Here is a 72,089-nt window from a genome sequence, read left to right as displayed (position 1 = left end):
TTTGTGCGTAACTGTGACAGTTGCCAAAGAGCTGGTAACTTGCCTCACGGATATGCCATGCCTCAACAAGGGATATTAGAGATAGAATTGTTTGATGTATGGGGAATTGACTTCATGGGTCCATTCCCACCATCATACTCAAACACTTACATAATGGTGGCAGTGGACTATGTATCTAAGTGGGTAGAAGCAATTGCCACACCCACTAATGATACCAAGACCGTGCTGAAATTCCTCCAGAAACACATCTTCAGCAGGTTTGGTGTTCCAAGAGTACTAATCAGTGACGGGGGCACTCATTTCTGCAATAGACAGCTATACACTGCTATGGTCCGATATGGAATTAGCCACAAAGTGGCAACTCCGTATCATCCACAGACAAATGGGCAAGCTGAAGTCTCTAACAGAGAGCTAAAAAGAATCCTAGAACGGACTGTGATAGCCCGAAGAAAGGATTGGGCAAAGAGTTTGGATGATGCTCTGTGGGCATACAGAACAGCATTCAAGACTCCTATAGGAACCTCTCCATACCAACTGGTGTATGGGAAGGCATGTCATCTGCCCGTGGAACTGGAACATAAAGCCTACTGGGCAACCAGATTCCTAAACATGGATGCTCAGTTAGCTGGTGAAAAAAGATTGCCCCAGCTAAATGAGCTAGAGGAGTTCAGACTCAATGCCTTTGAAAATGCAAAAATTTATAAGGAAAAGGCAAAGAAGTGGCATGACAAGAAGTTGTCATCCAGAGTCTTTGAGCCAGGACAAAAAGTTCTGCTCTTCAACTCTAGGCTCAGATTGTTTCCAGGAAAACTTAAATCCCGGTGGAGGGGTCCGTATGTGATTACAGGAGTGTCACGATATGGATATGTTGAGCTTCAGGATATTGATTCTGACAAAAAGTTCATTGTTAATGGACAGAGAATCAAGCATTATCTTGAAGGCAATTTTGAGCAGGAATGCTCAAAACTGAGACTTGAGTGATTCTCAGTAAAGGTCCAGCTAAAGACAGTAAAGAAGTGCTTGCTGGGAGGCAACCCAGTCATTAGCAGGTTATATGTTTTGTTTTTACAAAGGCAAGTATCAAAAATGAAGGAATTCACAGAGTTACAGAAGGATTCAGTGCAAAAAGCAGAGAAAAAGAGCTTATTGGCGAAAAAACGCCAGTAAGGGGTACTTTGGGCGTTAAACGCCAGAATGGGTACCATTCTGGGCGTTTAACGCCAGTAAAGGTGCCATTTTGGGCGTTAAACGCCAGAATGGGCACCATTCTGGGCGTTTAACGCCAGGTGTGCAGCATCCTGGGCGTTTAGCGAAACGCCCAGTGATAAAGGAATTCTGGCGTTTAACGCCAGTCAGGGCACCTGGCTGGGCGTTAAACGCCCACAATGGGCAACAAATGGGCGTACGCCAGAATGGGTGCCATTCTGGGCGTTTAACGCCAAAAAGGTGGGGGACCAAGATTTTGCTTTCCAATCAAATTTTTTTCAAACTTTCCTTTTCTTACCCATACTTTTCTACACAAACACATCTCAACCATTCATCATTCACCTTCAAATCTTCAAAAATCAAAATCATTCTTCAAATCTCTCTCATATCAATCCCAAATCTTATTCAAAAACTCACCCTTCTCTCAAATTCTCTCTATATCTTCTCAAATCTCCCTTCAATTTTTTTCGAAATCTCCTTTCCCCACTTATAAAAACACGTTCGGCCTCCTCATTCCCCCACACTATTCGAATTTGCTCTTCTCTTCTCTCTCTTCTTTCCTTTCTTTTGCTTGAGGACAAGCAAACCTCTAAGTTTGGTGTGCTTTTCCGTGATCACTAAGCCAAGATTCATCAAGATCATGGCTCCTAAGGAAAAACAAACCAATTTAAGAGGAAATAAAGAGAATAATCCAAAGAATCTTTGGAATCAAGAGAAGTTCTTAACCAAAGAACATGAAGACCATTATCACAAAATAATGGGTCTGAGGTCAGTGATCCCGGAAGTTAAATTTGATCTGAAAGAAGATGAATATCCGGGGATCCAAGAGCAAATTCGAAACAGAGGATGGGAAATTCTAACCAATCCTGAGATAAAGGTTGGAAGAAATATGGTTCAGGAATTCTACTCAAATCTGTGGCTAACAGATAAGCAGAGAACGACTGGAACTGCTTACCATACTTACAGAACCATGGTCAGAGGGAAAGTTATGTACTTCCATCTGGACAAAATAAGAGAAATTTTCAAATTGCCTCAACTGCAGGATGATCCTGAATCCTTTAATAGGAGAATGGTGAGAGCAGATAAAGGGTTGGATCAAGTTCTAGAGGACATATGCCTCCCTGGAACTAAGTGGATAACCAATTCAAAGGGTGCCCCAAACCAACTCAAGAGGGGAGACCTCAAACCAATTGCAAGAGGTTGGCTAGACTTTATTGGGTACTCCATATTGCCCACTAGCAACCGTTCTGAGGTCACTATCAAGACAGCAGTGATGATTCATTGCATTATGCCTGGAAAAGAAGTGGAGGTTCATCATGTGATTGCTTGTGAGATCTACACAATTGCAAACAAGAATTCCACTGAAGCCAAACTGGCTTACCCAAGCTTGATCTCCTTGCTCTGTAAAGAGGCTGGGGTAAAGATGGGAGTAGATGAATTCATACCCATTGAACATCCAATCACCAAGAAGTCAATGGAAGGACAAATGCAAGACAATTGTATCAAAAGGAGGGCGCAGGAGTTCCTCCCTGAATTCCCTGAAATTGGCTACTGGGCCAGCCTAGAAGCATCTATCACCAAGTTGCAAGAGACTATGGAGCAACTTAAGGAAGAACAGCAGAACTAGAACTGCATGCTCTGCAAATTGCTGAAGGAACAAGAGAAGCAGGGGCGTGAACTCCAAGAGCTGAAACGCCAGAAATTCTCCCCTCAATTTGAGGGAGCATCCACTTCTCAAAATCAAGGTTGTTGAGTCCTAACTCTGTGAAAACCTCTATCATTAGGAGCCTATTTAATTTTTTTTTTGTGTTTTCTATTTTGTTTAGTCTCATTTTATATCTATTTTTTAGCCTTGTTCTTAATTCATAATTAATAAAATTTAAAATTCATGCCTTAGAGCTATGAATGTCCTATGAATCCATTACCTCCCTTAAACGAAAAAAGATTTAATCACAAAAGAACAAGAAGTACAGGATTTCGAATTTATCCTTGAAACTAGTTGAATTAGCTTGATGTGGTGACAATAATTTTTGTTTTCCGAATGAATGCTTGAACAGTGCATATGTCTTTTGAATTTGTTGTTTTAAGAATGTTAAAATTGTTGGCTCTTGAAAGAATGAAGGAAAAGGAGAACTGTTATTGAGGATCTGAAAATCATCAAATTGATTCTTGAAGCAAGAAAAAGCAGTGAATACAAAAAAAAAGAGGGAGAACAGAAAACGAAGAAAAAAAAAGAGGAGAAAGAAAAAAAGAAAGAAATAAAGTTGTGATCCAAGGCAAAAAGAGTGTGCTTAAGAACCCTGGACACCTCTAATTGGGGACTCTAGCAAAGCTGGGTCACAATCTGAAAAGGTTCACCCAAGTATGTGTCTGTGGCATGTATGCATCCGGTGGTAATACTGGATGACAGAGTGCTTTGGGCCACAGCCAAGACTCATGACATAGCTATGTTCAAGAATCATTATACTTAACTAGGAGAATCAATAACATTATCTGAGTTCTGAGTTCCTATAGATGCCAATCATTCTGAACTTCAAAGGATAGAGTGAGATGCCAAAACTGTTCGGAGGCAAAAAGCTACTAGTCCCGCTCATCTAATTGGAGCTAAGTTTCCTTGATATTTTGGAGTCTATAGTATATTCTCTTCTTTTCATCCTATTTTGGTTTTCAGTTGCTTGGGACAAGCAACAATTTAAGTTTGGTGTTGTGATGAGCGGATAATTTATACGCTTTTTGGCATTGTTTTTAGTATGTTTTTAGTATGATCTAGTTATTTTTTAGTATATTTTTATTAGTTTTTAGTTAAAATTCACTTTTCTGGACTTTACTATGAGTTTGTGTGTTTTTCTGTGATTTCAGGTATTTTCTGGCTGAAATTGAGGGTCCTGAGCAAAAATCTGATTCAGAGACTGAAAAGGACTGCAGATGTTGTTGGATTCTGACCTCCCTGCACTCGAAGTGGATTTTCTGGAGCTACAGAAGCCCAATTGGCACGCTCTCAACGGCATTGGAAAGTAGACATCCTGGGCTTTCCAGCAATGTATAATAGTCCATACTTTGCCCGAGATTTGATGGCCCAAACCGGCGTTGCAAATCTGCCTCAGAATTTCCAGCGTTTAACGCTGGAACTAGCATAAAAACTGGAGTTAAACGCCCAAACTGGCATGAAAGCTGGCGTTTAACTCCAGAAAAAGTCTCTACACATGAAAGCTTCAATACTCAGCCCAAGCACACACTAAGTGGACCCAGAAGTGGATTTTTACGTCATTTACTCATTTCTGTATACCCTAGGTTACTAGCTCACTATTAATAGGATCTTTTGACATTGTATCTGTACCTCATGACACTTTACACGTTTCTTTGTGTACCTTCCACAGCATGAGTCTCTAAACCCCATGGTTGGGGGTGAGGAGCTCTGCTGTGTCTTGATGGATTAATGCAATTACTACTGTTTTTCATTCAATCATGCTTGCTTCCATTCTAAGATATCACTTGTTCTTAACCCGGATGAATGTGATGATCCGTGACACTCATCATATTCTCAACTATGAACGTGTGCCTGACAACCACCTCCGTTCTATCTTAGATTGAGTAGATATCTCTTGGATTCCTTAACCAGAATCTTCGTGGTATAAGCTAGAACTGATGGCGGCATTCAAGAGAATCCGGAAGGTCTAAACCTTGTCTGTGGTATTCTGAGTAGGATTCAATGATTGAATGACTGTGACAAGCTTCAAACTCCTGAGGGCGGGGCGTTAGTGACAGACGCAAAAGAATCACTGGATTCTATTCCGGCCTGATTGAGAACCGACAGATGGATAGCCGTGCCGTGACAGGGTGCGTTGAACATTTCCACTGAGAGGATGGGAGGTAGCCACTGACAACGGTGAAACCCTTGCATACAGCTTGCCATGGAAGGAGCCTTGCGTGCTTGAAGAAGAAGACAGTAGGAAAGCAGAGATTCAGAAGATGGAGCATCTCCAAAACCTCAACCTGTTCTCCATTACTGCAAAACAAGTACTTATTTCATGTTCTTTTACTTTTCACAATCAACACTGATAATTATTGATATTCTGACTAAGAGTTACAAGATAACCATAGCTTGCTTCAAGCCGACAATCTCCGTGGGATCGACCCTTACTCACGTAAGGTATTACTTGGACGATCCAGTACACTTGCTGGTTAGTTGTGCGGAATTGCAAAAGTGTGATTGCAATTTCATGCACCAACTGGCCAGTGGTATGCATGAAGGTAGAAGAGGAAAAATTAGTACATGATACTATGATTTGTGATTCGTATGTTGTCCACTTTGACCGCTCCACACAAGAGGTTCGTTGTGAGTGCAATCTTTTTGAGAGTTCAGGTGTGTTGTGCTGTCACTGTCTTGAAGTTTTTCACTCGTTTAAAGTGTATAAAGTACCTAGCTGCTATGTTCTCCCTCGTTGGAGCAAGAATATAAAGCGCAAGCATACTTATATCAAGAGCAGTCATGACGTCAGTCGGTCAGATGTGAGTCATGATGCATTCAAGGGACTATGTGCACACTTTTACAACATTGCGCAAGAGTTTGTAAATGATGACGATGAAACAGCATTGCTGCATGCTGCTTTAGAAGAAACAAGGGCCAAGCTGAGCGAGCACCGTGCTAAGAAGAGGTCTGTGAGCGTGGCGGAGAACCACAAGAGTATTGGGTCACAACATTTGAATGTTCTCGGTGTTGTCGACATCCAAGCACCACCGTTGGTCACGACAAAGGGCCAGCCAAAGAGTAAGAGGCTCAGAGCAACCTTTGAGAAGTCCTTAAACAAATCTAGTCGGAGGAAAAACAAGAATGCTTCCCGGGTACAATCCTTGTGTCAATATGACTTGAATTATTAATTTTGAAATTATACTATGCTATTGGTTCAATATTGTTATTTTTGGGTCGTTTAGCAGGTGGTTCGGTCAAATACTTATCAGGATACAAACACTGGTGATCCTATTGCCCGGACTGTGCCTGAACAAGTGGGGAGCTTCATGTCTTTGCTAAGCTCGTTTGACAAAAGTTAGAATATGGGGGACATGGGTGTGCGTGTGTTTATTTTTTATCTTCATGTACATATTATTCCGGATGGCATTCATGTACCACGGGCAATAGATGACTGGGTAGTATTATGTTATGAATATTGATTTTACGGGGTTGAATGAAGTTGTTACAAGAATCTATTCATGATTTACCGCAATATACAAGTCACATTTGTTGCAAATAAACCAATTTAACATGTTGCATTCTTTTTGGCTTCTAATTAGTGTGATAAATTCGATGTAAGAATCAATACAGAAATCACATGTTTATTCAAGGCTTTCCACGTATACTTGTTTTGTAATATGTAACATGCATGTGTGAGATCAGTTTCAGGCATTTTCCATTGAATGTTCAATTCAATGGGATGTCAGATGTTTATAATTCTTAGTATCACCGGATGGTTATTCTGTATTATTTATGTGAATTTTCGTTTGTATTTTAGTGTTATTCGTAATCCGGATGTTCGAACATGTAAGACAGCGCATGGTTACTTCTTATATGCAGATGGTAATATAAGATTTGCGCGCCTTATTGTGTGTAATGTTATACCAAAATTTTGCACTGGATGTTCATTTTCATAGGAAAGCGGATGTTCAACCTTACTGTTAACTGAATGGATTTTTTAAAGAACTAGGATTTCTATGCAGAGCTATTTTCACCTGGATGTTCATATCAGTAGGAAAGCGGATGTTCAACCCTACTCTTAACTGAATAGTTACTTGTAGGAACTAGCATTTCTCTGCCGAGATATATTCACCTGGATGTTCATTTAAATATGAAAGTGGATGATAAACCCTATTCTTAACTGAATGGTTATTTTCAAAGTACTTAGAGAACCAACCATGTACATCAAATATCTTATATCAAGAGTCTAACAGCAAAAGACAATATACACCTAAGCCAAAAAATCAAAATAAATTAATAAAAATGGCTATGTTCTTAAGACTGTGTTCAACTATTGACCTCTCCGTTTTCGGTTTTTTTTCATAGGTTGTTCCCCGACCCGTTTCATTAATGCCCTTGTACTGGGTGCCGTGAATGGTGATTCGACCTCCTTTTTCTTGTGTCTTCCAGGGTTCCGACGAGCAGATTTCTCATTTTCCTCCAACAAGGTTCGCACCTGTCCTATTCTCTCATTGTGCGCTCCCATCACAATGTCCAGCATTAACTGACCTCTCAAAGCTAGAAGCATATCCTGTGGGTATTTACATGATGAGGATAGTGATTGAATTTTGCAAGACACATTAACTGGAATTTAAAATCTGTAAAACAGAGATAGAATAACTTACATCATCATATTCATGTAGTCTACAATCTTCAGTCCATAACTCCATGAATTTAATTACAAAGATGCCACAATCCCAGCTATATAAATAACGAGGGTACAATTAGTGTGATATTAATGTCAAAGCAATTGCTAAAGCATGAAGTTGCTAGGTGCGGCGATTACTAATACTTACCCATTGGGTTGCACGGGGACTGATGCATATGCAATAGTTGGGCCATTCAAAGTATGCTTGTAAGTTGGGATAGCCACCTTGGACATTTCTTCAAGCAATTGACCCTGAAAAAAATCAACAATACTGTGTTAATTGTTGAAGTTATTTAGCGCTGAATTTGAAAAAGCACACACTTGGGGTTCTAATTACCACATATGCATCTAGTTTCCTCCTTTCATCAGTAGGTTCCTTACATTTCAGACTATCAAGAACCAACACCCATTTTTCCGCCACATTAAAAGCATACAGCCACCAGTGTCCTTTCCAACACATTGGAATAAACCACTGCAGGAAGAAAGCACAAATAACAATTCATGCAAATATTTAATTCATGGAGTAAGATGCACAACAAACATGTCATAAAATTCACAGGTTGGTTCAAACTTTACCACTATTGGTTAAATGACTTAGCAGTGTAACTTTCATATATAAGATGTACGGATGAATAGGTGCATGCAGAATACAAATGAGAGAGCCTTTAAAAATTCTCAGAATTTCCATCAGTTTAGGAAGAATAAGTGAACCGGAGAAATAAGTTATTATCCTAAAAAGGGTAACCACGTGTAAAAAAAAAGAATAATGTCTAACCCAATTTCTTTTTGATGCTTCCACTCTGTCAAAGAATCTGTTGTCGTCTCCGAAATTCGGACCAAATCCATCATACACTGGAACTGGCCCATTCTGGAATGCATCCAACTTATGATGTGTTATCACCGTTTCCTGTTGGCAAAGAAGTATCCAGTGATGCTATAGCTATTAGGAGAATTCGTAAAAATTACAATCTTCATACCAATATTCCTGGAGACACGCAATAGAAATCACATTTGAAGCGCGCCACCGGAGCATCGTTAAACGTGTTGCACATCCATTGAATAATCTGCGTGGAAAAGGTAATTACACATGAAATCCAGCTAAGAAACAAATTAACTGAAAATACAGCATGATTTTTAAGAACTTACATTGCCACTGACCCAACCGCGTGCTTTCAGAGTCCACAAATCCAACCTTGACAGCTTAAGATACGACCTACCTTCATAGGTTGCTAATGGTATGTGTTTGTCGAGGCGAGAGTTCAGAATCCAGCGCCGGACCATTTCCTCCTTCTTCTCGCCTAACTTCACACCCTTAAGGTTCGGATGGACCGTATGGGGGGGGTGTGGCTGGTGAATTCTCTAGCTGTGTCAAGCCAAGCGAAAAGCTAGGCTTACCGGGACTCGGAGTGCGATAGCGTGACTTGTTAGCCACGACCACTTGAAGGGGTTCCACGTTAATTGGACTTGTGTTCCCACCTTGTTCAACCTTTCCCAATAATTCCTCAACTTCTTCACTCTGCATGAAGTTCACGTCGAATTCTCTGCAATGAATGCAACTATATTTACAAAACACATGTAGGAGGCATCGAAATCATAGTAAAATTAAGGCATGTAATTTTGATCCAGACAACAGGTTGTTAGCGGAAATAATCAATGTCATTTATGTGGAATATGTTACACCTAATTGAAGACGTGTTTCTAGTTTAATTTCATTACAACTACATAATTTTGCCTACTATGGTTTAACGCGATTAGTTAATACGTTGGAAAAAAAAAAGATAACTGAGGGGATCAAATAAGTTGACTTGTATATAACTTGCCTGTCAAAATCGTAATCAAGAACTTCCACAACTGCTGAAGGGGGTATAATTGGCCCCGGAGTATGTGCAGGAAAAGCATTGTCTTGCTCATTTACGTTCACACCATTTCGGGTCAAGTCGTCTTTGAAGAGTCGGCGTCTTATTTGAGCAATGGGCACATCATCGTCTTCATCGGATTCTGAAGGTTCAACATGTCTCTCGGTGCAACTTGGGCCTTCACGAGATGCTGTGCTGTTGTTGCGGGATCTGCCCCTAATGATCGGCAACTTTTTACCCGTGCCTGTACGGCCCTCCTGGTTTGTGAACGAGCTACGTAAGTAATTGACACATATAATAGAGACACCAGGATGGTATACAAACAAAAGTATATGTAACATTTCTTTCGAGATAACAGATTACATCGTCATGTCTATAACTACCATTATTATAAACACAATGTACTAAACTAAAGATCTATGAAAGACATTACCTTGTGCGCCTCTCTTTTCTTCAGTGCCCTCCGTTGGCTTTGTTTACTGGAGGTTGATTCGTTGATCCCTCTCTTCCTATCTCCGATGCAACCCTTCTCACCATTTGGGTTCAAGTTGTCTTGGAAGAGTCGGCGTCTTCTTTGAGCAATGGGCACATCATCGTCTTCATCGGATTCTGAAGGTTCAACATGTCTCTCGGTGCAACTTGGGCCTTCACGAGATGCTGTGCTGTTGTTGCGGGATCTGCCCCTAATGATCGGCAACTTTTTACCCGTTCCTGTACGGCCCTCCTGGTTTGTGAACGAGCTACGTAAGTAATTGACACATATAATAGAGACACTAGGATGGTATACAAACAAAAGTTTCTGTAAAATTTCTTCCGAGATGGCAAATTACATCTTCATGTCTATAACTACCATTATTATATACACAGTGTACTAAACTAAAAATGTATGAAAGACATTACCTTGTGCGCCTCTCTTTTCTTTGGTGCCCTCCGTTGGCTTTGTTTAGTGGAGGTTGATTCCTTGGTCCCTCTCTTCCTATCTCTGATGCAACCCTAGTATGGACACGTCAATGGTATTTAGAAATAAAAAATGTACAATCCTAGTACTGGGTTAGCATTTTGGAAGGAAATAATTAACCATCATAGTACCTCAGCTAGCACATTGGCGGCTTTCTTCTCAAGTTCTGCAGCAGTCCATGCAATGACCCATGGTTCTTGCTCTCGACATCGCTCAAGTGGACCATGCTGCAATCGCTGGAAGTATAATACCTGAAACCCAATTTAGAAATTGTTATGGTCTGCCATCTAGAACTAATCAATTAAAAAAATCAACTAAACATTATAATATACCAAAAGGGCGAACATGCAGCCACCACAGGTTTTGTGGTTCTTAGATTGGAATTTATCAATTGCTAGCCTTAACCACTTGAATGTTTTATGAGCCTAATTAAATCTGCTGGGGTTGCTCACATCAAGAATAGGAGGGATGTGCCACGGAGAGATGGTTTGTTGACTTGTTGGGCATAAGAACATTTTTAAGACCAGAAGGATGAAGTGCCTTCTGAAATCTGCACATTGCGCTTTAGTATCTATGGGACAGGAATACACGAAATCGCACAACTGAGTTGTTGTCTTTTTTTGAAACTGTGCTTTGATGGCGTGATGGTCTGGATTCTTCTTCTCAAGTTCGGGTATGAAATCACCTACATTATCAAATGTAGAAGACTGTGAAAAACAACTATTACGCAACGACAAGGGTATCAAACCAGGATATGTTATGTAAATACTAAAAATGGAACATTGGTATCTTACCCCCGTCTCGTATGCCTAATGTCTTCCCTATCAACTCAGAATTGATGCGGATGTTTCCAACGTCCACAATAAGCGTATTCGTATCCACATCATATGCAAACGCAAGTTGTTTCATTATACTTTGCTTCACTGGCCATTTCGAAATCTTCTTCACAAAACCAAAACCAATTGTGTCGATCTCAAGTAGCTTTTCCACAGCATTAATGCTTTCCAGATGGGTAACTATGCCATTGATATAGGATGGTGAACAACGCGTTTCTACTAATTTCTGTGTACATCAATAAAACAAGGTATAAGCCATGAAAAGGAAGATTGCTGAATGATGCAACATGGATTACCTTTTTCCCCATCAGACTTGTCCTCAATAGATTAAAATCCAAACAAGTTTGTGCCTGGAAGGAATGTATGAGTAATTAGTCTCACCAATGTGTATATTTTATTACTTCATGATAAATAAATTTATACCCGATAAAGTGACATGATTAATCCCCACACATAGCAGTGTGGGAATAAATTTATCTGAAATGCCCCCTTAAAGAGAATCACATCAAAGTTATTATGTCTATGTTGGAAGGTTAAAATTCTCTTGAAACAAGATGCTTTGTTATGAAGATCCTCCTTGGATACATCAATTAACATGTATGTACGATAGAATTACCTTACATGTTTGTTTCCCTAATATATTAGATGTTCATTCCTGCCTTTGTGTGGATGGGTATGTGTCAAAATAAAAGGGGCAAGATACAACACCCAAGGTAAAAGTAGAGTTATAATAACAGGTGAACCCATATCAAAACCAACCCTTCAATAGCATGCAGAGTTTACAAACTAGTAATTTCGAACAAATGCAGGCAACATAAGAGATCTACATACTCAAAACTAAGGAACTAAATACCTATCGTCAGGAAAAAAAACATTACAGCCACCAACTCCACAATACTATTTTAAGAAAGAAGTTCAGGCACAATAATCATTCAGCATGTTGATCTTCTAATTTTTTACAAAATTAACACCCAAGCAACGTAAACATTATGCAGCCAAGTTACATGGTAGACTTTTTAAATAATTTATTTTTGGAGGAAAAAAAATAGGAATGGAAAAATGATAGAATAAGAGGAACAATGGCAACAAAATTGTTTCAGCACAAATCAGCACCAACAAAGTGGATGAGAACAATCAAGTGGCATGCAAAACAAACCCATTATTAGTTATAAAATTAAAAACAAGCATTGAGATAAAATTATTGATTTTGCACTTGCAGTGAATGAATCAAACCATATTAAAAGTACGTAAAATATTCAACGATTCTACCTTCATAGTTAAACACTCATAAATCTAAAATTAAAGGAACACTGATATGCTGGTGTCACACAAAAGACAATATAAATTCATTTTTTAAGTGACTAACTGACTGAGCAAGTTCATTAACTTGAGTTTCACAGAAAACAATAAAACCTTTACAATGGTAAAATGTTTCTGAATGAGTAGCAACCTAGAGAGCTTGGCTTGGTAAATAAAGAAATAACCAAGGGTGAACAACATTGAAAATCTTAAAATAGAACACAACAACTTCTCCTGGTTTAATTTTTTTTTACTGTTAAGTAAATGTAAAGTAAAAAAATAAAAAAAAAACCAGCGAAAAAACTAACTAAACCATTACAAATATTAAAACAAAATTTATTTAAAGCAATCACAACCCCAAGAGTGAAACAGTTGTGTCAAGACACATTCTAAAATAACCTATCGAGGAACATAAAATCGAAGAACCAAGGAAAAATTGTAAAAAACAACCATACCACTAATATGCTGTCAACTTGAACATGAAGTGACATTATTAGACATAGCATAATTCGAACTGTTAAATGATTGATCGATTGAGATCTTCGATTGACTTCAGTGAAATAAACACCTTTCCATTTGTCAATAGATACTAAAGTATGAACAACTAGGGTGACTTCACTGTTTAAGGGGAAATAAATAGAAACAAAAATATGAAATTATTATGTCATATTACATCAATCTGGCATGCTAAATTATTATTAAAATTAATATTCTGTTAAACTAAAAAAATGAAATCAAATCAGTACATAAATAAAAATACTTAAACAATTTTTTACTGCACAAACTACAGCCTTTAGAGTGGGGAAAGACTATAGATTCACAATATTAAATAACCTGCCAGCTGACATTAAAATCAAAAGAATTCACTTCACAAAGCTAAACTACACGATCCCGCACAATAAAATGCAGCAAGGTCAAGATTTCAGGTTTAGAAATTCACCAACAAATCGAGATAAACAGCATCTAGCACTAGATACGACACAAACAGAAATCTGGAAAACTTCAATTCAATAGGAAACTCTTTGCTCAGGAAGAATTAGATAAGGCTGAATGATTGTCAATTATACCCACCTGTGATGAAGCACGGACCTACCCAGCAAACATTAAAAATTGAATATCGCAGCAACCATTAAAAATTGAACAACATCCAAATGCAAACCAAAATAAACACATGAAAGCTTGCTACGGTAACCATCGACACACTTTCAGTAGCAGGAGAACACCAGTCAACAACAGAACAAACTTTTGAAAACCTTCCCGCGCCAAGAATTTTTAAATAGAAAACCTTTACCCCTACATCTCTTGGGCACATTTTAGCCCTTTAGAAATCAAACATCTTATGTTATCATTAATTAAAATCAAATGCCAACACACAGGTCAATGCATGTCATACCAGGAACAAGAAAAAGCAAATCAAATAACTGAAAAAAAAAACAAAAAAAACACTACGCACTAACCTGCGGCTACATGAAACTAGCGCGCAGCCTTCGGTTTGTAGTGCATGCGCCTAACTAAGAGTGGAGTGGCAGTTTGAAGGCCGGAGTTGGTGGTGCCGGAAAAAAAGCTTTGAGTTGCTACTGTGAAATGACGCTGAGGAAAGCTTTTAGTTTCTTCTCTGTTCTGCACCAATGACGACGACAGAGCCGGTGGATTCTGCTTTGCGAGAGACACCCAACGGATGCTCGCGTTGAACGATGATCAGCGCTGATCAGAGTTCCAATGGGGGAGACGGTGGGATGTTCAAAATAGAATATGAAATGTTTGTTTACTTACGTGACGGTAACGGAAGAAAATGGGGTAGAGGAAAAATTAGGATTCCTGATTTTGTGGGGTGGTTATATCTAAACTGAACATCACCTATCCACTAGGGTAAATCTGGGTTTTGTTTAAAAAAAATCATATTGGACCAAAAATTTTAGCCCATTGTACAGATTGTATGCATATACCATTGGCTCCCTAGCACTACTCTTAATTGAAAATGATTGGAAAGGAGAGAGAAAAAATGAACTATAGACAAATTGGATAAGTCTGCACCCTTAGAAATTGAAATTTATTATTAAGGTTTAAATTTGGAAATAGTAGAAACTACATATAAAATTTTTGAAATGGATGAAAAGAAACACTCTCCATAGAATCGTGTAATTTAAAAGTAAATATCGTTTGATTTTGCCACAGTGAACATTGAGTTTGTGGCAATTGAAAGAGTCCAACTCAAATTGGCCACAGACAAACAAAAACGTGGAAAACTTCCGCACAATTTAGCCACGAAAAAACAAAACATTGCAAGTGGTTACCATGATCATGAAAATTTTACTACTTCTTATTCGTGAGTATTTTTCCGTCATAAATTACCGTGTTTCTGGTAGTATTAGTAACAAACGTTGGTCGAGAATTTATATATATATATATATATATTTTTTTATACGGTAGCCATAATGTTTTGCATTTTGGAGTTAGGATCACATAAATTTGATTTTATTTATTTTTTATTTTTTTAATTTTTAGTGTCTTTGACATCAAAATAATGAAATATCATTATTACTATGTAACAAAATTACTTAATTTGCATATATGACTAGGTATTTTTTTTCCTTGGATGGGCGTGGCTGTCATGCCATATATATTATATTTGGTATGCTTTATAAAATAATAGTCTTTGTAGTTTTGTATATTTAATAAGCAATTATACTACGTATAAATTAAACATTCATACAGATAATATATACTAAAATAAAAAAATATATATATAAAATAAATAAAAAACATATATTTTTATACAAATATATAATAATTAATTTGTGATATATTTGTAATATTTTTGTTCAACAAATTAAATATGTGTATGTTGGGCAAGTTATGTTTGACTGTTCCAATTTGGATGAGTATGATCTAATATTCTGACATTGAAGATGATCAATTAAACGGTACGCAACAGCTTCACATACAGTATTCTAATGAATTATTATCACTATACAAAACAAGACATATATATATGCACAAAAATACAAAATAAATTTCAACCCGTATTAATACCAAATTAAAGTAGATTTCCCATCACGCTAATTAAACATCGATCAACTAACTAATTCGTTAATTAAATCACATACATAAATACACACACACACACATATATATATATATATATATATATATATATATATATATATATATATATATATATATAGATATGCACAATCTCTCTTTGAATCTGAAACAATTTGAATTATTTCTTGATTGTCCATATATTTTCAATTTAATTATTATTAGGTGAGGGCGATATGAAGCATGATGAAGAATCATTAGGAAAAGTAATGTTTTTGTTATTATTCATTTTCTGCCTAATATTCATATCCTTTGTTGTTACATTTGCTTCTTATTTATGCACTATTTGTACCTTTTCTTCATCTAACAATAACAACAACAATGATCAAAATGGTGATGGCATTCAAGATGGCACAGGCTCTAATATTAATCACATGGCAATTACTGTAGAATCTCAACCTCATGAGATAGGATTATTGGATGAGAATAATAACAACGATAACGATAACAATAATAATAGTGGTACATCATGGTACAACAGGTATCCTAGTATTCAATACTCAAATAAGAGCAAAGTGATTATTGGTGGAGCTACTACTTGCAGCATAGGTAGCTCAAGTTCTTGCGCCATATGCTTAGCGGATTATAATGAATCTGATTGGATAAGAGTGTTGCCTGCATGCGATCACTTTTTTCATCTCAAGTGTGTCGATCCTTGGTTGAGAATCAATATGTCGTGTCCTATTTGTAGGAAAAAACTTCTTCATATTCATTCCACAATTCAAGTCTAAATAAAGGTCTTTTTATTTAAAAGAAATTTTGTTTGTTATGCATAATGTTACAATTTTGTTAATAATGTGCTAATTTTTGTAAAATAATAAATAGAGAAGTAGATGTAGAGATAAAATAGAGAAAAAAAATTTTGTCAATATTTTCTAATATGTATGTCTCATTGTAAATCAGATTTTATAATATATTCATCATATAATATTTATAATATCACTCAAAAGCAACATTAATTGATGCTTTCAATTGCTTCATGTGTATTGCATTTTATGATGGAGTTTCATGGTCTATAGAATTTTTATGGTTGTCTATATTGACAATTTGATCATGGTTTAATAATGATTTGAACATAATTTTCAATATCTATCTTCAATGGTTTAGTGCACGTATTGTATCAACTTTAAGACATTCATTAATCTATATATTTTATAACAATCAAATGAGTGTGTTTTTTTACGCTAATATTGTATACGTAGGAATAAAATTCAAATTATATATGTATCCACATCAAGAGTTGTTCATATATAATACACGTATGTCTAGAAAGTTCAAAGTATTAACTATATTAAGAATCTTGATTACGACCTAATTAGAAACCACAAAAGTTTTTTTAGATTTTTGGTAGAAATTAAATTAAATCATCATAACGAAGCCTGATCAAAGCGTTATTATTGCACCCACTAGCTAGTAGAATAATTATAAAAACTTTTTAAATAGTATTAATTCATAAGAATAAAATATGATAAATCAGTATCTTAACATATATTTAGTGATTACTAAAAAAATAAACAACAAAAATAAATAAATCCAAATAATATTTATAAGAAAAGAGATAGGTATAGTCAAAGAGTTTATGACAAAATAAAAAGAAAAAAATAGATAAAAATAAAAGTATTATCGACTTTCAAGTCACACCTGAAATTGGCAAAGAAATTGATGTTATTACTAGAAAAGAGGAAGAAAAAACATTCTAAAATCTATTTAACATATAATACTTATGCAATTCAGTTCACGAAGCACAGGAATAGTGTTCCCTCTAAAACCTGGCTTTCTCCACAACGACACGTCGCCACAAGGCTATAGTGTTTCCTCCAACTAGGGGTAGAAAAAGGCTAGCCGGGCTGCTAGAAGCCTGTAGCCTGGCTTGTGTTTGGTTTGGTATGGCCTATTATAAAAGACACACAGGCTCAGGCTCTTTATAAAGCCTTAATATATTAATAGGCTAGGCTCAGACTCACTAATTAACCTTATTGGCCTGTCAGGTCTGCTTGGGCTTGTTAAAACATAATTAAATATATAAATAATTTTTTATTATTAACAAAATTATGTGATATTTTAAATTTATTATATATTATTGTAAATATTTTTGTATATTTTAAATACTTTAAAAAATTAAAAATTCTTATAAATATTAAATATGACATATTACATATAAATATTTTTATTAAATTTTTTTAAATAATATTTTTATTTTTGTAAAAAAAATATCAGGCCTTTTAACAGACTTCAGGTCAGGTTGAATAACATGACAGGCCTAGTACTTTATAAAGTGCCTATAGCAGACTACAGGTCAGCCTCAGGCCAATTAACTACATGACATGTCAGGCCTGTTAAGAGTAAAGTCTGACTTGGCCTAACCTGTTTTCACCCCCACCTCCAACAATAGCTAATAAGTAAACCCTTCTCAGTGACGATACGTGGGTAGACTTAGGAGAGAACTCAACTGATGAACAATCCCAAAATTCACACGAAAAGTATTTCCTTCAAAACTAGCTCAGTAGCCATCATCCTTGGTGACGACACGTCGCGATTAAGCAACATGTTCCCTCCATGGGCATAAAGATGCATGGAACCGCATAATGGACACCTGCCCAAGCTAATATTAAAACTAATCTCACCAACTCCACAGAAACAGTCTAATGTAATTCTCTAAGGACAGTGTTCCCATCCAAATAGAAATTGGCGTAAGGTGAGGGGGCTTCTGGCAGATATAGCATCCCAGTGAAAGAGGTTGTTACAATATTTCCTGCAAAAAAATTGCTACCCTCACGGCTTCTTTGGGTTGAGACCCTTTTAAATTTGAAATTTATATGCAAGCAAAAAATTTTTCGCGCATGTGGAAGGACATGAGGTTAATAAAGCAGATTTTTTTCGCTCATCGTTGTGATGAAGAGAGGAAAAAATGTGTATAAATATTAGGACACTACACTGTATACAAAAAATATAGAAACACATTATTATTTATCCCAAATAAAGCTTGTGCTTGCAACTATTTTGTGTTTTTAAAAATGAATGGAGAGACATATTTCATCAGAGATATCAATCCCACTAAATTCTCTTGGTCTTTGGCTGTGGGGGTTATTCGATTGTATGAGTTTTTCAGCCAGTAGAACGAGAATGAGATCTTAGTTTGGAGTTGGTTATGCAAAATGAGAAAGTATTGGATAAGTAATTCTTTTATATTGCATCTTTTTTTTAAAGTGGTTGGTAAATAACTTTTGTTCATTGTGTCTGAAAATGTGTTGTAGGGTGATAGAGTTCATATAACCATTTGCAAGCTTGGCTTGAAATTGTTCAAGCACAGAATAAAAGAGAATGTTGTTTATAGTATGCATAATTATATTGTTAAAATTAACAATGGCAAGGTTAGGATAACTCCACATAAGTACAGGCTTAGCTTTTATACAAAGACTGAGGTAGTAGTCTTACCTATTGAGATTTTCGCTTTTAACTCATTCAACTTTTGTTCATTTGCTGAACTTGAGACAAATGGTCCAAGTGATGAAAATTTATTGGTAAGTTAAATTCTTATAGTGCTTATTCAGTGCTGCTATAATCAGAAACTTTTATACAGCTTCATATTTAAACGTACATATTATAGAATGCAAATTACATAGGAAATGTTGTTAGAAAGGAGGAGGTCATTAGGAACATGATTATCCGGACGGGTCAAAAAAGTAAGCATATTATGCTATAGTTGGAAGATTTAGAGTAATGTTTAATATCTGTACTGTATTCTAAGTGTAAATTTTGTTATGATTTCTAATCTTTTATATCAGGCTTATGATGGGTATGAACTACGAAAAAATCATCTGAGGGACTTTGTATGTGTTTCTTTCTGTGTTTTTTTTTTCAAGAAATGAAAAATTAAATGTACATTATTGTTTAGAGAATTGGTTGACCAAGTGATTTCACACCTCCAACAAGATGATGGGGAGCCTTTCATAATTATGGTTCAACTCTTTAAGTTCAATGTATACTTAAGTTCTGTGAATATTCAAAGTATTTACTATGTCTCCAAATGCTACTCCAATCCAAACCTTTCCGAGATTATTGACTTCAAGAAAAGATTTGTCTCATGAGTGCCCAAATTGCTACTTTATTATGCGCTTTGGAATCAGAATTTAAAAAGAATATTGACCTGCAACAGCTCTTTTAGTTGTGTTCACAAATTGGCAACGGATGTTATGTCCTGTTCACAACGAATAACTCAACTTGAGACATAGCCTCAATACTCTGTGGCAGATGAGATCAGTGTAGACATTGTCCCAATGCAAACTACAGAGGAGGTCCTTAATATGACTCAAGTGAGGTTGCTTTGTGATTACTTAAACTGTAACCATTTTCTTACTGATCTTAGGGCATTTTGTCAGGAAACTTCAAGCTGGATTGTTAGCAACGTTGTGTTCATAGAATTGGTAAATATGATTGGTCTTATTGCTCATATTGTTCACTTTAGTAATCTTGCCACATGAGATATCAGATATCTCACCATCGACAAAGGATTAAGACTCATATTACTCACTTTAGTAATCTTACTCTAACTCTTTATTTATATCTCTATTACCTCAAACTTATGTCATTTTCATATCTTTTGCACGGTCAGAATTCCATTTCAATTGTTAGTACATATTAGTTATTAATTTTCAACTACTATTCCTACACTTAAAATATAAATTCTTTCATTACATTCGTTCTTCCATATTCATATCTTCTACAAATCAAACCTTACTCAACACAATCATCAAAATATAGCCATTTTTTTTCTATTATTCACATCATCAAAACATAAACTCATAGATAATAGAATAATATCAACTTCCTCACCTATTCTTTTTTTTTATATATAAATCAGTTCTAATTATTTTAGAATTTATGTATAGTTTTTTAAATCATAATAATGTTTTTCGATTTTCAACACTAAATAAAAAACCAAATACGCTTTTACTTCATCTCATCATATACTGTAATTGTGTTATCCGCACATAACACGGGTGTCTTGCTAATTAGGAATTATAAGAAATATATAAATTATAGTGTTAATATGAGCTTTTCTTTATTTGCTTTCAATCACATAATCAGGGGCGGAGCTACATACTCAGGAAGGGGGCAACGGCCCTCCCTAATTTTAATTTTTTACATGTAAATTATATGTAAATTTCAGTTTAGTTCTCCTCAAAATTTTATTTTAATATTATTTTATTGTATAAATATTTTTAACCCCCTCTAATATTTCATCTAGCTCCGTCCTTGCATATAATTCTTTAATCAACAATGCTAGGGAACCAAGAGGGTATCAGCCAAAAACCAGCTAAATGAATCTAAAATCTCTACGTGGATGGTGCTTATACTAGGCATTAGGATGTTTCTTTTTTGTAAATTGGATGGTTCTAAATCTATTTTTTGATTCATCATATTTTAGGCATTTGGAGAGGGTAGGAGGGTGAAGAGACGGAAGCTAATTGAATCAGTTTCTGTGATTCTCGTTGCAATGATACTGAACGTATCTCCTCATAATTTGAATGTGGTGAAACATTTAATAACCAATATTTTAAATCATAAATAAATCAACAATGCTAGGGAACCAAGAGGGTATCAGCCAAAAACCAGTCAAATGCCTCTGGGTGAATTTAAAACCTCTACGTGGATGGTGCTTATGCTAGGCATTAGGATGTTTCTTTTCTTTATAAATTGGATGGTTTTAAATCTATTTTTTGATTTATCATGTTTTAGGCATTTGGAGAGGGTAGAAGGGTGAAGAGACGGAAGCTAATTGAATCAGTTTCCGTGATTCACGTTGCAATGATACTGAACGTATCTCCTCATAATTTGAATGTGGTGAAACATTTAATAACCAATATTTTAAATCATAAATAAATAAGTTAATATACATGGATGTTTCTTCTACTAAGTATCAGAATGTTCCTTTTTCAAACTAAATGGATGTTCTTTTATATATTTTTTGAATGTTTTTGTATTGCAAATGTGAATATCTTTATTTTTTTAAGAATTTCATAGTTTTTTAAGAATTTATCTCCTTCGTTCTTTCCTTTTCAAAGTTTGATGAAAGCTTCTCCTCCAATTCGAATCCGAACCTGAGTTTCTTGACTTGGAACGAACAATGGCTGTTCCTGGTTGTGATTATGTTTCTTTCAAGGTGAAGGACCTTCCAGATCTGATTCTGTTTCATCGATCAGGTGAAATCTACACACTATTTCTCAGTGTGTGTCAGAAAGCCTCTTTGGTTGATGGTATCATAGTGAATACCTTCAATGATTTAGAACTATAGGCCATGAGAGCTTTACACAACGGTTCTCATCCTTCTCGTTCTATTTTTTCGGTTGGACCCATCGTTGCTCAACCCAACCAAAACCAAAATGAGAAGATTCATGAATGTGTTACATGGTTGAACCATCAGCCATCGAAATCTGTGTTGTATATATGTTTCGGGAGTGGTGGAACACTCTCTCCGGAGCAAGTGAATGAGATAGCATTTGAATTGGAATTGAGTGGACATAAATTTTTGTGGAAATTTTTAGAGATGGATAGGTTAATGTGAAAGAGAAAAGAAAATTTTTTATAAGTTTTAATTAGGTTTATTTAATCAGTTTAAAATTTTTTAAATTTTGAATTTAAAAATTTAAAATTAATTATTAATAATTATAATTAATTGAGTTATTCACTTTTTGACTGATTAGACACTTAATTTTCTATAATTTTTCTTCTTTAATTGAAAATTAATTTTCTTTTATTGGTAGTCTTTTTCATTTTTTTTTGCCGCCTAATCTAAATTTTTAGTTTTCTTTTTCTTCACCTATGTTTATGTGCAAAATGATTCCAATAACTTTTGATATCACAACGGTTATTTTTACTAAGCAATAAGCTTTATTGCCGTTGAAAAATCGTTGCTGAGTAATTTACACACAAAAAAAAAAACGTTTTTATTAAATTTTGTACATCATATATATTAGTCAAAGTAGACATGCTATGAATAAGAAAATATATATATATATATATATATATATATATATATATATAAAAGGTCTTTAATTGTATACTTGAAAATGGATAATGTATGCTAGTGTTTATTGACTTTCAACTTAAAAATAAAAAATATTTTCCTTTTGTCTAACGAAATTTAATATCAGAGATCATTGTCGCAAAACCACCTTTTCTAAACTCTTAAACTGTTAGATGCATATATGATTATATATAACACCCTTTTATATAAGAAAATGGAAATAATAACGAGTAAATTGCAAATTTTACTCATAAAAATTTATAATACTAACAAATTTATCTATAAATAAAGATAAATTCTACATTTTTTAATTGGTTACACTACAACATTTTCAAATTGAGGCAACATTTAAAAAGTGTTGCCTAAAGGCTGACAAAAAGTTGCTTTTGATCAATGGCAACACTTTTGGACCTAAGGCAACGTTTTTTGTCGGCGTTGCATATGCAGCCGTTGCCTTAGATCAAGGCAACACTTTTTTGTTTCAAAAGCAACGCTTTTGAGAGCAACACTTGGTAAGTGTTGCCTTTGGTTGAAAAACAACAACACTTCAAAGGTGTGTTTGAGACAACACTTTTGCAGTGTTGTCTCTTCTCTCATATTTTGGTCACTACTAAAAAGTGTTGCCTATTTGCAATAAAATACAACTCTTTTATGTGTTGCTTATAAGTTGGAATTTGCAATCCTTTGAAGTGTTGTCTATTTGCAATAAAATGCAACTCTTTTATGTGTTGCTTATAAGTTAGAATTTGCAATCCTTTGAAATGTTGCCTATTAGTTTTGAATATGCAACCCTTTAAAATATTGCCTTTTCTTTTGGATATGCAACCTATACAAGTGTTGTCTAATATTCAAAATATGCAACTAATAAAAGGGTTGCCTTTTTGATAAAAATAAAAATTATTTTTGTAATAAAAATATAAAAAAATAAAATTTACAATAAAATTTTTTGTTCATACATGTGTAATTATTTTAATTAATAAATAAATTTGTACACAATAAAAAATAATTATAAAAGAGACAAAATAACTAAAAATAAAATTCTAATTAAAATAGATATTAAAAAGTTCAATTAGTATTTCTAATACATGTTCATCAATAATTCTCAACAAAATAATAAAATTCTTGTCTAACAATAATTGTCATAACAAAATAGTAATTAATATTTATCAAAATAATGTCAATCTATTTGCATATTTTATATCTATGCTTGACTTTGTTGGAACAATCTGATAGTGTGTGGTATGATGAACTCAAAATCCTCTTGCCTCCACTGAGTCCAATAACTGCTGCATTTAAATGAATTGGGGTTTAGTTAAAGTTGCATTTAAAAAAAATTGAAACATAAAAGGTGCAATAATGGAAAATGATGCATGGTATGTGTTTGATGAAGTACCTGAGTAAACTGAGAAAGAGAAATGCAATGAAAAGATAAAAATGACTGAAACATAAATTTGAAGGGGGGAAAATGAAAAGATAAAGAAATGAAACAACTCCCTTGACAATTTCTGTCATTCCTGCGAATGAAACAGCAGTTACTAGAGTCTGTTGCAGTGACAACATGCATCACTCTCCAACATAGCCACATTATTTCAGCAATGAGGAAAAAATTTTCTTCCTCACAATAGCACAACGCTACAAAAATAAGTAATTAAAAAGGAAAAAAAAAGATGATTGATTAAAAATAGCAAGAGTGTATTGCAGAAGCCACCATGAAGTAAGATGGCAGAAGACAGAGAAAGCAAAGGCCAAAAATGTTGATAGTCCATTCCCAATAAATGATAAATCACAAAAATTACTGCAAATTTTTTTGTTATACCTGGTCATCACTTTGGATCACGAGTTGATGAGGAAGGACGATCGTTGCCATTCGAACATTGCTTACTATTTATATCATGTGTTGATTCCTTGGCTCGTAATAAAGATAGTGCTTCATCAATATTTGTGCCAAGAGAACTCTGTTGCAAGAGAAGCTTCACAAGATCCTCCAAACTTTGGACTCTATCTTTTGTCTCATGAAGTTCAGTTTTCATTGAACTTATAGTCTCTGCATGTTGTTGCTTAATTTTAGCAATCTCCCGTTCTTTCTGCAGAGATGTTTTTGTGATTGTCCTCCCATAACATCGAACTCTTCCTGGTTGTTCTTTGCCAAATACTGCAGTAAATGCTTTCTCGGAAGTGTCTCCAGCTTCTTGGTGCTCTTAAGTTTATCCTATTAAAAAAAACATAACAATTTTAGCTTGTTCCACTCACTGATTCTCATGCTTCTTTCTAAAACAGCCTAAAAGTAAAGGTGTTATGTCATGGCTATTTCCTCGGTTCAAGAAGAAGCATAGCAAGAATGTGATTATGAGTTCCCCAAACAGAATTGAATCTGAGAAAGTTTCTCAAGTTCTTAAGGACATGTGAATAGTTTCAATTGAGACACTCAAAAGGGAGTTAATGAAAGCAAATAAGAGTAGGGATGCAGCATTAATGAAAGTTTCTGAGATGAGAACTTCATTGGAGAACTTTTAATACTTTTAATAATGATATAATGAACATATTAAAAGTTAAAACTTAGATTTTATGTCCTTTTCACAAAAATTGTATTCACTTAATAATATGTATTTTAGAAACACACATTTTATTCAAGTTGATGGCTGAGAGCTCTGTTTACCAGTCATGTCCATATCAGCTACCCATTAAATATAAATAGATGACAGAAATTAAAGGATGATTTGATTAATTTCAAACCTAAAAAAGCAAGCTGTCTTAAATTAATGCCTACACATTTGTATCTTTGACTTCTCGCCTGCTATATCTAAATAAATTAAAGCACAAGCAATTCACATGTATATTTTAATTATGGACCCCACAAAACATGATCATGTATGTTTTAAATCTACTTAATTAGTTATTTATAAATTATATTAGCTTTCAAGAAGAATCCTCCTCCAAGGGAAATTGACTTTGAAGGCTCTAAAATCAAGATATATACATATTACATACTATAACAATACTTTTTAAGTTTTATACAGGACAATCTGACTTAAAATAATACTGTAAATTAAGGCAATTTTGTTTTAGATCAATTTGTAAATTAAGGCAGTTCTACTTCAACTTATTATGACTTACAATAACAGCTTGTGTTCCTGAATCAAGCTCTTTTCCTTTTCGTCCAGTTCGAGTTGCAACAAACACATCAACCTGTGATGGATCTTCTTTGTTCTCATTCATTTCACGCTACAAGGAAAATGAGTATTAAAAATGGCCAAAAATAATATTTATCTAGTTTTAAGATGGTCATTATACAACAAGAAAAAACTTATAAAAAATCAAAATTATTACCATTTCATTACGCACTCTTGCAAAACTTATAGGTCCCATTCGATGTTGATGTTGTTGCTTTTTACGATTTTCAGAATTTAAACGAGATAGAGCCTATACCCAAAAAAATTAAAGGGAGTTATATGTAATAAACCAAAAGCATAAAAAAAGACAAAGAAACAGAATTATTTATTCTACAACTCACCTTAACAGAAGGAATACTCCAATATGCAATTAACTTTTGAAATTGAACTTCTGGAATATCTAAAGGGCGATTTTTCAACATATCTTCAATGTTGTTATATCTCTCAAAATGCTTTCCCTTGATTCTTGTTTTGTAACCTTTCCAAGCTTCTCGAACACCAGTCATCACCCACCCTTTCCCCTCTTTTGGAAGAATGAACTTTGACTACGAAAAAGTACAAAACAAAAATTGTAAATGACAATTCAAGAACACTAAAAACAAAGACAAAACTGCAGTGTAAAACAGCAGCTATATATTTTCACAAAACTACAGCTAAGCCATACAAAATTGAAAATTTTCAGATCATAAAAAATAGATGAGAAATAAAACACTTACATTAATATATTTCCATATGCGCTTTTTGACTTTGAGGGGCACAGCTTTCCAACTAGTGTACATCAATGTTATGAAATCGCTATTCCTTCCCATTGTTCCAATAAAGTAAGTTAAATCCTTCACTCTTCTTGGAGTTGGTCCCACTGCTTGTCCTTCATAAAAAGTCACCTCTTCTCTTTCTTCCCAACTTCTTGCATGGATTTTAGCACACCTTGTTTTTCCTCGTGTCCTTCTAGTCTTTGGAGTATCTATCAAAGGAAGTTGCAACATTTTGCACAAGGACATAGAATTTCCTCTCCTTGAGGATTTCCAACGGAGTAAGCATAGTCCAAGAATCTATTGACGCCATCTCTAAACTCTTGGCTATGTCTTGGTAAACTCATCCAGTTCTTGGATGAGTCCTGGGAAAACCTAATTGTTCATAGTGATATTACTATTAAACTAAAAATGATTATGGTCTTAAACACCAGCTAAAAACAATTTTCTTTTATCAAAATGGAATCTGAAACTTGCTATATATACACGGTTGCTCAATATAAAATATATAAAAAGAAATATTAAAAAAATGCTTTTATATTTTAAAAGAAATATTAATAATTCTTTTATTATTCTAAAAAGTTAACCAAATACAAACTAATCATAATTATTTTATTATTCTAAAAGAAATATTAATAATTACTTTTGAAAAGATATATTTTAAAATAAAAATGCTTTTATATTTTAATTTTTTAATTAAACAATCAGTATTTTATTACATAAAAAAGTGCAAAAGAATAACATAAACATATAAAAGCAAATAAGTATAAGATAGACTTACGAGGTCATGCCGCAATAATTTGCACTTAGTGTTCAGCTGCGTATACTCAAGTATGAGTGAAGGAATCAATCTGATTAAGAAAGAGAGACCAGAGGAGATGAGAAAGAGTATGAGTAAAAATGAATTGTGACTTGCATAGAATCAATCTGATTATGCACTTAGTGCAGCTTTTATATACACAAGAGAGTGCAGGTTTTATATAAACAAAAGCACTATTAATATTAGCAGTTAATCATAAAGAAAAAGAACAGGATACTGCGTTTATATATGACATAACCATGCATCTTTTAATTTCCAGCTAATATATATATTATGCCAAATTTTAGCAATCTAAACAATCAGTTTTCATACTTTAGACACATCCTAAATTTAAGTTCTATTCTTGCTTTTAACAGGGGTTATTTTTAGATTTTGTAAATATATTATGTAGTAGTTTTAGATTTTGTAATAAATTAAATTTCTAATTAAAAGAGAAGGGGTACTGAAATTTGATTTCAATAATGCATGGAATCTTAAATTTTATGCGTTACTTAAATCATACATATTTTCCCTTTTCGGGAAAGTTTATCACACATGCCTCTAATATCTCATGTAATGTAGCTGGCTTGTAGTAACTCACTCTACTGCATCAAGTAATAGTTATCGTGGCCAAATTCAAGAAAACTCCACCAACATACGAATAGTACTAATTCAGTTTATATTTTGCGATTTGCTAAGCATTATATTATATATATATATATATATATATATATATATATATATATTAAATGAGATATATATTGGGAAGTTATGATCCATCAAATAATTGTGTTGAATGAAATTCCCTCTACAGGCCGACAAAGCAGCTAAGTGAGGACATTTGTCTATAGGGTTAGTGTGGGGACTAAGTAAGGGCATTACGTGTGCGCACACATAGTAACCATACAAAATAATCTACATTAAATTATCTCATCAAAACAGATATATCAGATCATCAACTAAATAAACATCACAGGCTTTTAGCAAATCTGCATTGCTGTTGCTGTTATGGAGTAATAAATAGAGACCTGTCATAAAAAATTCGAATTCTATTCTAAAGAAAAATATTATTTCACAACAAAATCAAAATAATGATATGAATGGAGTTGGAGTTCAATTAGATGGGGGTCTCATGCGATGATGATGGTGATGGGTGATGAAAGTGATGATGAGGAGGCAGATTAGCAGTTTCCAGGAAAGTAATAAATTAAATTTCTAATTAAATTACTATTAAAAGGAAACAAAGCATGTGATGATGCAAGTATTGGTCTTAGCAGTTCCAAGAATGGATACAACTAACTATCCGGCCTGATTTTGACTCAACAAAATCATGGTCACCGGAAAGGAATTAAGATACAAAACCAGAGAATGAATAATTAAGATACTAATTAAGATAAGTTACTATTATTGGTTGTGTTATGCAATTCAATCTGAGGCTGCCTAGGGAATAAAGGAATCCCAAATCTGAAGCATGACCATAGTATGAACAGAAATAAATAACAAACTAACTTTCCCAGTAAAATATGAACCAACCTCAGGATGCATTCGGTATTGGGTCTTCAACATTTTAACTGGATAGCCAGCTTGCATCAATCTTTCAAATAAGCTTGTGCCATATCTTAAAGCATGAAACAGAAAATAGCACAAAAGTAGGGTATTAAGTAGAAGAATAGTTTATTTAGTTAGAAGATATGCTTATCATCAAAAGAATTGTTTACCCATGATTCTTAGCAACATCTGAAATTACAGCTGCTGAAAGCTGTGCAGGATCACCAACCTTAAAACACAAATGCCAAAAATTAAAGTAGCAGTGGTGATAACGCTATACCAAATATGACCCCAACAGTGCTTAGTCAAGAATATTTAAACAAGTTCAATAACTGATGCACAACAACACATCCATTTTGCCAGACCCTATATAAAATATCAGTAAATTCATATTACTAGAAATCTCATTTCTAAATATCATGCCAAGTCCTTTGGGTTAGGAGTTACAACAAATAAAGAACTTGCTTTCTTTAAAGATGCTGTCTCAATGTATCTATCTTGCTTGAAACTTGTATTACATATATAAAAACTAGGACTGTCGTTTCTAGGATCCTTTGATAATTTCACTATAAAAAAAAACATAACAAGACACTGCATATGACATAAGCATAATGATTTGTCCATATTTATGGCATCAAATTACAACTTGGTAGCAAGCACAGTCAACATGCAAAAGAAAAATTCAAATTATTCCCAAAGAGCAGGATAAAGCACAGCTGCATCTAAAATTACAGAGGGCATGGTAAGAAAAAAAAGTTGAATCCTAAAAGCAAATGGCAAATCAGGTTCATGTTGCAATGTTGCATGAATTTAAGCCAGATACAAAAGTTACATAAAAGATGGAAGTGATTCCATTCCGTTGTATAAAAAGAGGCCATTTGATCTACGGAGCAGTATGAGAAGAAGCAAGCTGGTAGCTCTCTGCTCTTCACTCGAAGCTCCAAATATACAAACAAAACTATGCTCAAACTCCACACCCACATGCACACACTTGACCCAAAAACAATAATTAGTTTCGCATATAATACTTTCCCTGTTTCCCAATTGCTAATCTCAAAATATCAGCACTACTTACCCTGTTTCCCAATTTCTACAAAGTACATAGAATGAAAATAAGCTAAAATTCAAAATCATAATAAAAGAACCAAAATAGAATGGTACTGCACAAAGCTATGTATGTAAAAATAAGTTTAAGTTTAACTAGAAGATTTAAAATACACATGCAGTTCCATTAAACCCACACAGTGACAGTAGAGTTACCTCAACACTAATACACACAGCAACAAGTTTCATATATTGAGTAGGCAACCCGTGTTAAGCAACCCGTGTTCAATGCTTAGCTTCTTTCAATTATTGAGTAGGCAATATTTTGGTCCCAGCCATCACTCTGCACATGAAAACACTTACCTTATTAGCTTGTTCTTTTCCATGTGTTGTATATATACTTGTATGTGATGCAATTATCAAATAAATAATATCAGATGTCTCAATCAATCAATAATAACTACAAACAGCAAAACAACACTCAAGATTTGGAGTATTCCCAATTTCGTTGTTGGTGTTGTAAAGTGTTGGCTTTTGTGTATTAAAATAATAATTAGTAAAATGTGGCATTCGATGGGTGCACGCTCTCTCTTTAGTTTCATTGCATGCTGTGTCTCACCACTCATCAATAACACAACTTTTAATAGTAGTATAGGGGGAAAATATATCTTAAGATTATTATATTTATAATATTACAACCATATGATCCAAAAATCAGCCGTAAATCAAGTCACTTGTATAAGAAAGTAGTAGTCTTGTGTTCAAATCTATAATCAAACTTTACAAGTTATTATAATCAAATATGATTCATTTTTATAACAAATTTCATAAATAATATAACCAAAGTGCAAAAAATTGAAGTATCTGCATAGAATGTTTTATTTTCCTTAACGCTAACTACAAATTATAATCAGTCTCATATAGTTATTGATTAACACATTCATTTACTCAAAAACACACATGAAAACAGTAAAATACTATATCGATTATCATTTCCAGTAATAACCAATTCACCTTTTTGTCTTTTTCACACAAGTCAACAAAGCAAAGCCTTATGCTGATAGACACAAGCAGCTTCTACTCACTTTCCTGTTTTCACACACACACACTTTTTAGTGTTTGTTAATAATCTTGTATTAATAGAACACTGCTTGAATTGAAACAGCATTGCATCAATCCTATATTTAAATTTGTCGGAAAGATAACTTTGAAAGCTAATAATATTTTCACTTCTTCTTTTCCAATTTTATTCAGTTTTTAAAGAAGATGAAGTATACAAATATGAGTTTGGCCAAGAACTGAAGTGATCTCATTTTTCTGGGTCTGGAAACTTGAAATATCAGTGCTTAAAAGCTGTGGAAGCCTTAGCAATGCACAAATTTAGTCCATGTCAATCTGCATCTGGTGTTATATAAATTTGAGTTTGATGTAACCATTTATGAAATGATTTAGATTTATAAAATATTAAACTGTTTGTATGTTAATATTCTAAAAAAAGATATGGAACTAAAAAACCTTTTTATCTTCTTTTTTTTTATTGTGTTCCTTATGACAGATTTTATTTTCTAGAAGCAAAGGAGACTATTAGAATTTAGACGCATTGTCATTGGTGGTAGCTAGGAACTAGGATCTAACATTTGTTACATAATCAATTTACACTATCAAAAAATAACAAAATCCTAACTCAAAATAAGCTAACTAAGATCAACTCTGGCTAATAGCTAAGCATTTTACATTTTCTAGCAATACAAGTAAAATCACCAGTTAAAAGCTAAAGGACTCAAAGTGCAGATTTTCAGCCAAATTAAATGAGCAAACAGCTGCTACCTCCTGCCTCATTTCCTTGGGTCCAGAAACAAGAACTCCCACAATAATAAAAAACCAAAATAAAATGGTACTGCACAAAGCTATGTATGTAAAAACAAGTTTAAGTTCAACCAGAAGATTTAAAATACACATGCAATTCCATTAAACGCACACAGTGACAGTAGAGTTGCTTCAACACTAATGCACACATACAGCAACAAATTTCATATAACCAAAAATTAGGATTCAAAACACAAAAATAGAAAAGAAAAACAGAGATAAAATCATGAGTACCTGTAAAACAATGATCAGCGGTGATGAACCCTAGCAGAAGAACGCTGGCAAATTGGAAGAGATCATAGATGAACGGCAAGCAAAACCTAAAGACTTTATAGATCTGGTTACAAAATACACAAATATACACAAATATGAACGGCAAGCTCGAAACAGCAACATTATTACCAAAAACCCTATAATAGCAACATCAACATTATTAAAATTAGGATTCAAAATGAAAAAGAAAAAGGAATATGCAGAATCATAGGTACCCGGTGATGAACAAGCGAGCAGAAATGATGGAAGCTCGAACTGCTAGCAGAGACAATCGAAGATCAAACGCGAACAAATTGGATTGAATCTCGATTGTGAGCAGAGAAGATTGAATCTCGAACTACAAGCAGAGAGAATCAAAGCTCAAACACGTGTCAAGACCTCCATTGCCATCCTCGAAGAGAAGAAGACGAAGAAGAAGATGATTTAGTAGCACGTCAATGTCTGAAGAAGATGAAGATGAGGATGAATTAGCAAAGAAGGGCACACGTCAATGTCTCTTCTATTGCCATTATCGAAGAGAGGAAGATGAAGATGATTTTGTGCTTGTTAGGGTTGGGGTTTTGTCTCAGTCTTTCTTTCGGTAAAAGGAGAAGAAGATGATGAAGGCCCGTGGAGCAAAAGGGGTTTTGTTTTTCTTCTTTTTAGTTAAAGTGAAAAAAATATTTTGTTAAAATATCTCGAGAGAAGCTTATAATTTTAAAAAAAAATATTAATTTATTTTAGACAACATTTATAAGTTGATGTTTATTAAAAATTTTAAAGCAACTTTTATAAAATGTAATATATGAATATAATAAATGTTGTCTATTTAATTTATTAAAGCAACATTTTTGTTATGTTTTTTAATTAACTAAAAAATAACATTTATAACATGTTGATTTAAAAGAGTTGCAATAGTCTTATTTTTTTGCAACAAATATTAAGAGTTGCTTTTTATTATTTTAGACAACATTTTTTAAGTATTGTTTCGAATATATGTTGCCATAGATCAAAATTGTTGTAGTGTTATTAGTTAACCATGGCTAAATTATTTTATATTAAATTAGTTTTTAAAATGAGTAACTATACAAATTTTTAAAGTTTTAAAGATTGAAACATGATGTTTTTTTCAAGTCATTTTCAAAAGATGTATCCTAACCCTCTGTAATGGTTTTTGGTCTTTCGCTCCTCCTCCATTTTTTCATTCTCGTCGCGCCTCCCAAGTAGCACCATCTTGTTGATTGTAATCAAATTATAAACTAACTGAATAATTAAAAAAAGCGAATAAAGAGTTTCAAAAATGTAGAGGAGAGAGAAAACCAACATGTCCAAGCACCGCAAAGGTCAAGGTGACAGCAGCAATGGACGATGATGCGATGACAAGAGACGCACCATAGCAAGGAGACGCGACGACAAGAGACACATCAGAACAAGGAGACATGATGACACAAAATAGGGGGTCACAGACGCGACATATATTTAAGGTATTGAGTTTGAAGTAAAGTATATGCAGGTCTTTCCGTTAAGAGATTTATCCACCACAGATAAGTGTATAAGCCGAATCGAATTTAAACTAGTCGGGGCGAAATTCTAGATTCAAAATAAAAATTTATAAATAAACAAAATTAATTTTTCTTTTAAAAATAAGAGTGAGACATGAATTTATAACCTTTAAGTGAATATAAAAAATTATGTCATTTGAGTTATAACTCGTTGACTGATGCACGAAAACTTGTCTCTCAACAAATTTTCCTTCGGCAAGTATACCGAATTGTCGTCAAGTAAAAACTCACAATAGAGTGAGGTCAAATCCCACAGGGATTGATTGGTCAAGCAACTTTAATTGGAAGAATGTGCTAGTTGAGCTAAACAGAAATTGAGTTGAGAATTGCAGAAAATTAAATGGCGGGAAAGTAAAGTGCAGAAATTAAATTGCAGAATATTAAATGGGGATTTGGGGAGATGAACATGGAAATAAATGGCAGAAAGTAAAGAGAATGGGTAAGATCAGAGATAGAGAATTCATTAGGCTTAGGAGATGTTGCATTCTCCGGATCAAGTTCATTCTCATCTCTTGCTCAATCAATGCATTCATTGATCTTCTTGGCAATCTTAAGTGATTGGATCCCAATTCCTTGGCAATCCAATCTCTCTAAACTTGAACAATTGTCCAATTCCTTGATTTAATTGCTCATGGGAAGAGATGAAGTATGGTCACTGATTATACCACATGTATTTCCAAATCAAAGTGTTGGGAGGATTACGTGTCACTATATCCGTCCAAACCCCAATTTGGTCTAATATGAGAAAGCATTTCTAGCATGATCTCCTCATCCCTTTTTCAAGGCTCAGAGGAGATCCAATTATGGAGAGTTTCTCTTCCAAGACAACTAACCAATTGAATTAAGATTGAAAGTTTTCTAGTAAATCAAGAAAAAAGAAAGAGGAAGAAGAATGAAAACTATAATTGATCCATCAAATTACAACAGAGCTCCCTAACCCAATGAGAGGGGTTTAGTTGTTCATGGATCTGGAAATGAAAAATGGTAGGAAAGAGTACATGCTTCACAAACTAGAAAATACAAAAAGTAAATATATAGAGTGTAGTTCTCCAAAAGTGCCAAGCTTTTCTATAGTTCAAAATTACTCGTATATATACTACTCTTCTTGATCTTCTAGTGAGTTCTTCAAGTCTTGGATATGAGCTTTTGATATTGAGTTGAAGCAGTTACAATCTTCAGTGGGCTCAACTTTGATTCCAGAAAAGTGTGAGTTAGGCATGGGCGTTAGTTAGGACGTTAGTGGCGTTAACGTTAAATGAGGATGTGGGTTCGAGAACGTTAGTGACAATCACCTTTTCCACTAACGTTCCAACCCAAAATGATCAACGTTAACTTCAACGTTAGTGGCACTAACATGACCACTAACGTTGCCTCTTGGTCCTTTGCAAACGTTATTGGGAATCACCTTTTCCAATAATGTTGCCTTGTGCCCCCTTTCCCTACGTTAGAGTTCACGTTAGTATAACTAACGTGACTCCTAACGTGGGCATGCCTAAGCTTCGAGAGCGTTAGTGACACTTACCTTTGTTACTAACGCTCCAAACACCCCTCCTTCCCACGTTAGAGTTCACGTTAATTAGATTAACGTGGCCACTAACGTGGTAGTAATTGCCATCTCCAACGTTAGTGACAAAGGTGAGTGTCACTAACGTTGGCTTATCATGCTTAGCTCCACGTTATCTCTCACGTTAGTGGTCTTAATGTGACCACTAACGTGGGCACTCTTGGGTTGGTCCAACGTTAGTGACAAAGGTGAGTGTCACTAACGTTGGTGATTGGTTCTTCATCCCACGTTAGAGTTCACGTTAATTGGATTAACGTGACTCTTAACGTGGCTTCATTGTGCCTTTGTGGAATGTTAGTGGCAATCACTTTTACCACTAACGTTGGAGCTCCTCTTCCTCCTCTACGTTAGCTACCACGTTAATATAGTTAACGTGGCAACTAACGTGGGCTATGATGGCTTCGAAAGCGTTATTGGCGATCACTTTTTCCATTAACGCTACAAGCTTGTCCCCATTCCACGTTAGTGGTCACGTTAATTAGATTAACGTGGCTGCTAACGTGGTTCCTTCTTGCTTCCTTTGTCCTAAAATCAAGCAATTAGAGTGCATCAAAGCTCTGTTCCAAGTCATGAGATTATGCATCATCAATTATATCATTCAATTCTTGTCTAATCTTCATGAAATCCTGTAAAGTTCACAATAATTGCTTGAATCAAGGTGTAAGTGTATTTTCATCTAAAACTTTCTTATTTACTAAGAAAATGCATGAAACTACCATAAAACAGTAAAGAAAAGGTCAGTAAAACTGGCCAAGATGCCCTGGCATCATTGACAAAAAAAAAAAACATTAATTTTTGCAACCCCAAAATAAAAAAAAACATATCTAAATAATAATTAAAAAATGTTAGAGAGTTATTAGAATTTATTATTTTTTATTATCATTTTTAATTGTAAATCTAATTCTTTTAATTAGTTTAATAATTTCATAACATATTTTAGTTTATATTTTTAAATATTAATGACTAATTAATGACAAAAAAATAAATTCTAATAATACTCTAATATTTTTCGCATTAATTTCATTCATGAGTAGATATATTAGTAATGTTCCAATCATTCTTAACATAAATATTAATTTACTTGAAAATAACTATATATGATCGAATCCTAGATTTTTAATAAAATTCATATGATAAGAATATCTCGCCTAAAAAGTAAAAACTTACCGAAAATCACATGAAATATTTTACATGAACAAATAGTAATAAAAAATATAACAAAATTTAAAAATAATAAAGTGAGTATACGTATAGCATGATAATTCAAGCACAAATTAAACAATACTAAATATATGTCCTGAAAAACATAACATTATAAAGCAAGCGACAAAATCCAATGCAAACAAACCCCTAATAATAATAATTAAATCATCAAACTCAATATTAAAAGACTACTAATTATGAAAACAAAACGAAATCTAAAACCCTAAAAATAAATAACCTAGAACATCCAAAACCCTAAGAGCAAGAGTGGAAGCAGATGAACACTGAAATTAGTTCCAAATGCCACTGCATTATTTGTCGTATTTGAAGAAGGAGGAGGATTGCCAGCAGAACCATTAGAATTACTTGCTGACGGAGGCAGTGGCAGTGGCGGCGTGGGAGGTGGTGGTGCATGAGAAGGCAATGGCGATGGCGATGGAGATGGCGATGGAGACGGAGGTTTGTTGTTATGAGTTCTTTGGTGGACGGAGACGGCGAGCTTCTGGCCAAGACAACAGTAGTTGGCGATGGTGCAGACGAAGAAGAAGGAGGCATTCTGGTTGAGTTGGATGATTGCTGGGCTGCTGTTGAACACTTTGAGAGGCTCCATTGATGTGCAGTGCTCGTACTCGTACTCTGATACCTCCATTAAGTTGTAGAATTTTGGGTCGAAGTTGAATACTGCGTACCCAATAAACATTCATAAATCATGAGTTAAGTTATTTGCACCACCAAAATATCTTTTCGTTAACTTCCTACTCGTGTTTCTCTTTCAATTTTGGTCTATACCACTTTTAATTTTGTAATTAAATTTTTTTATTAAAATATTAAAAATAAAAAAATATTATATTAAATTTAATATTTTTTACATAAATAAAATAATATAAATTTAATTATAAAATTAAAAATAATATATAAATTCAATTAAAAAAATAAAAATTTAATTATAAATTTAATAAAATTATAAAAATTAATAGAATAATTAAATTTTTAATTAAATATATCAAATTATCTAATAATTCTTAATTATTATTTTTATATCAAGTTATATGTACTACTTTTATGAATATTTCAACCTTTTTTATACAATGGAAATTTATATGCAATTGTCTTTATACGAAGTTAATAATAAAAAATTATTAGATAATTTAACAGATTTAACTAAATTATTATTATCTAATAATTATTAATTATCAACTTCATATAGAGACAACTACATATAAATTTTTATCCTTCTATAATTGCTACTTTTGATATTAAAAGTAATCAATAAGAAGCGAATGTAAAGCTTTTCTTTTATATCATAAAAATAAATATATATTAAAAAAATTAGATAAAAAGTGGTATAAATATTATTGTTATTTCTAAAAGTATAGTGTGAAATAATACCTGTTTTGCTATGTACTTGATATGGTAATTCAAATATATGTTATAAAGGGTGACAAAAGTAGTTTACATGTTTTGGTTAATACTATAGGGATAGCCTAAACCTTTGTTCATCATTGAGATGATTGCGGTTTTGGGTTGAAAATGAAATCAGCTCAAAAACAATAATCTTTTAACCTATATACTTTTACATCCAAATTTTTTTTATGGTGCTTTAGATATATTTGATTTGATTCTGTATAAGCTATTATGGTGTTAGTTTTTTAAGGGGTATAATCAATTCACGTGTGTTCAAAAATAGCCAAAAATTAACTATTTATGATCAACTAACTTGTAAACTTCTTAATTTGGAAAACAAAAATTGTTTGTCATTTATCAAATATAAAATACAACTATTATTATTATTTTGGGAACCATATGATGTCAAATATATCATATATGCTAAAGAACAAAATATAACAATAAAATCCTGCAGCCTTTTAAGCATTCAAATGACACAAATGAACAATAAAAGCATATATATTCAACAATAATAGTTACTTTCTTTCATACCTTGTATTGTCTTCTTGATGAGGCAAAAAAGCAAAAAAGCAAAAAAGCAAAAAAAAAAGATTCAAGGATACAAATAAGAAAAGAATTACTGATATAATAATGGTCCTGTTAAGATTAGATAGAAATAACATATCAAAGCAAAAAAGAAAGCACTAAATATATATAGTCCTCCAAAATTGAAGAACATTAATTTGACATGGCAATTTAATTTTGTACCTAGAGAATCACCAACTCTAAAGAAATGGTTGTGAGACCAATTGGTGTAGTAGGTTGGATAAGGTGGAATAACCCAACCTGCTGAATCTCCAACTATGAATTGAGTATGAGCAGAAGAACAGTGACAATTCATTGCTAAAAGAAGCAGCAATGCTGAAAATGACAGAACAAAACCTTTTTGGTGCTTCAGCAGCATCATCTTCAACTTCTCAGATCAGAGAATGTGACACAATTTTGAGGAACAAAAGAAAGAGATAGGTAAGTTAGAAATGTATGCTTGCAAATTAAACCATATGGAACTCTAACCGTGTGTATGTTTTAATATTAGAAGGATTTAATTCTTTCATTTAATCTGCAACTGTTACTGCGTTATATGAATTAATGTCCTTACTAATTTCAACACAATTTGGGAATTCATTTCTGGTAATGTCATGAAACTGAAACTGAAAATTAATTATCAGAACATGATGAATTAGAGATGCAATGTTGCAAATTTTGGACTACGTAACAACTTTTAATGTTGGTAACTGATATTCAATGTGTAACTGTTCTGTTTCCTTGACTACTTTAATGTGTAACATATTGGTTATTAAGAAAATGTTGTATAACAGAAAAGTGAACAAACAAAGTAATTTTATACTATCAGATAATCAAATACTTATAAATGCCTGATTTTTGGATAAGTAATATTGAGTCCAACATTTTTAATATGTAAATTCAGGATACTAAAATTTTGTCTAATAATGAGTTATTACTCTTAAGAATATGTATACCTTTCAACTTGTAATGTAAAAGCCCTCTTTATTGATGGTATGTAGATATAGATATAGATACATTGTAAAGCACACTGAATCTGAAATTTGAACTATTTCAGATTTGTTCCAAGAACCAGAACAAATAGCCATTAAGGTGCCAAATCACCAGCATTGAAACAAATAATGAAAGAATGATCCCCAAAAAAAAAAAAAAAAAAAAAAACAAACAACTTCCCTCAAATTCAGTTACATACAGAAACTATTACTCAAAGATAGAGTACAAATTGTGAACTGATATTCTTACAAACTAAGAGGAGCAATAGGGGCATGTAATCAAGCCATTCTCATTACACTTAGAGCACTGAATCTTCTCTCCATGTTCTTCAATGATTTTGTGGCTTCCATTGCAAATGAAGCAAAGCACAAACCTTATTCCACCACATCCATCACATGGACCATTGGAACAATCTTTAGGGATTCCTTCAAAGATTTGCTTCAATTTCCCTTGTTCATGCAATGTCACAACTTCTTCTGCTCCACCAATGTGCCTTCCTTTAACAAAGAGCCTTGGTGGCACAATTTTGCCACCCAAAGTTTCCCAAAGCTCTGCTTTGAACTCCTTGTGCATTGATATGTCCCTCTCAAAGTACAGAACCTTGAAGCTCTCGAGAAGGAACCGGATCTTTTCGCAGTCCTCGAATGTCTTCCGGATTCCCCTTAGAGTTGTTGTGTAGAAGATCACACAGCTTTCGCCTCCGGGCGGACACTTCTCTTCAAAGCACAACAAAGGATCATCGCCGTCACCATTGCCATTGCTGTCGCAATTGCAATTGCCAATTTCTTCCACAATGTTGCATGATTTCTCTAAGAGCTCTGCTTCGGCTCTGGCTCTCCTCTGTTCCTCTGTCATCCTAACATATTCCCTCACGGCCTCCTCAAATGCTGCTAGTAGATTTGGGTCGAACAAGCTGCCAGAATTCAAGTCCGGCCTCCGGAATGACGCGACATCAATCTCAGACAATGGAGTTTGGTTTTTTCCATCAAAATCAGACCTTGGCTCAGATGATCTTAAATCCACCAAAATCTTACTCTGCTTTTTGCTCTGGTTTCGCTCTGTTTCTTCTCTGAACCCATTCTCAGAAATTCCCTTGTGTCCAAATTGGTGATTTGATTTCAACGAACATGGTCCAATGTTCTCTTTGTTGTCATTGTAATCATCCAAATCTATTTCTTCATCATCATCTTTTAGGTCTTTCATGAGCTCTGACACATCAATTACCTCTGGTTGTTCTTCCTGATGCCCCTTTTTCTGGACAACAACCACCTTCTTGGGAGCATTTTCTCGGGAAAGAAAAGGGGAACTTAGGTTGAAAGTTGGAATCTTTTGGAGAAAATCAACGTACCCATCTGATGCTTTCACCTGAAGAATTCGATCATGCCTCAGAGACTCAATTGGCTTGATTGATTTCAGCTTCTTCAGCAATTTTCCTTTCACCCCCCTCATTCTCTGCCACAGAATCAAAAAATAATAAAAAAGAAAAAATTGAATTTGATTTTGTTGTCTGAACAAATTAGGGTGAAGATTGTGAAAACAAAGCTTAACACTCCCTTCTTCTTTGTCTTTGGATTCTTCTTTGGGCGCAGTGATAGAGAATAGTAGGGACTCTGAGAGTCTCAGTTCCAACGGCTAGTTAATTTTCAACTTCGTTTTTTGTTTTCTATTTTTTTATAATAAATTTAAAGCGTTATTATTAGTGGGTAATGGGTATGCAAGAGCCACACTAGTCTACAACGAAAAGCATGGTACAAAGTTGTTCTCACCAATTAATGAGTGCCACGTGGTAATCTAATTACCTCGGGGATTTTTTTAGTGGTTATTTGTGGTCCCACAATTTTGGGTTATGACTAGTGACGATTAGAGGATTAACGTTCATTAATCATGGCTACGGCCTATGTGGGACAAAAATCCTTTTGCTTTTGTTTTTTTTTTTCTTCCACTATCATTTCTATCTTTATTCTTTACTGTCCGAGGTGAACGTTAATTCGCTCTTCATAGATAGTAAAAAGTAAAAACTCACCTGAACTTCATATAAAATTTGATAGTTAGAAATTATTATTATTAATAATTTAATTAAATATATTAAATTATTTAATAATTTTTAATTATAATTTTATATAAAATTAATTATATTTAAATTTAAATTTTTATAAATAATCTATTATTACTTATTAGAAATAACAAATAAATTAATAAATTTTAAATTTTTATTTATTATTTGTAAAAAGATCAATCTAATGAATAAATTATTAGTTTAAACAATAAATATTATATATAAAGTATAACAAATAAAAAACATTTTAAAAATTTAAATAAAAAATATTATGAATTGTTAATATCAATAATTTTTAATAAATTTTACTATAAAATAATTAAATTATTAAAAAATATCAGTATAAGATCAACTAATCTTCATTTAAAAAAACTAAAAAACTAATATATCATAATAATATTCGAACATTTTTGAAACAACAAAAATTTGTTAAAAATTAAACTATTCGATTTAAAATTTTTGGAGTGTCAATTTAAGTATAATTAAAAGAAATAAAATTTAAATTTCAATGTGTTTACAATATAAATAATTATATACAATTATACAATTAAATTCACGTATGTAAATAACATTTTAAATAAAAATTAATTATTTTTATTATATGACAATATGTGGTTGATTAATTTAAAAAAAGAAAATAAATTAAAAAAATATGAAATTTGATACCCAAGGGAGTGAAGAATCTGAATTTAAAGAAGCAAAAAAGACGAGTGACGAGTGTAGGAGCCTTCAAATGAGTTATCGCTTCCAACTGCAACTCCAATCGATTCTTCTTACAACCTTTCGCTCACCTTACTTTCCCTTCTCTTCTTTTTCCCTTCTCAACTCCACAAGGTTCCTTTTTTTTTTTTCGTCTCTTTCAACAGTTTTTCTAATTTCTTGTGCAATTCAATTCAATACGAATCAAATTAGTCAAATTCTTATTAATTGTCAAATATATAATTTGAAAATAGTTATTTTTCTGCTTATTTATTATCTTTGTTGTCATGTTTTTGCTTGAAGGGAATCATTCTGTTGTGGTAAAGATTTGGAAATGAAGGATGTGAAGTTAGCTTCGGAATTGTTGGTGAGGGATCCTCTTTTGCTGGACAACAAGATTGCTGCAATTCGTTCTGCTGGCCCCCACAAGCTTCAGGTGAAACTGAAACATTCATGTTCTTCTTTTTATTTATTTATTTATTTTTTAATGTTTTTTACTTGGTTGAACTTGAACCAAAGACTTGCATGTTGTATTGTATATTCCATAGGTACTCAGTGTCTTACAAAATTGGCACCTGTGGAAAAATGGGTAAATTACATTAATCTCACGTGAGATTTGGTTATTAGGGTTTGATTCATAGGAAATTCAGTAATGTTATACTTTACACAGTACAAGGGTACTTAAGTGTTACCTAAATCTCAGAAGTGGTCGTTGTATGCTTTTAGAAATAGAGGGGGTCGAGTTGAATTTCATCGAATCGTATCTCGGGAGAATGTAATTTATTTATTTTTTTATAGTTTTCTTGCACATGTTTCTGTTTTTATGATTGTATTCAGATTGTTGGTATCAGGTGATTGCTGATTTTGATGCCACATTAACGAAGTTTTGGATTAATGGAACTCGTGGGCAAAGTATGTTCCCTGAACAATTTATTTATTTATACTTTTTTATGTTAATTATGATGGAAAAAACTCAAAAAGAAAAGTATATTTTTTCAGTAGGATTTTCCGGTTTATATCTAATAGAATCACTTTTAGGTAGTCATGGCCTTTTGAAGCAAGGTAATCCGGAATACGATGAGAAAAGGCAGCAGTTATTTGAACATTACCATCCCTTAGAATTTTCACCAACTATTGGACTTGAAGAGAAAACGAAGCTCATGGAAGAGTGGTATGTCACGCAGTTTCTGAATGGTGGAGATATAAGCTCTAACCTGAAGAACATTAATGCCAGCTGCTGAAACTCTTATTCTGGTGCACCAGGTGGGGAAAAACACATGGTCTTCTCGTTGAGGGAGGACTTACATTCGAATCGATAAGACAATCAGTTGCTGATGCCAACATTGCTTTTAGGGAAGGTGTTGGTGAACTCTTTGAATATTTAGAGGTATATTTCTCATCCTTTTTTCAAAAGCGTCTAGTGTGAAGTGCTGAAGTTCTGAGTTTTTCAATATGTTGACGGAATTAGGCATGTGAAAAAATTTCTGATACCGGTTCCTGTTTTCGGTTATTATAACTTTCAGGAAAGAGACATTCCTGTGTTGATATTCTCCGCAGGACTTGCTGATATCATTGAAGAGGTCTTAAGCTTGTGTTCTGGACTATCTGTGTCTGTTATTGTTTGTGTTTCTGAATTGCAATGTGTTGCTATTTTTTTCTTCCTGATATAACAGGTTTTAAGGCAGAAACTTCATAGATCCTTCAAAAATGTGAAGATAGTATCCAATAGGATGGTATTTGATAATGATGGTCACCTTGTATCTTTTAAAGGTGATTCGTTATACATACTTGAAATTAATATGTTGGGTTCTTTCTTTATACAAATTGATATCACATTAAACCAATTTATTATCTTATATAATGAAATGCGTACGAAGCTTCTAAGGGATGATTTGGATGAACGTATTTGCTTCATAGAATCATTTCTTACTTTTTGTTGCAAATTCCAAATTCAGGGAAAGTGATTCACAGCTTAAATAAAAATGAGCATGCCCTTGACATGGCTGCGCCTCTCCATGAGCAATTGGGCGATACAGATGATCAAACTGCTGACAATGCTTCAGTCAAGAAGAGAACCAATGTTCTCCTTCTTGGCGATCACCTTGGAGACCTGGGAATGTCTGATGGCTTGAATTATGAGACACGGATATCCGTGGGATTCTTGTAAGTTAAAACTTTATTTTGCCGCAATTCATATATTCTGACTGCCAGGTTATGAATGATGCTTGAGCTCTCTATATTTAGTTATTGAGTATTTGGTGACAATTTGTAAAACCATATGAATAAGTATATCAAAGTTTTTTAGGGATACAATGAAATCGTTTACTTCATAGACGATGCCGTCTAGTGCGAAAAGAGTTTGTTCTTGTCGATGCTGTTTGTCTTTCTTTGCGCCCTGTTTGAAGAGAATGATTATTCCTCTTTTCTCTTTTGTAATCCATCTTCGAAAAACTTCCTTTTTAGTCTAGTCAATAGGTATGCATAGATTGAAAGGAAACTGGATATTACTGATATACGTGATAAGTAATGATATGAAATTACTGCTGCAGGAACCACAACATTGAGAACTCACTTAGCATCTATCAAGAAGCTTTTGATGTTGTTCTTGTGGTAAGTAAACTCTCTTTACATTCTTGGTTCCTTCCAATTTGTATGAGAGCAATCAATGCTTATTATTTATTGTTGACTTCTACAAATTATAATAATTGTAACTTGAAAATTATTTGCTGCAGAATGATGCACCTATGTGGGGAGTAATCAAGCTGGTTTCTCAGATGTGTTCAACTGAGAGCTGATTATAAATTTTTCAAGTAACTGTAAGCTTCCTTATAAATTATGAAATTAAGGCAATTCTTTTGGTGTCTAAAAAATAATTGCCTTAATTTCATAATTTATAAATAGGCTGCTAAAAATTAAGGCAATGCTTTTGCAATCATGGGAGATGAAGTATTTATTTTGGTTACTTCTCCTAATAAATTAAATGAGCTTTTCTAGAAATTAAATTGATTACCATTCATTTAACAACATGTATTGATCTCAAAGTTTCCAGTTATATACTTCACTTAATGATAAATACATTAAACAATGAAATATAGACAATCTGATGCAAAGCATCTCACATTATGTAATATGTAGAGTCTTTGAAAGGATTACATCCAAAGAGTGTAGAGCATAATGTATGCAGTCTAACTTAATGCAAGTTTCTGATTCACTATTTATAATTTTCAGGTCACATAAAGACAACTTAATTGTTGTTTCAACGCACTCTTTAAATGAAATATAATTACACTAAAATAAAGTGAGTAAAATTTCTCCCATTTTTACTCCAATAAAACATACCGTTATTGGCTTTGTTTATTTATGCATGAGCTAGCAACATATACTAGAGAATACTATGTTACGGGCAAGTTATATGTTACAACCTATGTTTTTAATAAGGTGAAGCACATTTTTAAGAGTCAAATATTATCCATGTCTTGTATCAAATTGATTCTTAAGGTATTTAAAAGGGAAATGTATGACGAAAGTTGTTATCGGAAACACCTTCCAAGCTTTTTAAAATTATTTTTCAATTTTTTTTCTTAAACATGGGAGTATTTATCATTTCATTTTCAAATAATTATTTCCTCAAATTAAATATTATGTTTTATTATAAAAAGATATAAATAAGACTTAAATAGCTGGACCCGAATTGCAAATGGAGGGAAATGTGATCTCTCAGTAACTGTTGAGACACTGTGTTGAATTCCAAATTGAAAAGCTTAGATTAACATATATAATAATCAACATTATTGATCAGAAGGCCAAGCCATGAAAATTCAAGTAAAATACCAAATCTACAGCTCAGCTTAAACAACTCAAGTGTATTTTAGTAAGTTGTGTAAAACAATCTCATGGAAAAAACAATATTAGTAACTAACTATGAAATCTCTATTGAATTGCACCAAGCAATTGTTGATGCACCATCTTTTTTTTCCTCTGCACTTGAATCAAGACCCTATTACTTCAAATCCAGTTAATCTAGTTCGAAGAACTATAACTGCCTCTCTGAGTATAATTGTTTTTTCCTTCTCCAAGACTCGAAGTCTCCCGGTGGAAAAATGACAAACTTGCCTACTACTCAACTAAGCCAGTGTTGGTTTGTTGATGCATGATCTGCATTTTACTGTTGCTTCAATTGAGTATAGTAGAATTCAATCTGTAACCTATGGTGAAGAGGCTTTGAAGGTTTCAAGCCTTTCTTGACCTCAAGCTGCACTCCCCTTACAGTTATGGCAGCCAAAAATCTTTTGATATATTCTTTGCATGATTCCATGCCTCTGCATATAATCTCATTCAACTCTTGATTTTCTTTGGCCATTAATTTCTCAATTGTTGAGGAAGCATCAAATTTCAATATGTATGCTTGTTTGCATCCCTCATATAATCTCTCCCCTAAAGTATCAATGATGTAATAAGCATCTTGCTCAACCTTTAGTACAAAGAAATGATCATTCCAACCTACAATGTAGACCAAAGGGTCATCATTTATGTTCAATTTTGATGCAGAAATGCTTATTTCTTCCCATATTCTATCAAAGGACATAGCACCTTGAAGGAATTCAAAGCCTCCACTCTTAGTTGTTCCCTCTTCTGGAATGAAGAATCCAACAAAGGATTTTTCTGGCAGCACGAAAATTGAACTGATTTTGGCCTGCAGAACAGTGTCAAGGTCCAAGTGTTTGTCAGGAAATTTTTTCATGTGTTCCTTTTTCTCACAGAGAATTCTCCATTCTAATGATCCATCTTTAATAAGGCCATCAAATTGACACTTAATGGGGATTTCGACTCGGTTTGCTTTTAGCCAATCAGCAATCACAGCAACCAGGACCGCGCATGCGCCTTCCCCACCAGAGTGTTTGCTCCTTTGATCAAATGAAGCAAAGAAGACTTGTGTATGGAGCTTTGTTCGTTTGTCTCGGCTGATGAATTCCTTGCACTCCCAACCTCCAACCATAAAATTGTTACCCTCGAATTCAGGAACAAATGATTGCCTTGGGGCGATAGTTTCTTCTATTTTATGCCACTACAGGAAACATACACACTAAAAGTTGATTTTCAAAGGTTGCTTGAAACACAAGTAATCATGGAATAAATGGTTTTTGAAACAGAATTTGTAAAACTATGCACATGACACATACCTTGACAGGATACCCATCAGAAGAGCTAAGTTGGCGGCGATCATAATCAATATCATCTCCGCCCACTTCTCCATTATCCCTTTTCAGAAGTAGCTCCCCTTTTTTCACCTTCAAATATTTAAATTTCAGTTTCTTTTTCCTCCAAGAAATGATTCTATTCCTCGAACCATGACACTCTATCTGATCAAGTGTATTGTAATTCTCAACATGTGCTACTCCAAAATCATCTTCACTACTGAAAAATGAACTTAGACAAGGTGATCCTCCTACAAAATTTACGGAGTCTAATGTCCCATAACCCAATGAAGAACATCTAACATATGAACCTTCTTTGTTCTTCTCATGCAAATCAATGGCAGAATCATTATCTAATGAATCTGTGTCGGATCTATATCTATGTTCGGAATCTTCGCTTCTGTTGGAACTCGTAACATCATTTCCTTCATCTTTTAAGTTTCCCTTCTTAGCTTTCACAGTAGATACATACTCAGCAAAGATTTTTACTCTTCTTAGACCTACTTTAAGTGTAGAAGGTTCGTTTCTACTCGTTGAGGGAGATTCTGGAGAAGATGGCAAAGAAGGAACATGCTCCATTGATCGATGCTCTGCATCCAAATACTCTTTAAGTGTCTCCAATTTCAGTAATCTGAGGGATACCTGTTAAACAGAAATCATGTTTGATGCAATGAGAAACACGAAACTAGTCAGACGACACATTATGAGTTTATGACCTAAAACTTTAAAGTAATAGGCCAATAAGGTTATATATCTATGAATTTAATTTTTATGCATTATCAGTATAAAAGATATATGAGATAGTTTACTTGAAATTTCAACAATTAAAGGGCATCACAAGGAGAAAAAGAAGGAACAAAAAGAAACTTACACAAAGTGAGAGATTAGTACTAGTGGTGCCAGGAACATTCAAAGGAATTAGAATTTCGGTCTTTTTATCCACAGCTGCAGGCATGTCTTTGGCTAAGTCTACTGATGCAACTCCAATTACAGAGGCCATTGTTTTGGGCCCTTTGTTATAAACCTAATTCAGTACAAAAAGAAAGAATCCATAAGAACAAGGAAATAACATTGAATCTAAAAGGATCCATAAGAACAAGGAAATAAAATTGAACCTAAGTTATTCATTCTCAAAATATAGTTCTTTCTGGCCACAAATAAGAAACATGGCTTATTGCAAATAATATTGATGTTTGGTAAAAAAAAAAAAAAAAGAAATTCATTTGTATCAAATAAATGTGAATGCATGACTATAAATGTCTTTAAAACAAGTATTAAATATATAATATTTCCCACACCCAAAAATCAAATAGAAGAAAGAATGGATATTATCATGGATTTGTTATTGAGACTCACATTGGAGACAGTGAACATAACTTCCCATGGATGAAACATGTCATGGTCCTTGTAGCCATTAAAGGTGCAAACATTTCTAAACTCCTGGTTCCATTGAACCACTCCTTCACCTTCACCTTCACCTTCACCACCAATTAGAGCAACAACACTGGTGAAGCTTCTCTTCATGGAGGCCCCAAGGGACCTCAAGGATACACTACCCTTCTTCTGGCCCTTCCATTTGATCTCAACCACCAATGATCCCAACTCCTCATGAGCCTTCTTCTTCAACCTCTTCACCAAGCTTGATGTTCCTTCAAGCCTTTGTACAATCACAATTGCCTCAAACTTCTTGGGCCATAGATGTTGTGGCCATGGAGGCCATCTCATATTCATCTTCACCACCCCCATTATCAATTAGCCTTTCAAGAAATGACTATTGAAAAGTGAAAACCAATGGCAAGTAAGTATAGTAGTTGAGTAAAGTTGACACAGGACTATTGTCAAACAGTTAATGGGAGTGATAACTTGCATTGTTTTTGAAAGTCAGTTGAAAACTTTATAAAGGAGTGAAAGTTTTTTTGAGGGTACAACCAATGATGGGGCTTTGGAATTTGATATGATATGAAATATTTTGTTTTTTTCTTTTCTTTTCTTTTCTTTTTTTTACTAATTAAAATTTTGGGTGGAAAAAGGAGAGCCACAGTGACAAGTACAAGATTCTGAAAATCCAAGGTGGAGGGTGGACTTTGTTGTTCATGTTACAGTTGGAAAATTGAAATGTGGTGTGCCGGCCAGGCTTCAAACAATGTAAATGTACACTTAAGTTCCAATGTTGTACTACTTTAACTTCTACTACCGTTTCAGGTTTTTTACATAATTATGTCACTCTTGCTGTGTAAGACCCCAAAAGCAAAAGGACAGCACCCTTTGCTGTTCCTTGCCAGTTATATAATACCAGTCTCACAAGTTACAACTCGTCATTTTTAGTATTCCAAATAGATCTAATAATACTACCCTTATCTGCGGTATCTAATCCAATCCAATTTATTGGGATAGGGTTGACAATTTGATCCACAACGAGTTAGATTGAGAAGTGAGCGGGTGTACAAATTTAAACCTCTTTATGTGATCTATTCGCATTTTTTATATATTATAATCGGTAGTTAAAAATTATTAACATGTATGATAAAGTTAATAGAGATCGAACCCACATCTTTTTTTAATAATTTTGACATAAATTTTATTATTTTTTGTTATTCTAAATTTTAATATAGACTTAATTTTATATTTTTTATTGAGGTGAATACCAAATCGATACTCGAAAGATTCTAGCGCTCTAATCTCTTCCTCCCAACGTAGACTCCCCCTCCATCTCTCTCCCCATCGCAGCCCTCTCCCTCCCCAATGCACACTCCCCCCTCCCTCTCCCTCTCCATCGCAGCCCTTTCCCTACCCAATGCATACTCCCTCCCCATCGCAACCCCTTTCCCTCTCCCTCCCTATCGCAGCCCCCTCCCCAACACACACTCCCCTTTCCTTCTGCTTCTCTAATTACAGCAGCAAAAGCAGGAATAACAGCAGAAACATCATCAGAATCCCAAACAGAACTAACAAAAGAACATGCACACTCAGAACCTAACCTTACTTGTTCCTCCTTCTCTCTTTTCCCTCCTTCCTTTTTTCTCTTCTCGGAGGACCATAATAATAACAATAACAATATCCATTCACACACACACACACATATATTTATACAAACACGTAACATACATATATAAATAGAAAGAGAAAAAGGCTGAGGAGTTGAGGGGACGCGACTATTCCAGGCCTTGTTGTGGTTTCGATGGTGGTGGCGATGGTCTTTGATGGTGCTCTTGCAGTTGAGGTTGTTGCTGCGATGGGAGAGAGGGGAAAGTGTGTGTTGGGGTTGTTGTTGTTGTTGCTTGCTGTTGCTGTTGATGTTGAGGTAATTGTTGCTGCGAGTTGTGGTGTTGAGGGAGGGGAAGGAGAGTGTGTGTTGGGGAGGGGGCTGTGATGGGGGAGGGAGAAGGAGGGGGAATGTGCGTTTCGGGGGGAGGCTGTGATGGGGAGGGAGACAAAAGGGGGGCTGCGATAAGGAGGAAGAGAGAGGGGTTGCGTTGGGTATGGGGAGGGAGATGGATGGGGAGTCTACGTTGGGAGGAAGGGATTAAGGTTTGGAGGATGGTTTGCCAGGTCACCAGAATACGATGGTCCTGTCAGCATTATGCTTGTCGGAGATTTCTTCTGGCGAGCTCGAGGATATGCTTGTCAAATTTTAAAATCTTTTAGGGACTATTTTTGTTAATAGCAAAAGTCAAGTACCATTTTGCCAGTGCCAGAACCTTTCGGGTACTGATTTGGTGTTTACCTCTTTTTTATTTTATTAGTATGTTTGTGAAACATGAAACGATTAAATATTATTTTTATTAGAAAAAAATTTGATTTGTTGTTGATAGGATTGGATTTGAAACTTTAAGGTGTGAGTAAAGTTAGGATTGAAAAATTTCTCAATCTGTCAGTAGAATAGAGTTAAATCGTAAAGAGAACTTAAGTTCATTGTATTAGGGTAGAGTCTAAATCGAGTAAATCCCCATAATGATCCCTGAGATTTACATAATTACTCAATTTGGTCTTCAATATTCTAATTTCACCATAGTGGTCTCCAAGATTGAGCTCCGAGCACCATAATGGTCCCTGAACATTTTTCTGGTGATGACTCACCGTTTCAGTGATGATGTGGCAACAATGTGTCATGTTGGCACTGCAACAACTAGTTTAGGTGGCCAAATTCTAATTTAAACCTAATTTGGTTCCTCCCACTCTATTTAACTCTAACTCTCTTTACTTTCTCCTAATTCGGTCTACCTAAACTTCTACTACATTTTATCAGATCTTCCATTCTTCTATCAATTAAATTGTGGATCTGTGAAGGGACACTCTGAAGGGTCACAAGGGTCATGTATCCATTTTTTACATAACATGTTGCATTTTCCTACAAGCTCTCTATTTGGTCCATTTTCATTTTCATTGAAGCTGGAAGCTTTTGTTAAGTGGCAAATTTGAAACAACAACTGAATCAATAGTAATGAAGAAACAAACTATTTTAGGAACAATGGCAATGAACCCATTTTTTTGGGTTTCATATATCCTCTGTTTCTTTTTTCTAAGGAAAGAAAATAAACAAAGGATGAGCTCTCAAGAGAACCTTGTCATCAACAAGTATATATATATATATATATATATATATATATATATAAAATACTTGTGAATGTGTAAGAGTGATTGTTAATCTGAGAGAGAAGGGTAAAGAGGGGTTTTCACTTATTTATATAGGTATTAAAGGATAAAGGGGTAGAGAATAATTTGCTTCCATTGATATAAAGAAGAAGAAGAATGGGAAGAACAGAAAAAGAAATAGCAAAAGTTACCCTCCAAAAGTTTTGGCAAAGAATAATGAGGGTTGGGGTTAAATAGAGTGGGAGAGACTAAATTGAGTTCAAATTGGAATCTAGCCATCTAACCTAATCATTGCAGACACCTTCATGGCAAATAGTTGCCATGTCATCATTGAAATAGCTGAGTCATCATCGAAAAAATGTTCAGGGACCACTATGGTGCCCGAAATTCAATCTCGGAGACTATTATGGTGAAATTGGAATTTCAAGAACTAAATTGAGTAATCCTGTGAATCTCAGGGACTATTATGGGGGTTTACTCAATCTAAACCATTTTTTCTCTTAACCCATTGTCAATTTTAATTTCAAATTGGGAGTTAGAAAATATTGTTAACTGCTAGATAGTTTAACATGTTTAACTAAACAAATCAACTTGAATTCGGATCTTGCCTTATGCATGTAATAACCTATTGACCAGCGACAAAACCTCAAATAAAGCTTACATCCATAGTGGATTAGTCTTTAATCTGTCGAATTGAAAAATACCGTAAACAATAAGAAAACATAATTAATTGAACATATTTGACTAAACTATCTAATAATTTACAATATAATCTTTATATAAAAATGTTACACTAAAATAGTAACCATGAAAATTATGTATTGCACATTCACTAAGTTTTTGTTTTTAAAGTAGAGTGACAATTAGGTTTTTGGAGATTTTGATTTCGTATTAATTAGTCTATGAAAAAAAAGTACCAATTTGGCCCTCCAATATAGTAAAAGTAGACACATGATGTCCTTCTATCAATTTATCAACTAAAACTTAATAGTGATGCTTATATATAACATTAGCTACTTTGATATGTCTATTTACGAAAGATAATCATGCAGATAATAATTTTTGAAGCGAAACTTCACTGTTTTAATTTGTGATAAATAGAGAGCAATTAATAAAAGGCATATGAAAACTCAAAAGATAATAAATACTTCACTATCCAAAATTATATCGTTTTCATTTTTATATGACAGTAACGAGATATGCACCACTATAAATAACGAAATACATGAATAATTTCATTTTGTTTCGTACTATTTATTGACAGAAAAATATATATGTCTACTGTTTACTATCATAAAAGATTTAATTAATATTTTTCTTCAAAAATTAATTAATCCAAAATCAAAATTTTCGAGAATTTAATTGTCTTTTTACTTTTATTTTTTATTTTTTTATAAGCATCGAGCCGAACGCCATGCACTCACTACATTTGTTTCTGTTGTGAAATAAATAAATAAATAAATAAATAAATAAATAAGGAAGATGTAAATATAAGATAGAGAAATATAAATATAGAACTCTAGTAGTAATATTCACCACAATTACTATCTTAATATAATCGAGATGATTATTATATTTACTAATATATTATAAACTTAAGGTCTTCGGATAGATAGAGAAAAGAGAGAATTATTATAATGTATGGAGAAAGGAAAGAATGTTTTATTATTGTTGTGTGTTTTTATTCAGATTGATGCTTCCTCTATTTATACACACAAATTGTTATCACTTTTCAACCTTCATTAAATTCATTCTCTCTTGAGAATGGGCATCCACGTATGAAGTGATCCTTATCACAACACTCCCCCTTGGATGTTCATTTAGGATTATGCCTAATTAAAATCTTACTAAAAAAATTCAATGGAAAAAACTTTAGTGAAAGAAAAAGAGTACAATATCCTTTGTGATGGGGACTATCTCATTAAAAACCTTGTCAAAAAAAATCCAATGGAAAAAAATCTGACCAAGGAAAAAAGAGTACAGTCTCTCCCCCTCTTGTCAACATCATTTAATGTCTCGGAATCGGCGCATCCCAATCTCATGTACCAATCTTTCAAAGGAGGATTTTGGGAGTGACTTTGTAAATAAATTTGTCAGATTGTCACTTGAGCGGATCTGTTGGACATCCATTGTTCCTTGATTTTGAAGATCATGAGTGAAGAAGAATTTAGAAAAAATATGCTTTGTTCTATCACCTTTAATGTATCCACCCTTAAGTTGAGCAATGCATGCTTTATTATCTTCAAACAGGACAGTTGGAGCTATCTTATGATCAATCAGTCCACATGATAACAGAATATATTGGATCAAACTCCTGAGCCAAAAACACTCGCGACTTGATTCATGTATCGCTAGTATTTTGAGCATGATTAGAGGAGGTTGCTGCTATCGTCTATTTCGTGGACCTTCATGATATAGCTGTACCACCATATGTGAACAGGTATCTTGTTTGAAATCTCCCTTTGTGTGGATCAGACAAGTATCCAGCATCTACATAGCCAACTAGTTGTGACTTAGATCCATATGGATAAAATAATCCCATGTCAACTGTTCCATGAAGATATCGAAAGATTTGTTTGATTCCACTCCAATGTCTTTCAGTTAGAGAGAAATTATATCTTGCTAGTAAATTCACAGCAAATGATATATCGGGTCGTGTATTATTAGCAAGATACATTAGCGCTCCAATGGCACTAAGATATGGTACTTTAGGACCAATGATATCTTCATTTTTTTTCTTTAGGACGGAATTGATCCTTTTTCACATCCAAAGACCTTATGATCATTGGGGTAGTTAATGGATGTGACTTATCCATATAAAATCTCTTCAAGATCTTTTTTGTGTATGTTGTTTGATGAATGAAGATCCATTTTTTGTATGCTCGATTTGCAGGCCGAGACAAAATTTAGTCTTTCCAAGATCTTTTATCTCAAACTCTTCTTTTAGAGTTTTTATAATTGTTGGAATCTCTTCAGGAGTTCCAATGATATTTAAATCATTAATGTACACAGCAATTATAATGAACCCAGATGCATATTTCTTTATGAAAACACATGGACAGATATCATCATTCTTGAATCTGTTTTAGTCAGATACTCAGTAAGATGATTATACCACATTCATCCAGATTGCTTTAGACCATATAAAGATATTTGCAATTTAATTGAGTATAACCCCTGTGAATATTCATTGGATGGTTTAGATATTTTTAGTCTGTAAGGGACTTTCATATAGATATCCTGATCTAATGAGCCGTATAAGTAAGGCTGTTACCACATCCATTAAATGCATATGTAGTTTATGATACGCAGATAAACTGACCAAATAACGCAATGTTATCGCATCCACTACAAGAGAATACGTTTCTTCATAATCTATACCGGGCCTTTGTGAAAAGCCTTGTGCCACAAGTCGGGATTTGTAGCGCACAACTTCATTTTTCTCATTTTGTTTTCTCACAAATACCCACCTATATCCAACAGGTTTTACATCTTCTCGTGTATGGACTACAAGTCCAAAAAATTTCACGTTTTGCAAGTGAGTCTAATTCAGCCTTCATGACTTCTTCCCATTTTGGCCAATCCTTTCTTTATCGACATTCTTCGACTAATCTTTGCTCAAGATCCTTATTTTCGTGCATGATATTTAATGTCACATTATATGCAAATATTTCATTGACAATTGTCTTATTTCGGTCCCATTTCTCTCTTGTAAAGACATAATTTATTGATATCTCGTCATTTTCATAATTTTCAAGTACCTGAACGTCTTATGACGTTAAAATCATATTAGAACTTTGGACAACTGCAGGATTAGTATTTACCTCTTTTCTTTTTCGATAATTTTTGTCTTTGGAACCGATAGGCCTGCCATGCTTCTGGCGACTGGCGTGAATTTGTTTCAGTGGCAATTTGTCTGACTGAGTCATCAATTTGAATTGGGATACTTTTCGCTGGTATATAAGATTTTGTTATCCTCTTTGTATCAGAAAATGCATCAGACAATTCATTTGCTATTCGTTGCAAATGTATAATCTTTTGAACTTCTAGTTCAAATTACCTTGATCGAGGATCCAAATGCATCAAGGATAATGCATTATTCCAATTAAGTTTCTTTTCAGGAAGCTTATTTTCTATCCCTAATGTTAAAAATTTTGATTAATCAAAATGACAATCTGCAAATTTGGCTTTAAATACATCTCCAGTTTGTATCTCAAAATACCTCACTATAAAGGGAGAATCATATCCAACATATATCCTCAATTTTCTTTGAGGTTCCATTTTGGTGCGATTAGGTGGTACAATGGGAACATATATCGCACACCTGAATATTCTTAAATAGAAAATATTTGGCTGCTGGCTAAAAGCTAATTGAATAGGAGAGAACTGATGGTAACTCGTTGGTCTCAAATGAATAAGTACTGCGGCATGTAAAATAGCATGCCCCCAAATTGAGGTTGGGAGATTTTTTCTCATAAGTAAGGGTCTAGCAATTAATTGAAGGCGTTTAATAAGTGATTCTGCTAACTCATTTTGTGTATGAACATGAGCTACTGGATGTTAAACACTTATTCCATTAGCCATACAATAAGTATCAAAGGCTTGGGAAGTAAATTCACCAGCATTATTAAGACAAATGGCCTTGATTGGATTTTCTAGAAATTGTGCTTTTAATCGAATAATTTGAGCAAGTAACCTCGCAAATGCCAAGTTGCGAGAAGACAATAAGCACACATGTGACTATCTCAAAGATGCGTCTATTAGGACCATAAAATATCTAAAAGATCCACATGGTGGACGAATAGGTCCATATATATCGCCTTGAATCCTTTATAGGAATTCAGGGGACTCAAATCCAATCTTTATTGGTGATGGCCTTAAAATTAACTTCCCCTGAGAACATGTAGCACAACAAAATTCACTAGATTTAAGAATGTTCTAGTTCTTTAGTGAATGTCCATGGGAGTTTTCAATAATTCTTCGCATCATGGTTGTTTCCGGATGACCCAATCTATCGTGCGAAGTTATGAATTCATTTGGGCTAGTAAATTTCTGGTTTACAATGGCATGTGATTCAATTGCACTAATCTTGGTATAGTATAACTCAGATGAAAGTGAGGGTAACTTTTATAATATAACATTTTTATTTGAATCATGAGTTGTGATACATAAATACTCATGATTCCCCTCATTCATGGTTTCAATATGATATCCATTTCAGCGAATATCTTTGAAACTCAACAAGTTTCTTAGAGACTTGGTAGAAAATAGTGCATTATTTATTATGAATTTTGTTCCTCCAGGAAACAAAATTATAGCTCTTCTGGAGCCTTCTATCACATTGCCTGAGTCAATAATAGTATTAACATATTCTTCTTTTGGCAAAAGATAGGTAAAATATATATCACTTTTAAGAATGGTGTGCGAACTTGCTCTATCCGCAAGGCATACATCTTCATTATATATCCTTACCATTTTCTTCAAAGATAAATAATAATAAAATGAGTAGTAATATATGCACAACCAAATTGAATTCTTCATTGGAATTATTTGTCTATGAAAAACTGTACATAATGTCATATACTAAAATTTTATTATTATCACTATTATTATTAAAACTTGACACATTTAATGATTTCAAAGCATAAACATTAATATTTCATTATTTATATACATCATATTTAAAATTTAAATACATAGAAAATAAAACTTAATAAGTTTCTTATATTATTTATTTACATGAATACTAACAATCTCACATATTAAACTATTCCATCATTGATCAAATGACCAATATTTCCTTCAAGATCCACAAAAAAATTAGATACATCATAATGAGTGGTGAAATTTTCAGCATCATTTGAAACAAAATTTGTTTTCTTTCCTTTGTGATCCTTTTTCAAAGATGCTTGATAAAGATCGATTAGATGCTTTGGGGTACGACAAGTACGCGACCAATGGCCCTTTCTACCACAAACAAAAACACTTATCATCTATTGATTTATTTTGCCCATTATTCCTTTCTTTATCCCACTTCTGGTGAGATCCTTTCTTGTGAACATAATTCTTTTTCCTTCCATAATTTTTCTTGCTACCAAAACCTTGCCATTTACCTCTTATAGGGTAATGATTTGCCGCATTTACTTCAGGAAATGGGGCGGCACCAGCTAGGCGCACTTCGTGATTCCTTAAAAGTAATTCATTGTTGCGTTCAGCAACAAGAAGGCAAGAAATTAACTCAGAATACTTTTTAAATCCTTTTTCTTGATACTGCTACTGCAAGAGCACATTCAAGGCATGGAAGGTCAAGAAAGTTTTCTCCAACATATCATTATCAGATTTTTTTTCCACATAATTTCATTCGTGAGGTAATTCGAAACATTACTGAATTATATTCATTTATAGACTTAAAATCATGTATACGCAATTGCGTCCATTCATATCGGGTTTAAGGAAGTATCACCATTTTTTATGATTATACATTTCTTCAAGGTCTTTTCACAGATCTGTAGGATCTTTTAATGTGAGATATTCATTTTTCAATCCTTCGTCAAGATGACGATGAAGAAAAATCATGGCCTTGGTTTTATCCTTCTGGGATACATCATTTTCAACCTTAATGGTATCTCCAAGATCCATTGAATCAAGATGGATTTTAGCATCTAGTATTCATTATAAATAGTTGTTTCTAGATATATCAAGAGCATTAAATTCAAGATGAGAGAGTTTCGACATAATGAAAATTTGTTACCTGAATCTTCCAAAAATTTGATCAGAGTCTCGTGCTAATAACGTGTTGTGAAATAAATAAATAAACAAGGAAGATGTAAATATAAGATAGAGAAATATAAATATAGAACTCTAGTAGTAATATTCACCACAATTACTATCTTAATATAATCGAGATGATTATTATATTTACTAATATATTATAAACTTAAGATCTTCGAATAGATAGAGAAAAGAGAGAATTATTATAATGTATGGAGAAAAGAAAGAATATTTTGTTATTGTTGTGTGCTTTTATTCAGATTAATGCTTTCTCTATTTATACACACAAATTGTTATGACTTTTCAACCTTTATTAAATTCTTTCTCTTTTGAGAATGGATATCCACGCGTATGAAATGATCCTTATCACAACAGTTTCTTATTTATAGTAGTTATCTTTTGATAAAAATATTTAATTTAGGAGTGCATATCCAATTCAATTTCTTACTATTTTAAGTCCACATGATATTTAAGACTTTAACAAATATAAATAACAAAATGATATTTAACTATTCAATTTTTGAGACATATAGTTTTTTTTAATTAGCATTAATAGAAACAACGCATTTACTTTTATATTTATTTGACCTATTTTATACATATCTTTTGTTATATTTTTCGTAATAAAATAAGAAGCAAATGGTTGTAAATATATCTTTACTATTTTAAGGCGTATTTCACAGAAGTCAAAATCAAAACATAGAACCAATATATAATATATTCGATAGAATTGAACTCAGATCATAACAGAACAAAAAATTTGAGCAACTGAAATAAAGAAAGAAGTAAGGCAGGTCAAATTGGTGTTGCTTTAATTTGGACATGTACAGTGAGGCAATTTCTGTGCTTTGCTTTTCTAAAAGAAAAAATCAATAAGAACTTATATAAGTTACATCCGAAGACAGTGTTATAATGAATATCACAAATCAGACGAATATATTAAGAACAAATCAATTAGACAATAGCAACGGATAATCTGTAACCTTGCTTGACATCATTTCCGCTTATTTTAGCCATTTATGTAAGGTTAATAACACTGGGAAGCGTGAAGACTTTTTTTATATAAATAAAAATAAAGATATTATGTAAAATACATAGTTTTTTAAAAAGAATTAGTTATTGAAAAAGTCTAAAAAACTAATTATGCATTAAGCCAATTTGATCAACTTTTTAAAGTCATTTCGTTTTTTAAATTTTAAAAGTTAGGATTATACGCATCACTGAAAAAATCGATTTATAGGGCAATTTCTCTTATCGGTAATGCCACATCACCCTTTTGATATTCATTTCGAACTCCCTCAACATGAATCAACCATCACCCACTAACGCGTCCTCCCTTAATTGCTATCTGCGCTGTGCAGTTCCCTCCGCATCCAAACATTTTTGCCTCGATGCAGACAGCTCTTTGTGCAACACCTCTCCCTGCGCCGCTGTTTTCCTCCACATCCAATCCTGATCGTCCTTTCCCTCTCCATACCATCCCTCTTGTTGTGCTACTAAATGCTCGACGTCGATCACAACTAACTGTCAGACTTGCAAATTAATTTATTTACAAGGTCCTAGAAAAGAAACATCCCCTAATGCAAAAAAAAAAAAAACATCTGAATGAGCCGAAAAGAAACATTCACTAAAGCACAACAGAAACATTTAAATGAGGCACAAAGAAACATCTGGTTCCATCTCAACCCAAAAACATCCAAAAAGCTTAAAAAATCCAATAACAGGAAAAATATACCAGAAATGGACACAAGCAGCGTTATTTTGTCGTTGCAATCAGCGACGATGGATTTTTTGTGTACTTTTCACGGCAAACAAATTGTGTGGGTGGGGATCGATCGAGGGTGGATCGAGTTAAACCTAAAGACTCTAAACTATATATTATTTATATTAATATGAGCCTGTAGTTTAAGTTCTAAGCGTGAGTTATATCGTTATTATTTATGATAGTTAAGCACATAACACATACATAACAAAAGCGGAAAGCACAAATAGATGTATTCACATAGATATGCCCAAAGGTGAAGTTTCATACATAAGGTTATCATAAACTACATAAGATACGAATAGTAGATAACTATATATACAGACTCTTATACTAGGTACTGAGCTTCGGCTTCATTAAAAACACTCTAGACTAGAGTTGGCCCAATATACAAAAGATCCTAACCCTTATAAAATATACTAAATGTGAGAGAAAATAAACTATACTATTATCTAGCTACGCTCTTTCTGATGTAGAGTACTCCTATGGACTAGATGTCAAGTCAATAATCATCGCATCCTCCCAAGGTGGAATGACATCAGATGGTATCTCGTCGGAAGGAGTTGACAAGAAGCCATTAGGCATGGTTGGCATGAAGACATCTCCTAGAGAACCGAACTGATTCTCCTTCGATTCCAGAGGCTAATAGCCTGGCACAGGCTCCACCGGTGTCAATGACTCAGGTACAGGGTCAAACCACTTTGGATATATGCATTGGATGTCAAAAAATGACTCTGACTCAGGCTCCATCGTGTACAGCGGCTGAGGAGGAAAAGAAGAGTTAGGGCCTCCAAGGTGTATCTTAGATAGCAAAAAATTATACAGTGAATAAAGATCGAACTCCTTACTAAAAAGGGGATAAGAGAAAGATCACTCAGAAAGGACATACATGCGGGATTTGGATGTCGCCCCATATAACTGTTCCACCCCATATGGGAGTAGTAGCTCAAAGTAGAAATCTAAAAAAATATGACTCCCGATCCCATCTGCGGAGTAGAGGAAGAAGAGGGGTGAGAACTAATGGTTCACAGCAAGGTGATGGCGAAAAATAGAGAAGATTTGCGTGCTAAGCCTAAGTTTCAGGGGATTTGAGTCTGAAGTCTACGTTTCAGGGCAATTATACATATACAAGCAGTAATTTAAATAACATAATACAGGCATTTACAAAGATACAATGTAACTACAAGAAAATGCACTATAAGTATGATGCATGCCTCACCTTATTCACTGTTGACATTAACCAGACATAAGTCCCGAATATGGTTTTTCAGCCGGTGTGCGGTCTCACACAGAAGTTGCACCTTATCACACAGATATATAAAGATATTTGATCATCATGTCAAATACAAGTACAAACAGCTTATCGCAATGGGATGCACCGAAAATTTGCACAGCACAAATTCTCTTCCGCAAGTGTACCGAATCGGCAAGTAAAAACTCACAAGAGTGAGGTTGATCCCACAGAGATTGATGGATTAAGCAACTTAAGTTGGGTGATTAGTCTAGTCAAGCAAATATTGAAGGGTTTTGGTGAAATTGATTGAACGGAATGTAAATTGTAGGAAATTTAAAGTGCTGAAAGTAAATTGCAAAATGTCAATGGCGAAAACTTAAATGGCAAGAAACTAAAGAACGAAAACTTAAATTGCAAGAAACTTAAATGAGCTGACACTTAAATGACAAGGAAGTAAAGGCAATAATGTAAATGACAATGTAAAAGGGCTTTGGGTGTTGGGAATTAAAGGAAGCAATAAATTCAAAGCATTTAAATGAAACTCAAGGTAATCAAAGTGAAGAATAACAAAGAGAAAGCTTCATTAGGGATTGGAGATATCATAATCCATCATAAATCGATGGTTCTCAACTTCATCCTCAATCATATGAAGTAGATCTATAGCGAATTGTAATTAATTGAGTCCCAATTCCTTGGCAACCCAATTTCTCTAAACAGAATCAATTTGCCAATTCTTTGATCTAATTGTCATGAGAAGAAGTTAAGTGCATCTCTCTTATCCATGAGCCACACAAATTCTCAAGATCTCAATTCCTCCCGAATGGTGTTAATCAAGAGAATTGTGAGAGATAGAAGTTCAATCTAATTCTTATGATTCTCTTTCCGAGGCTCACATAAGAATTCAATGAATCTAAACCCCCTTCCGGAGTGAATAGATCACAATAGATATAGATGTTATCCCTTAGCTACAACAAGCGGATTGAGAAGAAGGAGAATTTCATTCATCCATTTGGAATTACAATAGAGCTCCTCCCCCTAATGATTAGGGTTTAGTTCATCATCGCTCTAAGAACAATTGCAAGAAATTTAAATTGCATGAAAGTAAAATCAAAATGTATTACAAACGAAAAAAAATTGCAAAATGTAAAAAAACTAAACTACGCACTATGGAGTCTCTAATCCTCCAGGTTAATTTTCAAGTTTAAAACTCTCCTATATATACTCTTCTTCTCATCTTCAAAATGGGTCTTGCAAGTACTTGGATGTGGGCTTTTGGCCTTTGTTGAAGTAAGCTTGGAGTGACTCTTTGTGACGTTGACATTGGCGTTAACTCACTAACGTTCATACACTTGCATGGGTGCCATTGAGATTGAGGTTAGAATTGGCGTTAGTACCACCGTTAGTGTACTAACGTTGCCTTTAAATCCACTTTTGGGCGTTGCCATTGGCGTTGGGCACCAATGTTGGTGAACCAACATTCTTACAGTCATGCGTACGCGTCGTCCACGCGTACGCGTTGCCGCCGATTTTTCCAATGCATTCCTCTTGAAATTGTCGAAGACGTTAGTGTGCTAAGTTTGAGTAACGTTAGCACACTAACGTTGGGCACCCTTTTCTTTGCTAGTAACATTGGTGAGCCAACTTTGGGCCACCAATGTTGCTTGTCATGCTTGGAGCGTTAGTGGGCAATGTTGGTGAGCCAACTTGGACTACCAACGTTGCTTCCCTCTTCCTTGTCAACGTTGTTAGCAACGTTAGTGAGCCAACTTTGACCACCAACATTGCTTCCTTTCTCTTTGAGCCAGCGTTGATAGACAACGTTGGTAGGCCAACTTTGGCCACCAACGTTGCTTCCTTTTTCCTTGACAACGTTGATGGGCAACGTTAGTGAGCCAACTTTAGCCACCAACGTTGCTTCCTTTTTCCTTGACAACGTTGCCTTCTCTACTTCTTCTTTGCCCTTCCCGTGCTTCTCTTTACCTATCATTAATCAAACAAATGCATCAAAGTCTTGCCATATTCTCAAGATAATGCATCATTCCTTGCATCAAGTAATTCTTGCATTAATATCATGAAAATGTTTGTAAACAACAATGTTTGATTAAGTCAAGACATGCATACATTTATCATTCAAATTCTTACTTATTGTCTAAGAAAGTGCATGAAACCAAATAAAAACATATGAAAAAGGTTTGTGAAACTAGCCTAAGATGCCTAGGCATCACCATGTCAAATGTTTCTTCAACTAAAAAATGGCTCGACATCTGTACGCGTCTCCACATTCACTGGTTAGGTAAACTACAATTCTGCTCTACCAGGTGGTCATCTCGCATCTTGGATCTTTTGCTTCTTTTTGGGTATAGTATAGTGACTTACCGAAGGGGATACTCTTGTTCACCCAGTACACTACCATGGTATCATTCTATAGCTCAAGAGATTCTCTTACTCTTAGCCTTTCAACCATCGATACGACGTTACCCGACTTTCCTTAAGTTTTATGTATCTTTCATACTTTTAATTTTTCTAGAAGTGACACATTACTAACTTTTCATCATATTTTTAAAAGACCTTTTTACTCTTGAGACTTACTAATTAACTATTTTAAATCTTACTTTTCTCAAATTGACCATATTAATCCTATGTGTAATAATTAATTATCCTAGTGTTAATTATTACCCATTCCGAAGAAGCTTTGGATCTTGATGACATACTTGGGTTGTTCTCATTCTAACACAGCTTTTATTTTTACAGGGTCTACTCCTATACCTTCTTGGGACACTACATATCCAAGAAATTTCACCTCCTTTGCCCAAAACTCACACTTGGAGAGTTTGTCATATAGCTTCTTTCTTTTACAATTTTTAGTATCATCCTCAGGTGTTTCACATGTTTCTCTTCTGTCCTTGAGTAGATGAGGATGTCATTAATGAATACTACTACAAATTTGTATTAGGGTGGAAGATTCGTTTCATGTAGTCCATGAATACAGCAGGAGCATTCGTGAGTCCAAAGGGCATCACCATATACTCGTACACTATGTTTAGATATAGGAAAGAAAATGGAAGGAAAAAAGGGTAAAGTACTAAATTGGTCCCTTACATTTGAGCATAATCCTGTTTTGGTCCTTAAAGTTTAAAGTGTCTTATTTGAATCCAAAAAAGTTTCATTTAGTTTTAATGTAATCCTACTATAAGGTCAAAGTTAAATAATTAATGGAATGTCTTATATGACAATTTTAATTTAGCAGTACAAAAATAAGGTCAATAATCTGGAGAACAAGTACAAGCTCCAGAGGCACAAAATCAACTGTGGATGCAATAATACATCTATTTATCATTTTTTTTTACAATTTAAATGAAAAATGCATTGATGCATTGATGGATCCACGGTTGATTTTGTCCCTCTGGAGCTTGTATTTGTTCTCCAGATTATCGACTTTGTTCTTGTACTGCTATTATGTATGACATTCCGTTAATTATTTAACTTTGACCTCACAGTGGAACTACATTAAAGCTAAATAAAACTTTTTTGGATTCAAATAGAACACTTTAAACCTTAAAGACCAAAATCGGATTGCATCCAAACGTAGGAGACGAATTTAGTACTTTACTCGAAAGAAAATAAGAGGAAAGAAAATAAGATGAGAGAAAATAGAAAAAAAGTGGAGTTATTTGTGTGTTGTTTGGATGAAGAGAAAATGAATAGAAAGAAAATAGGGAGAAAATTTTCTTTTTGTTTAGATGGAAAAAAAGTGAGAAGAAAGAAAATCATAATAATATAAAATTACATTAATACTCTTGTCTATATTATATGTAAATTATAATTTATTAATGATAAGGGATAAATATGTAATTTTATTAAAATTTGTCACATTTTTCTTCATTAAAATATTATAGTGGATCCCACACTATTTTTTTCTTTCCACTACATTTTCTCTTCTCATCCAAATAACAAAAAAAATTCACTTACTATTTTTTTCTTTCCACTACATTTTCTCTTATACAAATAACAATAAAATTCACTTTTTCATCCATTTCTTCCCCTCCCCCATTTTCTTTTCCTTCAAATTCTCTCAATCCAAACAATATCGTAGTGGCTGTATTGGGTCCTAAAAGAAGTCTATTTGATATCAAAACTTACTAAGTTTGCTTAGTGTGGTATGAAGTGATTCAATGAAGTGATGGAAAAAAATGTTCTTCATTAATGAGAACAAGAGTTGATAAGAGCATACTAATGAGCTTAGTGAATTCCTAATCATATCCTAATAATTGGTCTTTTCCTAATGATTATGGATAATTACCTAAAGTAAAATGGATAAGGTTGTAATTAATAAGCCTAGTCATATCCTAATGATAGCTTAGTAGAAAATCTTATCTCTAATGACTATAGATATAAAGTAAAATTAATTATTAGAGATGTTAGAAAGAGAGAAGATTCAGCCAAGAGAGAGAGAAAAAGGATAAAATGTAGTGCTTAAGTGTATCTTACTAGACTTAGGTAATATTTTTATCATAAAAATATGAGTGATCAAGAATGGCTCTTGAAGATATGCATAAAACATGTGGCTGAAATTTTTTTTTTTTGGAAAAGCCAAAAAAAGTAGTTAAAATCCATTAACTACTCTTTTACGGATTTTCGCAAAAACCATAATTAACTCAGTTTGATGTTGACTTTGATTAGTATTAATTATATTCCTGCTTCTAGAATATCTTCAGGATATCATAAAAGGGATAACAGATAAAATTATGATGCTAAAATCACTTAATTAAAAATTATTTTCAGATTTTTTTTTTGAAAAAGTGGATTCTTACACGGTTCAGTGACGACGCTCCGAAGACCCCTTCATGGGGGTTGTGGACGTCGTCTTTGGCGCAGGGGGGAGACGCGACTCCTTGCGATGGCGAGAGAATGATCGGCACCAGTTCGAGGATGGGCGTCAAGCTGCGCGACACAGTGACTACACTTCGGAGATCCCATCGTCGGGTTTGGGGTCATCGTCTTCGACGGGAGGAGACGCGGCTCCTTGCTACGACAAAGAGTGATCAGCACCGGTTTGGGATATGGTGCAATGGTGTTACTGGAGCAGGAGAGGAAAGAAATGGTGAACATCGTGAAAGAGAGTGGGAGAGAAAGGAGAGGAAGGGTGAATGGTGTGAAATAAGATTAGGTTTGGGTAAAGTCATGTGATGTTTTTTTGTGTTATCGGGCCTTTTGTTGCGATCCACATTGTAGTTGGCTGGAGTTAGTTAGTATCCTAATTGGTTCCCTAACAAAGTTGTTAGTTATGATATTCACACTTCCTTTAATTTTATTTTTTATTAAAAAAATTTCTTTCATATAAAACTACAAAAAGATACAAAATATGATTCACGTGTGTATATTCTCTATGAATGTAAGTATACTCGCTTTTAGAGAGTGTTTGGTTAGTATTTTTTAGATATAAAGGCAGACACAAATACAAATAGATTAAGATATAAAAACAAATACAATTTTCAATGTGTTTAATAATATTGTATAAGACAGAAAAATTCAATTCAAATGTGTGAGAGAGGTGACGAAGATAGAAGTAGTACAAATCTATAAATTCGAACAAAAATGATGATAAGTGGTGACAGTGACATTAAAAGAAGAAAGCGAAAAGCAAAGATAATGGAAGACATAAAAAAAAGGAAGAGAAATGGAGGAAAAATAGAAAGAGACGTAGAAATGCAATATTTGGTTTTGGATAATACAACTACTGGTACTACAAAGAGATCAAACTATTCAATTAACTTTGCCTCTAAGAACATCATTTATGACTAGTTTATATAGGTTTATAAGTGATTTTTTTAACCTTTAATTTTTAAAAATTATCGCATTAATGTTTAGAATTTTTTAAATTAACTTGAGACTTTTTAAAAAGTTATTTAAAATAGTTATAGAAAATTAATTAAAAAAATAATTTTATAATAAATTTTTTATTATTTTTTTAAAACAAATATTTTTATAATTAAAAAATTAAATATAAAATAATTCATTTATAAATTATTTTTTATATAAATTCTTATCTTACTTATTTTTAAAAAAATTTAATTAAATTATTTATCTAAACTGTCTTTACTCTTTTGACAGTGAATAAAATTGGGTTGTGCTTGGTTGTTGACCAAAGAAAAACGTGAGAGAAAGAAACACAAATAAAATAGGGCACGGATTCGATACACAGGACGATTATGCGCACCGAAACGCCATTTTGATGTTTGGCGCATTGGTCAGCTAGAAAAGGCCAGAATAAAAATGCATGCTTTTGTTGGATCTTTTTCAGAATTTCGTACAATAATTGTGTATTTCCAACACGCAATACACAGCCGCCGAAGGAGTTTTTGACGGATAGAATGGCGCGATCGGCGATCCAGAACTCAATGGCTTGGAAAGAAACCTCGAACTGATCGCAAGCTATGGCTTCTCCGTTAGGGTAGGCTTTGCCAACAGCAGCCTCAGAGTACGCACTGGGGACTCCCTCGTATGCCATGCGCACTTGCAAGCCGTGCATCGGTGCTGGCGATAGGTCGGAGATCGTGAGCGACTTTGGAGGAAGCGTTTTTTTGCGCCGACGTGGACTAGGTTCAGGTCTGTTACGGTGGATTTGTGACTGTTCACGGCGGCTATGTTCTCTCCGGCAGCTACGGGATTTGAGTCCTCGTTCTGAGAGTCGACCTTGCTGGATAGGATGGCGCATGTGCTCCCGACTCCCAGCGAGAAGCTTGATGATTCGAACCCGTAACCGTATTTAACCGTTATTCGGGTTGGAATGACCCGAAATGTGGGCTCACTCCTCCAGTGGAGGTAGCTGAGTGCGTTGGAATACGGCGGTGAGAGAGTGTGCATTTTTGTTCCAATTTGGTAATTAAGAAGAAAGAATCTTAGTTAACAAAATACACTATCATTAACGGTAATCAATTTCAACTTAAGAATTCATAATTTTTTTTATATAATCCCATTAGTTTTCGAATTTAACAAAAAAACCAATAAAAATTTGAATTTTACAAAACAACAACTCCTCTAACACAAAAGCAGTTAGTAGCCAATCAAAAGAGAGAAGTAACAAGTGATCTATACCGTCGAATAAAAAACAAAAAAATCCAACGATTCTCGTCTTTTAGCGCACCAATATGCCAAAGTTAAATGCTATACACACCAAAACGCCAAACACACACGACACATAGAATCTGAGCCCAACAAAATAAGAGGGGAATACGATTTTTTCATCATGAATCTTGAAGGTTGATTTTGTTACTATGCATGTAAACGATGAATCTATATTCATCAATGCAAAAAGTGAGATAGATTATTATCCTAGAAAAAAAAAATAAGTGCCACAATCTCAAGATGAATTTGATATCCTAAATTCATGAAAATCAAATGAAGTTAAATTCCCTCACACATTTGGAAGCAATTGCAAAGGATATTTTGTCTGTCCCTACATTTAGCATCTGGGTCTTCTTTTAGTATAGGTGGTAGTTTTGTTACAATTAAATTATTCTGTTAATTTTTTTCGTTTCTCTAAATTTGTAAAAATTTAATTTTGATAAATTATTAGTCAAAAAATTTTTTATACATACATTTAATTACGTAATAATACATTAATAAAAATAATTATCTTATTGATTAACTATGTGAATGGTCATTCAAACGAATAAATGTAATTTGACGATTATATAAAATATTTTACACCATCAATATGTTAAAATTAAACTCTTTTAATTGAATCCATACATTTGAAAAATTTTCAATTAAATTTCTATATTAATTTTAAATTTGTAAATAGATCCTTTTTAATAGTAAACGTTACAAAAATATTTTTATTCATCTTACACTATTAACGAATATGCCTCATCATATCCCGTTGAATGAAAGAATGTGATTGTAAATTTAAAACTACTATAAAGACCTGATTAAAAGCTTTTGAGTGCAGGGACTTAATTACAAATTTTATAAATTATAAAGACTAACATTGTAATTTAACTTTGACATGTAATTAAGATTGACTTTAAAAATGAATTTAGACACATTTAAATATTACTAGTGCATCCAACTTTATTATTTACCTATATTTTTTAAGAGAAATACTGGTAGTTCTTTAATTTTCAGCTTTTAGTTTGTGATTTTAAGAATTTATCATTATTTAATTAATTTAAATACCTACTTTTATGTATTAGTTGATCAAAAAATCAGGAAAGTTATGTCTCAATATCTTATTTGGTTTAAAATAAAAATAGACACTTAAATAAATGAGGTTACCAAAATACCCTTTATAATAAAACCCTCCTCTCCCCTCCCCTTTCTCTCTCTCTTGTGCGCTTTCTCAAGTCACAATTCCGCATCGTGCCGTGCCATATCGCCTTGCTTGGGTACCGTCGTGTCGTGCTCTTTCTCTCGCGCTCTTTCTCGAATTATAGTTTCACGTCACGTCGTGTCACTGTATTCAGGTCCGTTGTGCCGCTTTCTGTTCCTTGATGTGTTCGCCGTGCTGCTTCAGTTCCAGTTTTGCGCTATCTCAATCTCTCCAACTATTTTTTTTATTCTAATCTTGAAATTCTCTTGTTATGAGTTGATGAATCTGATTTTGATATATGTTGATAAATCTGATTTTAATATATGTCAATGAGATTGTTGTTAATTTTAGTATTATTGTTGTTATTAGTGGTGAAATTTGGTGATGGCAAGGGGTGGTGGTGGGGTGAAAGGTGGGGTGAAATGTGAGAATATTTTAAGAATAAAATGTTATTAAAATTTTAATTAGTGTAGAGATGCGCACGCTAGAGAAGGGTCTAGGACAAGTGTGCAGGAAGCTGCATCTGCAAAACTTGCGCTAGAAACCAGTGCAGAGAAGATCGAGGGAGACCGAATCAGTGTTGAAGGAAGAAAGCTAAAGACTGGCCACGGAAAAGGAGGTTCAACGTGGCAAGAAAAATACGCAACCCTGACGCCACCTATGTTGGGTCATGAGATCGAGGAAGAGTTAGTGGCAGAAAACCAAGCCGCTACTCTCCGGCCGGTAACATTGACTGGAGGGACTGGTGGGTTGGGTGTGTATGTTGATGATGATGGTGTAGAAGACATTAATAAAGAAAAGCGTTATAGGGATGACATTGTGAATAAGAGTGGCATGGGTTTCGGCACAAAGGGAACAACATTGATAAAGAGACATGGGGAGCTATCGGAACACGATGAAGAAGTAGTTGGGAAGAGGGTGGTTGATGATGGTGGTTCGGACAAGAATAAAGAAAGTAAGGGAAACAGAAATAATATTTTGGAGGAGCAGATGCTTGAAAATAGAAAATTTTGGGACCTAGCGTTGGAATCAGGTGCAATTTTATACAATGAAAAAGATGATATTATAGCTATTCTCCAAGAAAAGAATGAAGAAATTGCTCAGAAAAAAAGATTGGCAAAATAGAAAGAGAAAACAAGACGCTACAGGCAAAAAAAAAAGTGTGTACTAATTTATTTTCTTTTTTAACTTTTTTATTTGTTTATTGTTATTCTTACTCCACTTATTGTGTTGAGCTCTCTTATTCAAAAAAAAAATTTAGTCTTTTATATTCTTATTTTTTAGAAATATTAAAAAAATTAAAATTTTTGAAATAAAGACTAAAATTTTAGTTTTAATCTCTAACCACCAAATATAATATTAAATCTCAATATTCCAATCTCAATTTATCAAATGCTATCCTAGTGTTTAATTTTTGCTTCGTAGCACATGACCAAATTCAATCTTAGTCAAAACCTATATCAGAACTATATATTTATATAAACATATATGGGTTGGTTAACATAATTTTAATACTATTTTATATTTTAACATATATTTTATAAAAATACTAATTTATAATTATTTATTTTTGTGCATAACATAGTTGTATCCTATTAAACTAGGAAGCTTCTTGGATGGTAAAAGTATTTTTAGGATACATTATAAAATTGTGAAAAACTTGAGAATTGTTTATAAATATGATAATTTAGCATTAGCCTCTGTTTATCGCTGATGTGGACTGAAAATTATAACCTTTAAATCCAATTAAAGTTAACGTGAGAAGGAACAGTAAAATCAATGAAAGCAATATACAGAGTTCTTTCATTCCTTGGTTTCCAATGCAATCTCTAATAGCCAAGTTTTCATTTTTGGGAAAGGGAGGTTGGGGAGGCTCGTTTGCTTACCTTTTTGACTGAGCTTTCAAACAGTCACGTGCTTTAAACGTGACCACTTTCAACCCTTTAATCCAAGTAATATTAATAGAAACTACAAATTCTTCCTAATCATGGCCACTTAAATTCTTAATAATTGTTCCTAAAAACTCTATACACATACAATTTGTTTCTCATTCACTCATATAGCATCTTTTACTTTGGACCTT

The 72,089-nt window shown here is 33.8% G+C and overlaps 4 protein-coding genes across 9 annotated transcripts; 1 reads left to right on the top strand and 3 right to left on the bottom strand.

Moving 5' to 3' along the window:
- Positions 1-23,684: 23,684 nt before the first annotated feature.
- LOC112711451 (uncharacterized) lies at positions 23,685-32,771 on the bottom strand. Of its 6 annotated transcripts, none has more exons than XM_025764112.3 (13): positions 32,329-32,771; positions 32,075-32,177; positions 30,989-31,063; positions 30,191-30,317; positions 29,101-29,159; positions 28,916-29,000; positions 27,365-27,434; positions 26,548-26,958; positions 26,173-26,376; positions 25,989-26,081; positions 25,776-25,883; positions 24,478-24,870; positions 23,685-24,293 (listed from the first exon to the last, which is right to left on the bottom strand). In XM_025764112.3, exons 8-12 carry the CDS (start codon positions 26,830-26,832, stop codon positions 24,697-24,699), a joined length of 864 nt encoding a protein of 287 aa, XP_025619897.1. In that variant the 5' UTR covers positions 26,833-26,958; positions 27,365-27,434; positions 28,916-29,000; positions 29,101-29,159; positions 30,191-30,317; positions 30,989-31,063; positions 32,075-32,177; positions 32,329-32,771; the 3' UTR covers positions 23,685-24,293; positions 24,478-24,696. The 6 variants fall into 6 exon arrangements, with proteins under 6 accessions (XP_025619897.1, XP_025619900.1, XP_025619901.1 ...); XM_025764115.3 differs by having other exon boundaries at positions 23,685-23,947; XM_025764116.3 differs by having other exon boundaries at positions 23,685-23,944.
- Positions 32,772-39,345: 6,574 nt separating this feature from the next.
- LOC112711450 (uncharacterized) lies at positions 39,346-41,044 on the bottom strand. The gene has a single exon (XM_025764111.3). The coding sequence runs from the start codon at positions 40,832-40,834 to the stop codon at positions 39,638-39,640; it is 1,197 nt and encodes a 398-aa protein (XP_025619896.1). The 5' UTR covers positions 40,835-41,044; the 3' UTR covers positions 39,346-39,637.
- A 1,057-nt stretch (positions 41,045-42,101) lies between these two features.
- On the top strand, positions 42,102-45,361 carry LOC112711449 (uncharacterized). The gene is made up of 10 exons (XM_025764110.3): positions 42,102-42,275; positions 42,444-42,576; positions 42,992-43,052; positions 43,179-43,311; positions 43,404-43,527; positions 43,664-43,720; positions 43,814-43,910; positions 44,096-44,303; positions 44,690-44,750; positions 44,873-45,361. Exons 1-10 carry the CDS (start codon positions 42,175-42,177, stop codon positions 44,933-44,935), a joined length of 1,038 nt encoding a protein of 345 aa, XP_025619895.1. The 5' UTR covers positions 42,102-42,174; the 3' UTR covers positions 44,936-45,361.
- A 521-nt stretch (positions 45,362-45,882) lies between these two features.
- LOC112711448 (uncharacterized) lies at positions 45,883-49,200 on the bottom strand. Its single transcript, XM_025764109.3, has 4 exons — positions 48,692-49,200; positions 48,207-48,359; positions 47,321-47,977; positions 45,883-47,205 (listed from the first exon to the last, which is right to left on the bottom strand). Exons 1-4 carry the CDS (start codon positions 49,079-49,081, stop codon positions 46,303-46,305), a joined length of 2,103 nt encoding a protein of 700 aa, XP_025619894.1. The 5' UTR covers positions 49,082-49,200; the 3' UTR covers positions 45,883-46,302.
- Positions 49,201-72,089: the final 22,889 nt, after the last annotated feature.

This window comes from Arachis hypogaea, chromosome 9 (assembly GCF_003086295.3).
Source record: "Arachis hypogaea cultivar Tifrunner chromosome 9, arahy.Tifrunner.gnm2.J5K5, whole genome shotgun sequence".
NCBI lineage: Eukaryota > Viridiplantae > Streptophyta > Magnoliopsida > Fabales > Fabaceae > Arachis > Arachis hypogaea.
This window is presented reverse-complemented; position numbering and strand designations above follow the sequence as displayed.

Excerpts from the sequence above, each read along its gene's own strand:
- LOC112711451 (XM_025764112.3), bottom strand. The coding sequence starts at position 26,832 with ATGTCCTTGTGCAAAATGTTGCAACTTCCTTTGATAGATACTCCAAAG. Across the intron at positions 26,082-26,172 it reads GGAGTATTCCTTCTGTTAAG|GCTCTATCTCGTTTAAATTC; the intron begins GTGAGTTGTAGA and ends TTTTGGGTATAG. Across the intron at positions 25,884-25,988 it reads CAAGAGTGCGTAATGAAATG|CGTGAAATGAATGAGAACAA; the intron begins GTAATAATTTTG and ends TTTTCCTTGTAG.
- LOC112711450 (XM_025764111.3), bottom strand. The coding sequence starts at position 40,834 with ATGAGGGGGGTGAAAGGAAAATTGCTGAAGAAGCTGAAATCAATCAAG.
- LOC112711449 (XM_025764110.3), top strand. The coding sequence starts at position 42,175 with ATGAGTTATCGCTTCCAACTGCAACTCCAATCGATTCTTCTTACAACC. Across the intron at positions 42,577-42,991 it reads CTGGCCCCCACAAGCTTCAG|GTGATTGCTGATTTTGATGC; the intron begins GTGAAACTGAAA and ends TGTTGGTATCAG. Across the intron at positions 43,911-44,095 it reads TCACCTTGTATCTTTTAAAG|GGAAAGTGATTCACAGCTTA; the intron begins GTGATTCGTTAT and ends TTCCAAATTCAG.
- LOC112711448 (XM_025764109.3), bottom strand. The coding sequence starts at position 49,081 with ATGGGGGTGGTGAAGATGAATATGAGATGGCCTCCATGGCCACAACAT. Across the intron at positions 48,360-48,691 it reads TTATGTTCACTGTCTCCAAT|GTTTATAACAAAGGGCCCAA; the intron begins GTGAGTCTCAAT and ends GTACTGAATTAG. Across the intron at positions 47,978-48,206 it reads GTACTAATCTCTCACTTTGT|GTATCCCTCAGATTACTGAA; the intron begins GTAAGTTTCTTT and ends TCTGTTTAACAG.